The following is a 56162-nucleotide window of genomic DNA, read 5'->3' as shown; positions in this document are numbered from 1 at the left end:
TATAACGCGATAAATTTTTTTGGCTCCACTGGACTGCATTATATTGAGGTAGAGGTGTATATTGGAATTGGAAAAGGTTCAGAAAAGGGCAACAAAAATGATTAGGGGTATGGAACAGCTTCTGTATGAGGAGAAATAAATAAGACTGGGACTTTTCAGCTTTGAAAAGAGATGACTAAGGTGGAATATGATAGAGGTCTATAAAATCATGACTGGAGTCAAGAAAGTAAATGAAGTATTATTTACTCAAACACAAGAACCAGGGGGTCACCAAATGAAATTAATAGGCAGCAGGTTTAAAACAAACAAAAGGAAGTATTTTTTCACACAACGCACAGTCAACCTGTGGAACTCCTTGCCAGAGGATGTTGTGATGGCCAAGACCATAACAGCGTTCAAAAAAGAACTAGAGAAATTCATGGAGAATAGGTTCATCAATGGCTATTAGCCAGGGTGGGCAGGAATAGTGTCCCTAGCCTCTGTTTGCCAGAAGCAGGGAATGATTACCTGTTCTGTTCATTCTCTCTGGGTCACCTGGCATTGGCCACTGTCAGAAGATAGGATATTGGGCTAGATGGACTTTTGGTCTGACCCAGTATGGCCGGTCTTATGTTCTTGAGACAGGTTCATCATGTAGCAGCCTTGTTAAATCTCAGGCTCCTTCTGGATACTCAGGTAGAAGCTGTGAGGCCAAAAGTGCTTTCCCCCCACCCCTCACCAGTGTCTGGCAAGAAAAGTGTGGCCCTTGCTACACAGTAATCCATGCCATCACCTTGGGCTATACAAAATGTGACAATAGGAGATCACCCTGAATCTGGAGCTGGTATAAAGTGTAGCTGCTTGATTATTAAGTATTTTCATGACAAGAGCATGTAACACGGGTGCTCTGATTTATCAACAGACAACAGAAGTGGAACACCCTCCAGATTGCCTCCCTGTCAGTAGCCTCTTTCCATGGAAAAAAGATCCCTCGGCTCTGGAACCGACTTTTCCCATTTCCCACATGAATTTAGATCTGTTAATCTTCAGGACGTGCCTGCTACATCTACCTCTTTTCTTGGGAATGGTTTGAGGTGATGTTCTGGCCCCACTGAAGTCAGAGTTTTGCCATTGATGTCACTGGAACTAGGACTTCACTCCAGAACTTTTGTTTGTTTAAACAAAAATGTTTTTGTCTGGGAAGTCATGGCCAGGTTGAACATACAACCGTTATTAAAAGCTGTTATAAAATGTTTTAACAACTGATCATTTAACAATATGCAGTTATTAAAACTGTTTCACAGTATGAAAGGATCTCAGAAATTAGGAAATTTTAGCTGCAATCAACTTGAAAACTTTCACATGAACACTTTGGTGATTTTGCTCCAGGCCATTTTGTGATGCAAACATTTCATTTTTGGTGATGGTTTTGTCGCCTAGCAAAGTTGTCTTTGAAAATATGGAAAATCAGAAATGTTCACATTTTGCTCTACACTCCAGAAATTCAGCTGTACTTTCAAGTGGAAAATGGTGACGGTATGAAATATTTCAAAAAGGCAGAATAAAATGTGAAAATAATATTGATTGAGGTTTTTTAATTTTATTTCATTTTTTTAAAATATCTTTACTTGGAAACGCATACATTTTTTGTTATGAGAACTCTAATTCTCTTGAAACAGCTTGAGACAACACTTTATAAGGTTATAGACCAAAACGTGGCCCTGGGTTCTTGATGATATTCTGCCCCAGGCCATGAGGACCCATGTGAGCAGAGGGAGTCCTCTGCTGACAAGACTGGAGCTAGGACAGTACTAAAAGCTTAGCTAAAACTCTGCTGAAAAGATATATTCAAGGACAGCAAATATATTCTGAGTGCATCCATCCTGAGAAAATCCATAAATGTTTTCTGCACCACAGCAGTTGCACCAGCGATAATGTTGTCAAATGCTGTAGCATAGACAAGGTGTAGGTGTTTTTACCATAGTGTTATCCAATCTCATTTTATTACCATAATAACAAAACAGCATTGTCTAGCTTCTAGCTATTAGAGCATAGGACTGGAAGCCATGAATCCTATTTCTGGTTCTACCACTGACCTTCCATGATCTTGGGCAAATCACTGTCTCTTTATGCCTCTTTCCTACCACCTATAAAGATACTGTTGATCCCCACCTGGGGGTGCTGAGAAGATTAATGGTTATTTGCGATATATAGAGTCAGAGGCATGCGTGATGTTTAAAAAGCAAATATAAAGATGAAGGCCCTAGATTCTCAGAGAAGGGGTTGCAGATCCTTGATCTTGAGAGGCTACTTTTATGTTAGCCCCAGCAGAGATCAGAGCAGAGTGGAGGCCTCTCTTCTCTACACTGGCTGGCTATGACCCTCCAAGGGACCACCTACCAGCCAGGGATTGCTGGAGTGCAGCATCACACCCGCTTCCCAGCCCCAACACCAGCGGCTACTGGATGGTGGTATAGACTGGGCTTTTGTGTGTACTGGGGACTCCCCCTTCAAAGGGAATGTATAGGGAGAGACATCTGATAGCTTTCAACAGTGAGAGAGCTACAAAGAGAGCAAATCTGGGCTCAGGATTAAGCCCAAGGTCCCTGCCCTCAAGAGATTTAATCTAAAATTAGGTCAGGACCAGGACAAAAAGAGAACAGACCACTGTGGGTGACTAGGGGAAGAAGACAGTGGTAGAGAAACGGAGGGAATGTGTTTGGGTGCACAGATTCCCATGGAAAGGGGCATGTCAACCTTGCATGTTTTGTGTTTGTTACTTTCTCTTTTTAAGGGTAGGTCTACACTGCAGCTGGGTCGGTGCAGGTAAACAGACACGTGCTAGCTCTGCTCCAGCCTGCGTGCTAAAAATAGCAGTATGGCTATGGCGGCTTGGGCTAGCCACCTGAGAACAATCCCACCTGACCTCTGCGTCCATATGCGGTTGGCCAGCCTGAGCTGCTGCCCACGCTGCTGCTTGAGCACACAAGGTCAAGCAGAGCAAGCACGTGTCCACCCACCCGCTCTGGGAAGCGCCCTCCCAGCTGCTGTGCCGTTGTATCCTTAACGTACATTTATATGAATGAAATATCTGCCAATGAAATTTCTCTTTTAATTCACGTTGGCAAAACACCAAGATCCTTGGAAGAAAGGTACTTCAGAAGGACCAAATATGACCACTCCAAGAGTTTAAAAAAAATGTAGTTCTGCATAGTGACTGCTGAAAGGTGTAAGGCTCCCAGACTTGGCAATCCTTTGTTCATGTGTACTCTGTGCGTCCAGCACCTAGGAAGGATCACAGCCAAAGAGTTCTACCCGAAGAGCAATGCTTCGATTCCAGGTTTTAGGAACAATGCGGATGAACCTGGAAAATATGGGTGGATTTAAGAAATGCTTGACATGTCCGCTGCTGTTCTCATTCCCCCCAAATACCTGAAAGTAAACAAAACAATGAATTAGTGAAAAAAAATTATTTAAAAAAAAAGCGGCAGCATTTTTAAGGTATCTAAATACTTCAGAGTTGCTGCGTTAGGGGACAGGGAGGTGGACTGGATCACTCCAGTGGTGTATATACAGCCTTCCTCCTCTAGGTCACTGCTTCAAATCCAGTCAAATCCAAACTGTGGTCTGGGTGAAATGATTTCATGGTCTCTGTTTCTGTCTACATCACAAAAACCGTCACCACGATTGGTGCTAACTGGCCCCTGTGTTGGCTGGGGACTGACAAATCCCCCCTCTCTTATCCCTAGATGTGGTCCCTGCAGGTCGGGATTGAAGCACATCCATCAAGGTGGCCTGGGGGATTCTCTAAGTGCTGTACCTGCTGTATGGATGTAGGCATAAGCGCTGACTCTGTGGGTGCTCCGGGGTTGGAGCACCCACAGGGAAACAGGGAAAAATTGGTTTCGGAGTAGCAGCCGTGTTAGTCTGTATCCGCAAAAAGAAGAACAGGAGTACTTGTGGCACCTTAGAGACTAACAAATTTATTAGAGCATAAGCTTTCGTGGACTACAGCCCACTTCTTCGGATGCATTTGTTAGTCTCTAAGGTGCCACAAGTACTCCTGTTCTTCTTTTTAGGGAAAAATTGGTGGATGCTCAGCACCCACTGGCAGCGCCCCGCCCCAGCTCACTTCCGCCTCCTCCCCTGAGAGTGCCGCCTGCCCGCTTTCCCTCCCCAGCGCTTGCGCCACAAAACAGCTGTTTCACATGGCTGGGAGAGGAGGGGGAACGTGGCACACTTGGGGAAGAGGCGGGGACGGAGATTTGGGAAGTGGGTCCAATAGGGGCAGGGAGGGGGCGGAGCTGGGACCGGGACTTTGGAGAAGGGCTTGGAATGGGGGTGGGGCAGGAGCGGGGAAAGGGTGGAGTCGGGGCGGGGCTGGGGGGGGGCGCGAGCCCCCAGCGGCGCCAGGGAAAGTTGGCGCCTATGGATGTAGGGAGGTGTCAGCTCTGTCAATCTGGGACCTTCCACCAGCACTAAATTCTCTTAAAAAAATAAAAAAAATATTTTGCAGTGAAGTTTGGCAGAGGCTTCCACGTACACATTCTGTGCATTCCTTTGAAATGTTCCTCTATAAAAGGCATGCCACTGATTTCATCCCAGGTTCAACGGTATTCCACACAAATGTAGCATCCCCTCCCTTTTATTGTTGAAAATTACTTACATCAGAAATAAAGAGCCACGAAAGGAAAGTTGTAGAGTCCTCTATAAGAGAAAAACCACTCCACTCCACCAGCATTTTAAATTCAACTGCAGGAACAATTTTTTGTGCCCCTCATTCTGGGGCTGTCCCTCATTTGGGCCTGGAGAAGTATGACAAAGTGCTCGGGATTCAGAAATGGACAGAGTTCTCCAAGTTTAAAATGGTACCTTTCCCACTGAAGCAGAGTCATCCATATAAGGTTTCCATTCTGTGCCTTCATCACTGTAAAGGATGGCGTAGGTTTTCACAAACTGCTCTGTAGACATGGACTTGCAACCCTGGGTTGCGATAGCGGTTATCTTCTTCGCTTTGAGGAGATCAATCTGCAGCCACTGCTGGTTGTTGTTTGACTACAAACAATACAAAGAGTAATGCGTGAGCAAATGCGTGTTTGTGCCAATATTAGCACAACCAGAAACTTTGCTCAATGACAGTTAAAGTTGTATGAAGACATCCACCCACCCAGAACCTCAAACCTCTGCAAACAAAGTTAAGGGAAGCGCTACCAGCATTCTCTGCTGGCCACAGATCCGTTTAATCACTGCAGATGATACACGCTGACCCTCCATCCAGCATTCACTTCCATCACCAGCGCAGAATGAAAAGCAATACAAATTCATCCCTGGTGAATTAATGTAGCTCTCATAAAGCGCTTCTCAACAATAGATCTCAAAGCGCTTTAAAGTATCAACATCATCCCCATTTTACAGATAGGGAAACAGACATGGGGGAAACTGACTTTCTCAAGGTCACCCAGCAAGCCAGTGACAGAGCTGGTTATAGAACCCAGGCCTCCTGAGTCTCACTCCAATGCTCTAGTCACTAGGCAGTACTGCTGAACAACAGTAAAGCCAACAGAATTGCACCAGATGAATTTGGCTCACAGGCCACCTACCTTCAGCGCTTACTCATCCACTGAGTCCAAAGGGACCATTCCGATGAGTAACGGCTGCAGAGTCAGGCCCATCAAGTTGAGCATACTTTCTCCACATAGTTTCATTGCTTTCCACTTCACATTATGAAATTAGCAAATGTTCTTTTTTTAAAGAAAAAAAAAACCTCTTTGCGAGCATGTCACAAACCTCCCCCTGGAAGGGAACTAAGCAGGCGTTTCACTGGAGGATTGGATAGAACAAACCAGAGCACAGCACGGAGGGGGCACACGGAGCAGGCACAGACACACACCGGAGCAGCAGCACATTTGCTAACGGCAGCAGCTTTGACTTAGCAGTTTTGTCTTTTGTTTGCTTCTTACCTTCGCTTGCCAGGCATTTATCCTCCCTTGCTGATTGAGACGCGCGAGGGAAGGCTCCCATGAGTTATACCAGGATTTCTTACAGGAAGAAGCTCTAATCTGAGCATTCTTGATCTCCCCATTTTCCATTCCCAGTGGCAGAGAGCAACCTGTTAAGAGAATAGCAGCAGGTCTCCATTTCATCTCTTGAGCAGCAGTGGACTAGAGGAATAAGCAACAGGCTAGGAATTCCTGTCTCTGCCACTGACTTGCTGTGTGGCCTTGCTCAAGTCATTGTAACCTCCCTTGTGCCTTAGTTTCCCCATCTTTAAAAAGCGGGTAATGCAGGGTTGTTGTGAGCATTCATTAGTTAAAACGTGTAAAGCACTTTGAAGTTGTGAAGCGCTATCTACATTCTAACTGCTCAGGGAGAGGCAGAAGAGAATACATTTGCAATCAGGGAGTGGAGCTCTCTTTGCCCAGTCATCATGAAAACTAAGGCCAGCAGATCTGTGAAATGAAAGGTTTGTGCGTCTGCCTATTGTGGGCGAGACTGTCAAAAGCACCCAGAGTTAGACCAATTCTGAGCGCTTTTGAAAGACCCACTCTGTATTAGTTTATTTGAATGGCAATATAAGAACAAGGGGCTTGTTGTCCAGGGAACTGGGGAAAGGGGATCCACAGCCTCTCGTTTCTAGGTTGCAGGTTTGAATCCAGCCCAGGGCAGGCGTAACTGCAAGTCACCCATGCCATGACTGTGCAATGGCTTGTGTGAAATGAGATTTACGGACTCAGTCCTGTTCCTGTTGGCCGTAAGCTCACATCACCACTTCAGGTGGTGCTGACTGTCAGCACGCTAATGGCCACTTTGTTGTTGTTCTCAGAGAGGCCTATGACTGAATGAGACATGAAGACTAAACTCTGCTCCCACTCCCGGAGGAAGTTTCCCCAGGTCCGTGTTAAGGCACATACAGAAGGCAGTGTGCAGGAAGCTTTGTTTGTGCCTTGCCTGTTCTGCGGATAAAGAGAGAAAAGCCAGAGCTGTCAATCCAAATACAAACCCCAGTGCTAACAATGGGCTTTTCAAAATCACTGAACGGGAAAAGACCCCTAACTTCCAATGGCTTTGAATGGGAGTTGGGTACCTAGATGCTTTAAATAAATAAATAAATAAATAAATAAAATTCGCTCCCTAAATTAAGGCCAAGGATTTCAGAAGCATCTTGTGATTTTTGGATGCCCAACTTGAGAAACCCAATTTTCAGAAGGTGGGCAGAACTGTGTCTGAAAATCAGGCCCCTTTGAGGTGTCTCATGTTAGGCACCAAACATCTTGGCCCATTAAAAAAAAAAAAAAAAAAAAAAAAAAGTTGAGTGTATTTTTCCAAGGGGTAGAGGGGAAACAAGTACCAGTGAATTCTCATTGCTCACCTTTGACTTCGCAGCCCAGGAGTTCCATGCGAAGAGTAGGCCTGTTGTAGGAATCAGTTGGATAAACCCTAATATACCTAGCAATGATAGGTGGATCAATATGGTTGTCTTTTATCCCATGGGCATCTGAATTACCTTCAAACAACTAGTAAAACAGAAAAAAGCAATTAAGATTTCAGAAAAGATAATGATATTAATTAAAAGCAATTACAAGCTTGATCCTGCAAACCCTACATCATGCGATTAAGTCTTTACTTATGCAATTTCAACGGGGCTACTCACGTTATAGCAAAACCTAAAAACACATCATCCTTATCTTTGCCTTAGTATAGCACCCAGAGGCTAAACCAGGACCCAGTGTGTTAGGCGCAGTAAAGACCCTTATTAGGATATTAATAGACAGACAACTAAGACCAGTGGAGACCTAACATTCATTAACACCTATCATACAAACACCATGACACTGTGGATATGGCTACACTACTGCAGCTACAGGTGCAGCGTGCTGGGGCTGTACCACTGTAGTGCCATAGTGTTCACCCTTCCTTTGTCGCTGGAAGGGGTTTTCCATCAGTGTAGTTAATTCTCCTCTCCAAGAGGTCGATGGAAGAATTCTGCATCTACAGTGAGGCGTAGGCTGAGCTAACTACACTGCACAGGGTGTGCTATTTTTCAGAGCCCTGAGCAATGTAGCTAGGTCAGTTTAATTTTTGGGTGGAAACCAGGCCTCAGAGTTGAGCTCCAGCTGGCAGGGAAGGGGAGTTTGGGCATAGATAGGAGACCCCTGAAGGTGCTGTATGGACACTTGGGTTGCACATGCATTAGGTAGCTACTGCTAATATTAGCAGTACTATTGTGACAGGGTGCCAGGGCTGGGCCGCACTGAACCGGGGCATGAGTTCAGCCCAGCGTCCCACTCTCCTTGCACATGTGCTCAGGGGAAGGGCCGTGAGCCAGAAGCGGGGACAGAGGCCTGTGCAGAAGTGGGGCTGCACAACCAGGGTTACGGGGCTGGGTTGAAGCCCAGGCTGGGGAGATTCCTTATCTCTTATTACGATCCTGTATTCTGCTGTGTTATACACACCAGGCCAGACTAGTAAAGGGATCTAGGTGCCTCACGAAGCAGATTGGCATCTAGTGCGGTTTTCAAAAACCCCTTTAGGCACTTAGATTCCTTGGGAATTAGTGGGATTTTTCAATCTGCATCTTCATGCGCCTAAATACCTTTAAAAATCAGACCCCTTATTCCTTGAGAAAAGCCCCTGGTGGCTGCCTGTGTGGTACTTTCTGCTGAGCCAGCCCACCCGCTTACAGCTGCGTAAAGCCGGGGAGGCTGTGGTGATTAACGAGCAGGCAAACCTTCTGTCCCCCAGTGCTGTTTCCTATGAAGGTGATCCACTTCCGTTTGTCCTTGCTGTAAGTCATAAAGAACTCTTTGACATACAAGGACTTCATCAACTGCTTGGCTCCCTGCGTCTGTATCCCTGTGATCAGAACTTGCCTTTGCAGGTCCACCTGTAGAACAGCAAGATACACAAACTGTAAGAAAAGCTGAACCATGAACCCAATTTCATCCTCTGGCAGCTAGGGAGTGGGGCCCAGGCCTGCATTTAGACACTCAGAATGGCTCTACTCAAGCTGGATAACGGGGTGTCTAAGCTGGTGCAAGAGTCCAAATGAGGAGTTGTGTCCTAACCTATTTTATTGATGTGTGTATTTACTTATAGGCATTTTTGGGGTGCCCATCACCCCAGTATCTGGGCACCTGACAAACATTAATGAATCCATCCTCGCAGTGTCTCTGGGCGAAGCAGGGGAGTGTTGCTATCTCCACTGTACAGACGGGGAGAGCGAGGCACAGAATGGGTAAGGCCTACATTTCCAAAGCAGCCTCTGGTTTTGAGCGTCCAACCAGAGATAACCAGGGCTTGTTTTTTGGGGATGTTGAACCCCCACAACTCCAGCAGAAGCCACCAGAGGCCATGAGTGCTCAGTACCACTGAAAAATTAGAACCTGGTGTCTCAAGCTGGGCACAGAAGCACCCTCCAAAAAAAAAAAAAAAAAAAAAAAAAAAAAAAAAAAAAAAAAAACAACCACGAAGCAACGTTTGAAAGTTTTTGCACCAGGTCACACGGTGATTGTGTAGCAGAGCCAAGGTCTCCTGATTCCCGGGAGTGAGTGCCTTCACCAGAGGACCCTTCCTCCCCCTAGGCCTTCTGATGCAGACAGTGAAAAGGTCAGTGATGTTGTTTACTAGCGAAGCTGTGCAGGAAAAGAAAGATGCAGGGGGAGAGGGGGTTCTTCTGATCAGCTGAACAAAGAGCAATTATTTTAAAGGGAGTTTTCAGCCCCACTTCATCAAGCACAAACGGATTATTTCTCTCTCCAAGTTTTCTGCCCTTACAAAAGAAAAGCAATTCTTTTCATGGATTTCAGGGGGATTTGGAAGGCATCTGTAACCACAGACCCTGGTTTCTACTGAGCAAGTCACATGAGAGCCATTAACTCCTTCACAGCTGCTAGACTGTTTTTGTGTATTTTTAATAAATAAATGATGTTGACTATAATCACTTCAAAAGTGTTGGGGGGAAGAAAGAGGAGAGGAAAGGTGTTGGGCTCATAGCTCGGGGGAGAGTGAATCTTTTATTTATCCAGCCAACATGTGCAGTGACAGTGCAAGTTTCCCCCACGCTAGCCCACCAACAGACCTCCTCCCTGAGCCGCAGGTGCCATCCCCAGGGCTCACAGGGGTGATCGGTCTCCATGGCCCATCCAGTCCATGGTCTCTCTTCTGAGACTCCCAGCAAGGAGGGCAGTTAGCACCAGTTTTGGTGGGAGAAGGGATGGGTTTGGGATGTGGACTGAGAACATTAGCTCATTATACACAGGTCTCTGCTGTGATTTTCTGGCTCCAGCAAAACCAGGCTGGATTCAGACAAGCAACATCGCAGAGAAAGCCAGCACATCTTGTTATCTATCTTGTGAGCTGTTAAGTTCCTCCTTAGCAGCAGTTTTAATTGAACATCCATAATAACCTGCAGCTGCTTATAGAAAGTCTCTCTTTGATCCAGTAAGATGAGCGAAGAGGCAATTTTTAGAGGAGATAGGCTTAGCACAGCTCTGACTGGCTGAGCAAGGAGTCTGGGAGGCTCCGGTCTGCCACACCTGGTAAAGCAGCTGCCTAGGGATCACACATGTCCCATTTAGGAGCATGAGCTGCAGTGACATGCAGGACATACTGTCTGTCAAGCTACAGAGAGCAGATACAACAACAAACAGGCAATTTCTGCAAAATCTTCTAGTGCTACAGCCAGTTCTAAGGAAATACTCCGTGGGGGCCTGCTTTTCAAAACAGCTCAGCTACCACCACCGTTAGGCACCGAAATGAAGTGACTGGATATTCAGAAGTACTCCGCACCCAGAAGTCTCCACTCTTGAACATCTGGCCAAGTCTTTAGGGGCCTAACAGGTCGCTGAGCTTCTCCAAGAACCTGACCACTTGTTCTGGGGTATCTGGAAAGCCACCAGAAGCTGAACAGGAAGAGCTTAAAGTACAAAACAACTTGTAATGCATTAACCCCCCCCTCACCCCATGTAACAGTTTGTGTAGTGAAGTAGAAAGCAGATGTCCAACCCATAACTAGACTGCAGGATTAGCTGGTCATGCAGCAAGGGGTGAATACATATACACATTGAAAGACGGGGACAGCAAAAGGACAGGCTGTTTATCTACAGTATGATTATACCCTAGGCAGCGGCAGGGCAAACTTCCACACAATTCCCCCCGACAACAGGCCACGACCGTGACAATACTGTGGCAGTGGCTCAGCATTCACTTGAAGAGGAGCGTGCAACCTACTGAATCATCAGTACCACTTCCTGCGACCCCTGAGTTTTCCTTGGCAGCCTCTTTGGGAAGGTCTAGTTATAGTTTGACCTTGTTTAACACACGAGACCCCAAATAAACCCAGCATGTGTGTGGTGGTGTGGCTGCAGGCATCAGCTAACTGGTCTGTGCGTCACAGTGAGCAAGTATGTATTATACCAACCATACCTGGATCCATGGAAATTCACTTTGCTCCATGTCAGTGCTCCAAGCATTATATTTTCCAGCGTTGTTTAATCTAGCTAATTTAGGCTCCCAATAGTCTAGGTGGAAAAAAGGAAGAAGGATATATGGTAAAAATCAAGGAAAACTAGAAAGCCACTGGCTTCTCAGCATGCATACTTCAGTTCTTTTTTGGTTTGTCCTAAAGAAAGACTCCAGTACAAATACCTGATAAGCTGTAAAGCTGACAAAAGCTTCAGAGACATTGGATGTTATCTTTGAAAACATGGTTATAGTCAGAAAAGTGGCTTTAAAAATAATATAATACCTAGCGCTTACCTAACACTTTTCATCAGCAGCTCTCAAAGCACTTTATAAAAGGGATCAGTATCATTATCCCCATTTTACAGATGAGGAAAACGGAGGCCCAGAACAGTGAAGTCATTTCCCCAACGTCACCCAGCAGACCAGTGGCAGAACTAAAAATAAAACCAGGTCTCCTGAGCTCCAGTCCTGTGCTCTAACCACTGGGCAACACTGCCTCCCATGGCACCCTTTTACTGAATGTACTACTTCCTTTGGCTTTGTCAGCATTAGGGGTTGGACTCAAGTTATAACATGCAGCAGCCAGAGCCAGCAGTGGAGGCAGAGACAAACCACGTTCAACATCCACTGTAGAAAGCAATCCCTCGGGAAGGGCACTGTTAAAAATCAATTGTTTCTCTTGTCTGATAGGTAATTTTCAAATGTGTGTGACTTGATTACTTCTAAAGCAAATGCCTTCAGAGGCATTTGTCCCTCATAGAGAGCTAAATCCACAGGAAGTCTGAAGTCACCAAAATAAGCCATTTCTTTATTATCTCGGGGAGGAAATAGCATCTGAAAAGAGTATCCGTCCATGGGTATATGGAACGTTACCAAACTCCCCTCAAAAGCTCAGCTTTGGGATGGGAATAAGTGAGAGAAAAAAGACCCCAACATTGCTTGGAATGTCATTTTGCAGCGTTTTACTCCCTTATAATATTCATACACTGCACTTCTACCTCTCATTCCCCTTAAAAATAGCAATGCATCCTCAATGCCATTTTACAGCTGGAGAAACTGAGGCATTGGGGGGAGAAGTGACTTGTCCAAGGCCACTCATCAGGCCAGTGGCAGAGACAGGAATAGAACCCAGGTCTCCTGACAACCCTGTCCTTTACATTAGCCAGCACATAGAACAGGAGGAGCAGAAAAGCCTACCTCACTGTCAGAAGACTACAGTGATATTGGCCTGGTCTACACACTTACATTTTGTCAGCATAGTTCTGTTAATTGGGGGGGAGGGCAGAAGGGGGAAATCACATCTCCCAGCTGACAGTTATGCTGGCAACCTCCTCCCCCGCAATCTTCTGTAGGTATAGCTAATGCTGTTCAGGGAGGCAGTGTAGCTATCCCATCAGAACTCCTTCTGTCAGCATAGCTATGCCAGCCAAACTCTGCAGTGTACACATGGCCTTGGGCTGCTCAGTCCTGCTCCGACTCCGGGCCTGCAGAACCAAGAGCTTTCTGAAGTCTGACCGCCTGTTAATTACTGAAATGATGCCATAAGACAGTAGCATGCATGAAACACAGAGAGGCAGAGAAAATCTTCAATTGCACTGCCTGGTGCCAAGTCGTATTACTGAAGACCATGTCTGATCTTCTCAAATAATAAAATGTTCTTCTACCGTGTGTTTAAACTTACTTATGTGATGAGAAGCACTGATCTGTGAATCAAGTATAAGTCCATTCATTAGGCCCATTGGTAACTTGCACTCTAGAGAGAACACAAAAATGGTTGATGACTGATGAGCTGCATTCCATAACTTATCAGGAAAAAGGGTCTTTCAGAGTCATGTTTGAGGAGCTGGCTGGGCATTTCTGATGAGATCACCCTTCGTACCAACTCCCAATAGGGCACATTTGGGATTTCATCACTGTTTAAAAAAAAGAGAGAGAGAGAGAGAGAGAGAGAGCGAGCTCTGTATGCCCAGATGATCAAAATCATCTCTGCGTTCAGTTCCCTCAATTAAGAATTCATAGGTGGTTTTAGGGAATCAACGAATGTAAAGTTAGTGCTTTGAATGCTATACAACACTTCTTTTAAAATTCAATTTACTATAATCACTCCATGAGCTCCCCCTTTATAATATAGCTGTTTCCTCAATTCAGATTCTATTCCGCCATTACTGTCCCATGCCCTGAAAGGGAGAGAGAACTTTGTAACTAGACTCCTGTATATTAGAATGATCATGATTAGATTCAGTACCTTTTTCTACAACGATAAAGGAGGCCTGCATTCCAGCTTGCTGATATTCCCCCACTTCGGTGTCTAAAAGCCACATGCCAGCTTTTGGTGGGGTCATTTCAATAGTTCGAAATGAGCCTTTAAAATAGAGAGGAGAAAAATAAATCACAGCTAATCTATTGAAACGTTAGCAGGAGATTGGCTGACACAGAACAGTGAGGCTGGATAAACCAAGGCCTATCGATCCTGCCCATTTCTGGTGGCTTGACAAAATGAGAGTCTAATATCTTGCGCCTATTGGAAAGCGTAGCAGATACCAACATCATTCTCCTTTTAAGAAAGGGGTTCTAATTAGAGACATGCGGGAATCAAAAGTTCAGATCTGAATCCAAAATTCATCACTTTAAAATTTACCTTTTCACAGAACCTTGGATGCATGCACATATTTTGTAGAATACTGCATACGCAGTATGGGCTGTGTGGTCATGTAGTGAATGACCTAACCTTTTACACGGATTCATGCTGTGGTAACAGTAACTCTGAGGGGCTGATGCTGGCCCTTAACATACTGGAAGACTGTTAGCAGGTCGCCCCCTCAGGTTTCTCTTCTCAAGACTAAACATGTCCAGGTTTATTTAACCATTCTTCATAGATCAGGTTTGCTAACCCTTTTATCATTTTTGTTGGTCTCCTTGGGACTGTCTCCATTTTGTCCACATCTTTCCTAAAAAGCAACAGAGAGTCCTGTGGAGACTCTGTTGCTTTTTACAGACCCAGACTAACACGGCTACCCCTCAGATATCTTTCCTAAAGTGTGTGCCCAGCACAGGTCCCGACTTCTACTTTTCCCTGGTGATGCTCAACAACCGCTCAGCCTCCGGCCCCACCTCCACCCCTGCCCTGCCTCTTCCCACCCCCACTCCACCCCCACCTCTTTCTGATCCCTCCCCCGAGCACGCTCCTTTCCCACTCCCAGCGCCTCCTGCACGCCGCGGAACAGCTGTTCAGCAGTGTGCAGGAGGCACTGGGAAGGAGGGGTAGGAGTTGATCAGCAGGGGCCAGCAGCAGGCGGGAGTGGAGCTTAGCTGCCGGTGGGTGCTAAGCACCTGCTAATTTTTCTCCGTGCCCTGGAGCACCCACGGAGTCTGCACCTATGGTGCCCAGAATTGGACATAGTACTCCAGCTGAGGTCTCACCAGTGCTGAGTAGAGAAGGACAATTACTTCCCAAGTCTTACATACAACACTCCTGTCAATAGACCCCAGAATGATTTTAAGCCTTTTTCACAACTGCATCACATTGTTGACTCGTTTTAAATTTGTGATCCACTATAACCCAAAGATCCTTTTCAGCAGTACTACCACCTAGCCAGTTATTCCCCATTTTGTAGCTGTGCATTTGATTTTTCCTTCCTAAGTGAAATGCTTTGCACTTGTCTTTACTGAATTTCATCCTATCGATTTCAAACCAATTCTCCAATTTGTTAAGGTTGTTTTGAATTCTAATCCTGTCCTGCACCCTCCCACCTTGGTACCACCTGCAAATTTTACAAGCACTCCATTATCCATGTCATTAGTGAAAATAATATTAACTAGTTCTGGACCCAGGACTGACCCCGGATGGACCCCACTGGATAAGCCCTCCCGGTTTGACAGCGAACCATCGATAACTACTCTTTGAGTACCGTCTTTCAACCTGTTGTGCGCCCACCTTATAGTAATTTCCCTAGTTTGGTTATGGGACTGTCTTATGGGACTGTATGAAAAGCATTTTAATGGCAACAAAAAAGAGCTCTATTGTGATTATTAACTAGTTATTCATGGAGTCTTTCTTTTCAGTGTGAATACTAAGCTCTCTAGCCACAAGTCTCCAAGCACTTTACAAAGTGAAATCAGCATTATTGTCCTCATTTTGCAAATGGGGGAAACTGAGGGACAGAGCAGGGAAGGGACTTGCCCATGTTCACACAGCAGGTCAGTGGCATAGCTGGGAACAGACCCCAGACAACACGGCCTACCAGCTCTATCTCCCCTATACAAACCTGCTGTGCCTGATCAGGACATCAGTCCATGCACTCCACATCCATCTCCAACCTTGCCCAGTAACTTACATTTCAGAGGAGGGCGGCCTCCTCTCCAGTCCCACCTCCCCAACTCAATGAGGTAGATCTGTAGTTCTCAAACTTTTGTACTGGTGACCCCTTTCACACAGCAAACCTCTGAGGGAGACCCTCCCTTAAAAATATTAAAAAGTGTTTTAATATATAACATTATTATGAATGCGGGAGGCAAAGCGGGGTTTGAGGTGGAGACTGACAGCTTGCGACCTCCCATGTAATAACCTCGCAACCCCCTGAGGGGTCCCAACCCCCAGTTTCAGAACCCGGAAGTAGATGATGCTGGGGTTGGGGAAGTCCTTTCCGACCTCACAGGAAATGAACAGCAAGTACCTGGAAACACAAGACTTAATCATCACTATCTTAATGGGCCCAAACCAATTTCTGCTTCTGCTGATCTAATGACACTGAATTTTAGTAGAGTCACCCCAACATTACCAAGTGTAGGGTTTAGCCTCATAATTAGGAGTATAAATGACAAGACCACTGAGCTGATATGTACCTGGAAGGAGAGGACAGACACCAAGCTGATGCCCAGGGACTTCTGTGAAGGTCTGACCATGAAAGTGAACCACGTGAATATCTTTTGACCCGCCCATATTCAACAAGTGCCATCGGACCAGTTCATCTTTATACATCCTCAGTCCTTGCAAGTGATATATGATCCCATTAATGGCTGAAAAGAAAAATATTACAAGGGATAAAAGAAACTACAAACACTCCAGCTGAGAGACAATAAAGATGTCAACTAGAATTGGACCAGAGGATACAGATTGGATCTAGATGCAAATGTCCCCAAAGCCTATAGAGTTTCAGATCTGGTGTCCTGGTCCATGCCAATCTCTAGTGTCAACATATAATAATGACCTTCTCAGTTAATAAATTAAGTGTCATTGCAAGTGTAATTGATGGTCATTCAAATAAGCGAGAATGCTTTCTACCTTCCTGGTAGAAACAAAATGAACAAAACCCCCAGAAACTCTTGAACAGCCAAAAGTAGATAGTGTTGATATTTATCTGTTTGAATGAGTCGAACATGAGGCCACCTTGATTCATATTAGGTTTGTGAGCCAAACTAACCCCATAAACCCTATATTAGGGGGCATAAATTAAGTTGATACCTCTTAAATGGTCATCATCAAGTGGGTGTTGCAACTCTGAAAATTTCAAGGGAAACCCCCCCAGGGTCCCTACTGGCCGTGGGAAATAAAGTCTCAAAAATATTAATCAAGTGTTACTCAATACCCAAATGTCTGCCTGAGACTGCAAACAGCCTAGAGCAATAGCTCTGAGAGGTGTGACCTATCCACTTCATATGAATAGTGCATTGATTCTGAAATGTAAAGGTGATGATTTAAAAGTCAACTTTGTTAACTATTTCACTACTTATCATTTTATTGGAAACATCCAGCAAATGTGCTTATTCCAATCCCAAATTGCCTCTCATCTCCTCGGTTGGGGGATTTAATATTAAAATAAACTAACAGAGGTTCCTGTGTTGATGGCAATATTCATTATCATACTAAATTCAGAAAAACTCCATTTTTCAAATTTAAATGGAAGTGCCACAGAATTCACAGCCTGCTGCACCTGAATGCCAAAGAATTCAGAGACCAGGCCACGGGATTTAAGCACTGCTTGCTGTAGAGTACAGGGGGATTGAATATAATGAGACAGACTCTATTAATGTCAACAGATCTGACTTGTGCCTGACTTTAAGGATCACATTTTAAAAATGTGGCTTCCATTTTTGCGTACGATCACTTATTCACATAAATAGTAGTACAACTGGCCAAGTTTCCAAAAGAGATCTCCCATTTAGGCACCTAAATGAAGTGATCAGATTTTCAAAAGTGTGCATCACCCAACAGCTCGCATTGTTGTGAAAGGGGGGAGCTGCTGGGTCCTGAGCTCTTTGGAATAATTGGCCACTTCTTTTGGTACCTAAGTGGGAACTGGACTCCTCTGAAAAGCCAGATTCTGTTGTCGGTGCCAAGCACGTCTGAAAATCCACCCCCTATGCACAAACTTCCATCTGTGCCAATTAGAGCTGGCTGAAACCAGGATGTTCTGTTTCATGGGGAATTTCACAATTTTTCTGAAACACAAAAATGCATTTTTGTGGGAAATTAATTAAAACTGATGCAATTTTGCAAAAATTTTTGGTGTAATCAGATCAGCATTTTCAATTCAATTGAACACTGTTTCAGTTGAAATTTTCTACCAGCTCTCCTGCCAAACAACCCCTCCACCCCTTCCTACACACCCCCCACACAGATGGAGCGGCCTGGCTGAAAATTCTCTTGAAACTGCTTTTTGATGGAAAATTGATTTTTTTTAAAATGAAATTCACACAGAAAAGGTTCTGTTTTCCATGGAAAACTTCAACTTGTGTTGAAAATCCTGAAGAACCAGGGAGATTATGGTTTTCAGCCCACAACTGAAAACTTCCTGTTCAAAACCTGAAAAAAGTAAAAATTTTCTTTGAACAATTTTAACAAAAACATATTTTCTGTTTTTGTCAACATTTTCCAACCAGCTCTAGTCTATATGCATATTCTATTTTTATATGCACAAGGAATAGTGCATATTAAAAAAAAAAAGGTGCATGCAAATGATGTGTGCGTGCAAAGTTGCAAGTGCACCAAGAGAAGCTGGGTTGAAGTCTTTAATGCCTTCCTCTTCCCTCCCAACATGAATAACCGACAAAGGGAAACATTAGTACCATGGAATTTATGGTATTTTTGCACTTCTGAGGTCTTCTCAGTGTAAGTCCTTTTGGAATGCTTATTGAAGTACCAGCTTTTCTCTTCATCAAAGACCATAAAAAGCAGGACAAACTCTCGGGTATCTACTGGCCTGTTACTTGTACTGAGGGTTCCCTTTCGACAGATCAAGATTGGACCAATCAAGCCTGAGTGAATATCTTTCTCCTGGAAGGCAATAAATACAAATTAGAAGTAAAAAATTAGGGTTTCCCAAAATACATCATTAATAACAATTTGCATATTCACAGGGGCTTTCATTTGAGAATTTTCCCTTACAAATGTTAACATTGGTGCACAGGAATTGCCAGACTGGATCAGACGCGAGGCCCGTCCAGTTCAGCATCCTGTCTCCAGCAATGGCCAGTGCCAGACTTTTTTTCATGTTTTTTAAATAACCCTAAACGTATGCTGCCAGTCTGCGATCCCTGTCTAGTTCTGCAATATCCTTTTTGAGATGGGTGGCCAGTTCCACACATACAGTATCCAGAGGAGGCTGTACCACTGATTACAGGAACGATTATAATGCCATTATATATTGTTCCCCCTCCTATTCTGTATGCATCATAACATTTTGTTTGCTTTTTCACCTGCAGCTGCACATTGAGCAGAGCTTTTCATTGATCTGTCTGCAGTGATGCTCAGGTACCGTTCATGAGTTGATATGGTTAATTTAGAACCACATAAAGTGCAAGTAGTTAATGCATACAGGACAGAAAATGTTAATTTTGTATACATCAATACTGAATTTAATCTACCATCATGTTGCCCACTCAACTAGCTTGGTTAGGACCCTTTGAAGTTCCTCACAGTCTTCTCTGGACTTGGCGAACCTAAATTAATTGTGTCATCAATGGATATTGCTACCTGACTAGTCACCTCCCCCTCTTTCCAGGTCATTAGAAAAATGTATTGAACAACACTGGAGCTAATACACAACCTTGTGACCCCTTGCTGTTAGCCTTTTGCCATCATGAAAACTGACCTTTTAATCCTACTGTTTGTTAACTCTTTTAACCAGTATTTGATCCATGACTATACTCAGCCTTGCAGTCTACGACTACTTACTTTCTTCAGTAGCCTCCTGTGCATGACCTTGTCAAGGGCCTTTTGAAAGTGTAAATAAAATATGCCATTTGATTCTGCTTTAGCCGCTATTTTACTGACACATTCAAAGGATTCTAACAGATTAGTGACACAACTTTCCTCTTCAGAAACCATGCTGGATAGACCCTATCATACCATGATCTTCCAGATCTTTTATTTATTCTAGTTGAATGATTATTTCAACCAATTTACCAGGTAGAGAAGTAAGACTTAATTAATAAAGGTTGGGTAAAGGTCCCATTTTACAGATGAGGAACCCAGATCCAAGATGTATTTGCACATCACATTGCAAACACGGGGGCTGGACGAATCTCTCAGCTATGCTATATTCCTAACTAAGGGCCTGATCCAAAGTCTACAAACTCAACAGAAACACTTTGGATCAGGCCCTAAATTTGGGATAAAGGGTCTGATTCCCCATTGCCTTGTGTAGTTACTGAACTCTATGCAAAGTGGCTATGAAATGCTACCAAATCAGAGTTCTCCACCCACTCATGCCAGTGGCAGCAATTTATATTCACTTTGCAGAGGCATAAATGATTAGATGAGGAACAAGAGAGTCACGAATCAGGCCCCAAAGAATAGGAAGCAATGCAAAGTGCTGTGAAACCAGTATTTCAGCAACAAGACATAGTAGCTGTTATCCAACAGACTCCAGCACCCTTCTGCTTAGATTTCCTTACCGGGTTTACACCGGAGTAATAGGCCCAGGACCTACAGGCTGCCCCAGGTTGTATAGGTCCAGACCGCTTGGTTGCAAACCATACATAGGTATAGGTGTCATTTGGCTGAACTGCATCATCCTTTTTGAACCAGTCTGGAGACTCATCTTCATAACTGCTTCCCTCAGAGGATTTCTCATAGAAAAGCCCATGGGAATGGAGGGAATATGGTCTGGATGCCAGATTTTTAAAATGAACCTAGAAAATAAATAAAGGCAGATTCTCGATTAGCAGATTTGGGCCTAAACCAAAACTCCAGGCATAAAACACCCATGAACTGTGTAAAGTACAAATTCAGGATTCAGATTTGTCCACTGATTATGGGCTAGATTGTGCCTGGTTGGAGGTGGGGAGTGTAACTCCTGACCTATCTTTCTGGGGTGCAGCAGACTCCACTGTGCATAGCTAGTAGTATGTGGGGAGCAGGGTAATGGCTCCGCCTACTCCCTGCCCCCTTTTCAGCACTGTTCCCAAGAGGGAGCAAGTTGGTAGCAGCCCCTGTATTCCTCTGAGAACCCCAATTCCAGGCAGGTCTACCATGGGTTGCACAAGGGGGATAGGGAGCCTTTATTCTTTCCTACACCCTTGGGTGGCTGTGTTAGATGGGGCACAAGCTGGTTCTACAGTAATACTAGATCCTAGTGTATGTAATTCCCACTGATGTCAATAGGAGTGTCTCTATTATGCATCTCCCTCATCCCAGAGGTGGACTGCCAGGGCAAGGAGCTGGTCTTTTCTCCCTCACTCAGAGGATGGAGTTCCAAGATTAGGGTTGGCTTTTGTCTCCCCTTTTCTTGTTCCTGATTTTTATGCAACTCATCTGTTCCCTCTATGTACGAGAGAGCCTGGTCAAAGAAGTTCGAGATAATGAGCAGGTGGCTAATTGTTCGAATGGTGGTCTGGTGAGGCATTTCAATACCAGGCTGAGGTCTCATGTTGGTGTAGGTCATCACACATCTGGGTAAACATTTCTGAGACCCCTGAGGAAGCGTTTTGTAGTTGGGTGTGCAAATGTCGAAGTTCTATCGATCTCTCGGTGGAATGCTGAAATGGCTGCAAGATGGACTCTGATCAAGCTCATCGTTAAGCCAGTGCTTTTCAGCTCCAATCTAAGATTAATGGTAGCACAGCTGTATCGCTCATCAAGTGTCTTCCTTGACACCAGGCAGAGAACCTCTTCCATTTTTGAAGCGATGTGTTTCTCATACTCAGTTTCCTGCCGTTTAATAACACGTTTGACTTGTTCCGAGCAGGTTATTTCGTCATGGTGGAACCATTCAGAAGCCACACCTGTAGGTGGAGTATCTCCAGTCGGGTGGAGAGTGTGACCATTGTGTTGAGACAGCAGATCCGACCAGCGAGGGAGAGCTTGCAGGATGCATATTGCCATGCATAACAGGTAAGGATACTATGCCTGCCTGGGCCATGTCGGGACTGTAAGGATAACTTTGGCTCTGTCTGCTCGTATCTTGTGTATCACGTGTGATATGACTGGTATCGTGGAAACACATACATGAGCGGTGCCTCCCATTTGATGAGGAAGGCATCGCTTAATGACCGGTAGTCCCAGTCCTGTTCTTGAGCAGAACATTGCGCATTTGCGATTCGTTGGGGATGCAAACAGATCGATGGTGGGAGTGACTCACTGTTTGAAGATTGAACTCAAGATCTCTCCATTCATCTCCCATTCGTGATCCTGGGAGAAGTAGCTGCTGAGTGTGTCTGCTGTCGCATTCTGACAGCCTGGCAGGTAACACTGAGATGTTTACGTTGTGTTGTATGCACCAATTCCAAAGTCTCACGGCTTCTGTGCATTGAGAATGTGAACGAGCTCCTCCTTGCCTGTTGATATAGAACATGAGGCGATATTGTTGGTCGTAATTCAAATGGATTTGTTCCATATAGAAGGTAGGAAGTGCCTGCAGGCGTTGCAAACTGCTCATAGCTCTAGCAAAAATTGATGTGCAGTGGAGTCTGTCACGGAGACGATTTGCCTTGTATTGTTTGTTGACTCATGTGAGCACCCCAGCCTATCTGTGGTGATCACTGTTGTCGGGAGTTCTGTTGAAAAGGGATACCCATACAGATATTTTGTGGTCTTGTCCAGCATTGTAATGAGTTGGACATTTGGTGGAACTGTGAGCCGTTTGTGTAGGTTGTGTTTGCTTGGTATGTATACCGTGCTTACCCAACCTTGTAGACTTCGCATATGTAGTCTTGCATGTCGTACCATGAACATTGTGGCTGCCATGTATCCCAGTAATTGTAGGATCGTGTGAGCCTGAACTTGAGGACTGACTTGTACCTCTGAAATGAGGTTCGTGACATTTGTGAATCTGATAAGGGGTAATGATGCCTTGGCTTCTATGGCATCAAGGTGTGCTCCGATAAAGTCTAGCTGTTGGACTGGGTTTATGGTTGATTTCCATTCTTTTTTTGTAGACTCAGCTCCTGGAATAGTGTGAAAGTGGACTGGACTGCATTCATTGTGTCTCGTAGGCAATCGTCCAGGTAGGGGAAAATCATTATTCCCTGTTTGCACAGATGAGTCGCTAACCTCGCTAGAGTTTTGGAGAAGAGACTTGGTGCTGTGGATAGGCCGAATGGTAGTACTCCATATTGGAAGTGTTCTCGTCTACCGTGAATCGTAGACATTTCCTGTGAGCAGGATGAATGGCGATATGGAAATAAGCATCCTATCTTATCTCCTAGAACTGGAAGGGACCTTGAAAGGTCATCGAGTCCAGCCTTCACTAGCAGAACCAAGTATTGATTTTGCCCCAGATCCCTAAGTGGCCCCCTCAAGTATTGAACTCACAACCCTGCATTTAGCAGGCCAGTGCTCAAACCACTGAGCTATCCCTCCCATCTTGGACGTCGAGGGCTGAAAACCAATACCCCTGTTGCAGCACTGGGAGTATCGTACCAAACGTGACCATCTTGAATTTTTGGGATCTGACAAACTTGCTGAGGTTCTGTAAATCCAGGATGGGTCTCCATCTCCTGCTCTTCTTCTGGGTCAGGAAGTAATGGGAGTAGAATCCCTTCTCTCTGAATTGTAGGGATACTTGTTCCACAGCACCTAGTTGTAGAAGATGATTGACTTCTTGTCGTAGTAGGTGCTCATGAGAAGGGTCTCTGAAAAGGGACAGGATAGGGGGTTGGGTAGGTGGGTGGAAGGTAAAGGGGACAGTGTATCCTGACTTGATAACTTCCAACACCCACTGGTCTGATGTTATAGTGGCCTAGATGTGGTAAAAGGGTTGGAGTCAATGGCCAAAAATTGGGAATGGGTCAGGCATGAGCGCTGTTTCGTGAGGGAGGTCGTTCAGACCCTCGACCAACTTTTCAAAATTGCGGTTTTGGAAGTGCCGCCTGAGAAGTCGGCGCCTGAGATTGAGGTGGTCGCCGACGTTGTGATCGTTGACGCTGGTGTTGTTGCCTGTTTGAGGAGTCTCTAGGTCTCTGAGATGGTATCTCTTTCTCTTTGCAGGGGGGGTGTAAATCCTCAAAGTGCAGAGCATGGCATGAGAGTCCTTCACTGAATGAAGGACCCTGTCCGTCTTCTGAGAGAAGAGTTGTTCCCGGTCGAAAGATAAGTCTTCTACTTTTATCTGGAGTTCTTTTAGTATCCCCGAGGCCGGAAGCCATGAGGCTCGGCGCAGTACTGAGGCTGTGGCCATCGTTCTGGCTGCCATGTCTGCTGTGTCCAATGCTGCCTGAAGGGCTGTTTTGGATCTGAGCTGGCCCTCGGTGATGACAGCCTGGAATTGTGTGTTTTTCCTCTGGTAGCTCAGAGGTGAACTGGGCCGGTTTCCCATAGTTGTCGTAGTCATATTTGGCCAATAGCGCAGAATAATCGGCCACCCGAAACTGAAGGACACCGGAGGAATATATCTTACGTCCGAACGAGTCGAGTCTTTTGTGTTCTTTGTCATGGGGTGTAACCTTGAATTGTGGCTGTTTGTTACGGTGATTTACTGCCTCGACAACTAGTGTCCTGGCAGGAGACCGCCTCTCTTTTCGCAGATCTCTCTGCGGAGACATTTGAGCCCACATTTTTTGTTTTTTCAGCAGGTAGGTCTCCTTTTCCATCTTGAGGAGTGTCTAGAGAGGCTGTTTGCTTGTTCTCCTCAGGCTGGAGGGACTTCTCTATCAAGATTATTTTAAGCCGGATATCCCTGTATTACTGGGCTCTGGCTTTCAGGTTGCTGCAGTGGGAATATTTCTCTGGAATAATATACCCCTCACCCAGGCAGCGTATGCATAAAGAGCATCCATCTGAAACGGGCATGGCATCATGGCAGGAGCTGCATTGTTTGAAGCCTGGAGACCCCGGAATTTTAACTAGTAACCGTCCCTTAACCAGGGGGGGGGGGAGGGCGGAAATGTTGTCTAACGAACTAACAAGAAATTTGTTTTTGTTTTACTAACTCCCCAACAGCTTATCTAAATATTTATCTAAAAATTATTGCTTAACGGTTTTAGGGAGAAATGCTAACACTGCCCCTTCGCTCCCTTTTTAGCGGAAGACATTGAGAAGGAGCTGGAGGGCTCGGGTTGTGCGCATGCTACACACAGCACCAACGGCGCCACGAGACACCTACTGTACACCCACGACCCACGCGGACACTGCTACCATACATCTCCAATTGACGGCGCTAAGGGATACTACACGAAGAACCACCTGTTTCATTCAGTCCATCCCATGAGGGGTCAAAACCTTCCTTATAGTAAATATTCTAATACACTGCCCAGTTTTAAGTCCCAAGAGATAGTGACCGCTTCTCTTGGGGAAGACTATTCCACCGTCTCAAAGAGCTTATTCACAGGAAATGTGCCCTTTTGTAATATTCCCCTGTTACTACTAGCTATAATCCCTTGTATCGTATTTATTATTTGTATTGCTTCCACAGCATCCTTAATCTTTATGTGATGGCCGGCATCTTGGCCACCATGCAGAGATTGAAGTGAGAACCTCCAGAACTAAAAGCATGAGTGGCTACAACTTGAGCTAAAGCTCCATACCTGGCTGTGAGTGTGGGGGGGACTGTGACAACTCCTATCCTCTGGCTCAGAGGGGGGACCTGTAACACATACTGACCAGAGAGTCATTTACACTAGAACTGCTCAACATTTTCACACCAAAGTATTTTTAAGACAAAAAAGGACTTTTCGGACAAATATAAACATTTTCATTTTTGTCTAAAGTTTCAGGTTTTTCAGTGAAAAATTCATGTTTCAGTTCAGTTTTGGGGAAAATTATGATTTCAAAAAGCAAATCTCCCTCCCCTCGCCCACTTTTTGGTTTTGTGTTAAAAAACAAAGCTTTTTTGGTGGGAAGTTGTAAAAAAATTTTTTTTTCCCCAAGATGTCCCACCAAAAGTGATTGATATTTTTCAACCAGTTCTAGCTCAGCCTCTTCAGATCCTTGTAAGAAACCTTCATGCACCAAACACCTGAAGCCTTGACTTACTTGGATGACATCATCCACCTCAGCCCTGATAACAGGACCCAGGATACCCAGGTGTTCTTCATACTCCCCTTCAGGCTCCCGAGTTGTAAAGGTACTATCCACATAGCTTCGGAAAATCACTTTTTTGTATATGGTGTTGCCCCCACCATGGCTGGTTCTGTCATTCCTCATTGTGCTGAGGGGAACATAATGGAATTAGAACATAATGGAACAAACATCATGGAATTAGAAAAACGGACATCTTATGATGAAAATTAAAGACCTACACATAAAACCCCCTCAAGATGTAGTCTGAGAAACAGTTACATTTACTGTTGGAATGCTTTGGAGGAAAAAGAATCAGCACAAATGTCAGTGATTCACACTGAAAAATGTATGATCCAGGGTATTAAAGTGACTACAAAATGATATCACTACATTCCGTTTTTCTCCACAGTGATTCCACACCAAATTTGCCCAGTTTGCAAATCCTAAAATAGTTTTTCTAACCACCAGTGATGAAAAATTTCTCTAATATCTGAAAATCCATCTGGGCTATTTATACTTCTTACACCATCATCCATAAGAAACTGAATCAGCACTTAGAGTTTTGGTGAGGCAATAAGAATCCAGCTCCCTCTCCCACAGATGTATCGGCACTGGAGAGCTAATGGGAATAAAGGATGTAATTAGTTATCAGCTATAATTCAGAGCCGCATGAGGAAGTGATGCTGACAGCTCAGTGAGAAGGTGTCCCTTTGCATATTTGCCATTTGGTCACAACCACGTTTAAAAATGCAACTGAACTGCGGAGAAATAGGAGTTTAGTCCCTCAGTCACCTAAGGTACAACTACACAGCCCACAGCATACTCGGGCTTGCACTACCCAACTAAAAATAGCGGTGTAGATGTGGCTTCGGCTTTGAAGACTAGGGAGAGGGGTGGGAGTCAGAGACCAAGTACCAGCCTGTGCTTCAATTTCAACAGACTGTCTACACAGCTATTTTTATAATGTTAGCACAAGGCCAAGTATGTTGAGCTGCACTTGGAAGGCTTGCTGCCGCAGACTGTGTAGATGTATCCTTAGTGGAAGAGCACTACTCCCCTAGTGCCTAGAGCGAAGGCCTGGGGATCATCTCTTGCTCATGCGGCTCTGAATTATAGCGGATAACTAAATACACCCTTTATTCCCATTAGCTCTCCAGTACCGATACATCTATGGGAGAGGGAGCTGGATTCTTATTGCCTCACCAAAACTCTAAGTGCTGATTCAGTTTCTTATGAATGTAGGTTCTATTCTCAACTCTTCCAAAGACTCAGGGACAGATCCTCAGCTGGGGGAAGTTGTCACAGCATCATTGACTTCGCTTGTGCTATGGTCATTTATATCAGCAGCTGAGTGTCTGCCCCACACAGGGCAAATCATTTCAATATTTGAGCTTCAGGATTTTTACACATGGAGAACTCAGAGCCCTCTGGGTACTCTTGCAAATACAAATAATGAAGGTGGCGCTGAAGCAGGGTCTACATGAGGAAAGTTGGGAAGGGGGAAATAGACAAGTTTGTCAAGTAGCCTGGAAATACAATTTGAAAAATACACAGTTCGGAGACTGAATTTGCTGTAGTGAAACTATTTCTGCTCCTGTCCTAAATCACCCGACAATGAAAATTCAGGCTGTGCAAATATTTTTGTGGGTAGCAATTTTAGGGGGAAAAAAGGCAGATTTTGCAAAGAAATATGCAATCACTGGTAATTTTGCATGGTTTGATTTAAACGTTGATCTTCGTTGCAATGAAATTTCAAATTTCTAACAGATTGAATTTCTCTCTCAGAAAAACGGGATTACAAATTCTTGTTGGGAAATAAAGCCACTTTTTCCAAATCAAAACAAAATGTGAACATCTCAAATTTGGGGTTCATGCGCGATGGTCCAATCAGTTCTTGATCTCTGCTAAGACTAGCAACAAGGGGATTAATTAAAATCATCTATGGTGGTGGTGATTTGCATGATGTGGATATTTATCTGCTGGGAACTGGACTGAGAGTCAAACTCCTCATTTTGTACTGTAGATTGAACACAACTTCAGATGGTGGGAACTATAAGGCTGGAATTTTCAGTGGGGCCTAAGGGTGTTAGGCACCAGCTCCACTGAAACTCCCTTAGGTGGAGATTTTTCGAAGTGACCTAAGTACCTACCTACCCAAGCTGGATTCAAACTAGCAACCTATAGGCTCTCTCTTGACTGAGCTCCAAACCATCCCATCTACACGTACTTAGACACCAAGCTAAGGTATTGATGTGGACCTCATTATTGTAGTATCTGAGCACCTCCCAATCTTCAATGCATTTATCCCCACAAAAGCACCTGTGAGGTAGGAAAGAGCTTTATCTCCGTTTTACAGAAGGGGAACTGAGGCACAGGGAGACTAAGTGACTTGCCCAAGGTCATACAGGAAGTCTCAGGCAGAGCTGGGAGTTAAACCCAGGTCTCCTGAATTTCAGGCTAGTACCCTAAAGCACTGGTCCTTCCTCTCTTCCTCTTCACCTACTGCATTACAGATTGTTAAACTGAACAGCACTTGTGTTTAAGAAATCCCATAACCCTTCAACAGTAGCTTTGCTGTGGGACAGCTATCTGAATCAGTGGCCTGGTATTTAGCAACAGGGTGTGAGGCAAGAGAGGAAGAATTTGGCCCAACCTTTTCTTTAGTCCTGCATAGTCCCAGAAGACCTCTTCGGCTGCAATGTAGTATCTCCTCATGTTCCCTCTGTTGTGTAGATGATGCACAGCAATGTCATCAGGGTTACGGACATTATTAATGTTGAATCTGGGGTCCCTTGTATATTGGTCATCTGCAATTTCCAAACGGTCAGAGCCTCCTGGAACATGCTTCTTGGAGTCCCCATTCCCACTGGGAAGCCCTATGATGACTGGCTTAAATTGTCTTGGGGTCAGCGTGTAGTTAGCCCTGCTTGGCAAAACCGGGAGGTTGGCCTCACTGGGCAATGCTGTATTGTTGGTCTCACAAAGGGACACTGTGTGGCTGGCCTCACTGGACAATAATGTGCAGTTTTGCTCTCCAGGTATCTTTGGGGGTCTCACACCTCTGGGTGTCAATGAGAGACTACTATAGTTTTGATTATCCTTTTTCCTCCTTCGGGTCTTGATGCGAGTCACAGATGTACTCAAGGTGCCATTCACATTTCTCTCTTCCCCTTTCAGAGTTGGATGCTTACTGCTTACTTTCCAATGACCCTCTGTAAACTGTGAGTAGCCTTTGAATTTTCCTTGCTTCTTCTTATTCAGGGATACACTCTCTCTTGTAGGCATTGTAGCATTTCTGGAACGATTCTGTAATTTATCAGTAGCCTGAGCTGAATTTGTCTCCATCCCATAACCCTCCTTCCCAGACGCCAAATTCCTTTTCTCATTCATAATTTTAGATGGAGACTTCATATCTCTTGGCGACAGCTTTCCCAGCATGTCCTTTGCCACCACTGGGCTGCGAGTAGAAATTAAGATATCCGATGCATAATCTAGAGTAAAATTTCTTTCTTGTTTATCTTTGGGTAGTTCTAAGTCCGGGAGATTGAACATGTTTAACTCATTGTTTTCTGCCCTGTGTCCCACAGCAAAAGTCAAGTTATCTGCATGTTTGGGAAATTCAGCATTTTCTTTCTTGGTTTCCTCCTCCTCTACTTCCTCCACATCCTGGTCCTCAACATATTCATTTGGAAATTGGTCCGTCCCTAACATATCTGAACTGGAGAAATTGTATTCTCCTCCTGAATGTTCCTCTTGCGGCTCCTCTAAATAGAGTGTTGCAAAGAAGGACTTCATGCTGTCCCCTCTGTCAGGTAACAGTTCTGCTGCATCTTTTGTTTGTGCTTCTTCCCTGGTCCTCAGTAGTTCACCTGCAAGTGTTTTCTCATAATTTCCTGACATCTGACTCTGATTTGCTTCATAGTCACTTTGGTTTCCAGCTTCAGATGCCAAGCCAGGACTTACTGCTGTTGTGGTGACTGGAAGTGATTGTTCTGCTGCCGTGTAATTTTTATGGAGGGACCCAGCCTTGGTTGGGAGAGGAGCAGTGCTTTGAGTTTCCAAGAGCACATCAGTGTCCAAGGTATCACTGAATGGCGGATCTGAGCCAGCAGCCACATCAGCACTCTTAGTGCTGGTGCCAAAGTTCTCATCTATGGCCAGAGCAGTAAGATTCAGCATTTCCTCCTGGACCATTGATTTCTTCCCAAATGTCTGAAGTCCCAAACTTGAGGCCAGAAAATCTTGGTAATCAAAATCATCAGAAGACTGCTGTTTTTTTTCTGTTTCTCCTCCAGTTTGGGGTGAGGTGACAGGCACATTTTGATGAGTGTTCTCAGAGGGGAATTCTATGATATCATATGGGCCATCCTCATCAGAATAATCTACATCTTTTTCACGCTTGGCATCTCTAAACCTCAGCCTCATGCCATGGCTCATCTCAGGGGAACCCCAGGATGCAAAAAGCCACGTACCTGCAATTGAAAAAAAAAAAAAATGTACTACGTATTATTTTTACAGAGAACTTCAATACTGTGCCTCAAATGACAGTTATACAACTAGTCCCACAGTAAGGATTTTTTTGGGGAGTGCTCAAAAGCAATAAAGAATCATCACTAAGTATAGCATATGCACTGCTGTGTCACGTGCAGCCAGCATACATATACCCCATGTGTATCAATCACGCTTGCTGTAATCTAGGGAAAGATTTAGAGGGGCTGAAATTCTGTATGCAATTTATACAAAGCTTTTCTATTTTTATGAGTCCTTATGGACTCTAGCTACGAAATCTCTTAGCAGATCATTAAACACAGCAGTCTGCCACTTACCAGCATTGTTCATTTCTACAGTGACCGATTCTCCACTCATGGGAAAAAGATTCAGTACATCTTCATACTTCCCTCGAGTCAAAAAAGTGTGACCAGAAAGGTGTATGGACACTACCTCATCCTGGGTGCCAATACTGGAGACGTGCCACTGTACAATTCTGTCATGGGGAAATTCCAGGATTTCAGTGCTGTCAGACATGTAGCCATTTATTGCTAAAACAAAGCACAAGATATGATATTACTGCACCTTAAAGCCTCACCAGCATGCAAGACGGTAAGCTAAATTCATGCCTTCAATGGAGTGACAACAGGGATGTAACTGACATCCTTGTATCCAGACAGAAAGATTATTGGCACTCTAATGAAATTGGGCTGCAATCCAGTCACCTTCATTTGAAGGGACACCATTAGGTTTAAAAAAAAAAAAAAAAAAAAAAAATCACATATTAAAATAACATTCCCTTACCTCTGTTCCTAGTCACCCTATATTGGATTCAGGGTGAAATAATTCAAATATATATTTTAAAAATTGTTTATTTTATACATTTCTCTCAGCTAGCTAGGGTGAAAATAGACTACGAGTTCACTATTCAATTTCACTTATGTTTACTTTTCACTTTTGGGTTCTGCATTACTCATTGTGGGTGACCTGGGCCGGGTACACTGGGGAGGGTGAGAAATGGGCTCCCAGTGCTTGTTCAATCATATTCACCAGCTATTGTGGGAGGGCACATGCCTTCAGGACACATGCTCAGATTCACAAGCTAGAGTCAAACACTGGAAGAAACCCCAGAGACTAGCGGCGGGGGGAGGCATAGCTCAGTGGTTTGAGCATTGGCCTGATAAACCCAGGGTTGTGAGTTCAATCCTTGAGGGGGCCCACTTAGGGACCTGGGGCAAAATCAGTTCTTGGTCTTGCTAGTGAAGGCAGGGGGCTGGACTCGATGACCTTTCGGGGTCCCTTCCAGCTCTAGGAGATATCTTCATATATATATATATATATATATATAAAAAATCAGCAGTTTCTCTGGCTGCTCTGCTATCCTGTGTGTTACTGGACCACATGCTCCCTCCTGATTCCCTTGTGCTGTGGCTCTGAGGAGGCAGCTTTTCACAACTACATGCACTGAGGCCACACACAGGGCTGTGCAGCCAGGCTCCCCTCCCCACTGTCAAGTTAACAGATTCATTAACACTTACCAATTGCTTAGTGCCATGCTCATAGCTGCAGCTTACTCCAAACCCAAAAGCATGCAGTACCAGGCAAGCAGCTGCTTGGCTGACTTCTGGATTCTTTCCAACATCCCTCCCTTTAGTTCCCTCCTGATTCCTTCCCCCATCCACCCCAGGGCAAACAGGTGCAGCATCATAGATTGTTCCTTGTCACCACCCCAGGAACCCTGCCAGCCCCTGCCCACTATAACCACTCACCCCCAGTATCCATTCCCCTCTGCCAGGCTCTACGCAGACATTTACCAGAACCCCAGTCCCTCACCCAGGTACTCTACCTCTCTGTCTCCCACAATCACTGATACCTCCACCCCCCACCTCCAGGTGCTACCTCAATGGACTGCAGTTGGTGGCCCAGAAGCCCATGCAGGGCTGCTGAGACCACTCTCACTTCCCCTTCTCGGTTTACATTTGCCTGGCTCATGATGAGCTTGTCTGTGGCTAAGTTGCCCTATGAAATTCTGGAAATAGCAGATCCTTGAAGCCAGAACCAGAACTCTGCTCATTCGTGCTTTCAGCACACATCCATCCTTCAGCACACAATCTCAGGGCAGGGGCCACTTTCACTTCCCCTTGGGCTTAGTTTCCCACTCACTGTGCTTTACGTTAGACCTGTAGAACTTGGGATCATCCCTTTTAACGCTGGAGGGGTTGCTGCAGTACTGCTTGATGTTATCCTCCAAGTACCAACTCTTGTTTTCATCGAACACGGCAAACACGGCCTGCTGCTCTACATCTGCCTTTTTCTGAAAAAGACAGCAGACACGGCAGGGTAAGTTTTGCAAGCAGCTAATTGATACATAGTGGGGTATATTAAGGGCCTAATCTTGCCATCCCTCCAGAGGCAAACTTCCCATTCAAGTGAACAGAAGCACAGTCCAGTGGTTAGAGCAAGGGACTGGGGTTCCGGACTCCTGGGTTCCATTCCTACCTCTGCAACGGACTCACTGGGTGACGCTGGACCAGCTACTAGCATGGCTGCTATGAGCTGGGCTCCCCTTACTGGAGCACTTGTTGCTGTACGTGCAGGCGATTTATTCACTGCTTCCACTCACTAGTGGTTGGTGTCTGAGCCACTGCCAAAGTAGATTCCTTCTTTTGGCCCCATGGAGGGGAAGTGGAAGAAGACCTCTCCCAGCAACCCCCTTGCAATGCTTCTGGATCCCCAAAGTTTGGGGTTTCAGACCTAGGTTGAACCTATGATAGATTGGGGTCAGAACTTCCTCCCTTTCTCCCTGCATACCTTCAAACTTTGGGGAAGTTTAGGGTGGTGTCTAGAACCAGGATTTTGCAATTTCTTGTCTTGGCAAACAAAGCACCAAGAAAGAAATCACTAGCAGCCTGATCTTTCTAACTGAAAGCCCCAACGAGCACACTAAATCTGGGGCCAAATATGCCAGCAGGCAGCTAAAAGCCATCACTGCAAGCAGCCCTTATGGAAAAGTCCTATCGAATTTAATAGAAAACAATCCCCTTATTTTAGGGTTTTTGACTCATCCTATAGAATTTAATGTCCCAACTAGGGAGTTCCTTTGGAGAAGTTCTTTGAACCACCCTACAGATCTCATACCTCATTACATTCTACAGGTTTTTAGACTGACTTCTACAGAAGCCTAGTGACCCGATCCCAGTTCAGTTCTAGAGGCCTTTTCTCTAAGGGATCAATCAATGAAACCAAATTCCCCTGTAGTTCAAACATCACACACAGACAGGAGCCCCTCCCCCCCACTCCCTCAGAGGTTGTACAACATGATCATACCTGCACACCCCTCTTGTCCAGGGCTTCTCTTTTACAAATCAGAAGTGGGCCAATCAGTCCAGAGGCTATATCCCTGGTTACATCTACAGCACTGTGATATAATCTCGTTAGACACTGGGCATCCTGTGCAGTGGGCTGATCGGTGTCCATGATGCTCCATTTATACGTGTAGGTTTCCCCCGGTTGAACGGCTTTACTCAGAGTGCTGTTGTCTGAAGGAGAAATAAAAAGAGAGAAACATTATTAGGACTTACAAACTAGAGCCAGATTCATGACTGGTGTAAACTGGCATAGCTCCGATGAAGTCAGTGCACCTTCAGGCACTTGAAGTCCAATATGTACTTTGGGCAGATCTACACTTCAAAAACAACTGAGTACGGGGACCTAGATACAGCATAGTTGTCCCATGTGGCTTAAACAGAGTTCCTGTTTGCAGTGCAGAAAGAAACTTAACTATGCTCTGTTAAGTTAAAGCCTTGGACCGGCTAAAGCTTTAGCACAGCCTGGAGACATGCCTCATGTCCACTGCAGAATGCAAAACATGTTGTTACTGCGTTTTCTGACTGCTAAGCTCCCATGTGCTAAATGGGAATTATAACACTTAATTTAGAGGCTTGTCATGAAGCTAAATGAATGATGCATGTAAATCACTTTGAGATCCATGGATGAAAGGCACTACAGAAGGACAAAAAAACCTGTTGAACAAGGACTGTTCATATCTGGGGCAGAACATTCTATATTTTAATTGTGACATTTTAAGGTGACCGTGAACTGCACACTGGTGGGGAAGCAGATTGAGAAGGAATTGCCTTGGCTCTAGCATACGTCCTGGCTAGAGGCAGCTCCATTCTATTTCTACAACAAACCTGCTACTCACTACATTCTTCCTATACCAAACCATTACCCATAAAACAGCATTTAATCAGTTGAAGTTAATGCTGCAGAAATAGAATCAAAGGACTGGAAAGGACCTCGAGAGGTCATCTAGTCCAGCCCCCTGTACTCATGAAAAGGACTAAGTAGTATCTAGACCATTCCTGACAGGTGTTTATCAAACCTGCTCTTAAAAATCTCCAATGAAGGAGATTCCACAACCTCCCTGGGCAGTTTATTCCAAGGTTTAACCACCCTGACAGTTTGGAAGTTTTTCCTAACGTCCAACCTAAACTTCCCTTGCTCCAATTTAAGCCCATTGCTTCTTGTCCTATCCTAAGAGTTTAAGGAGAACAAATTACCTCCCTCCTTGTAACAACCTTTTATGTACTTGAAAACTTATGTCCCCTCCTCAGTCTTCTCTTCTCCAGACTAAACAAACCCCATTTTTTCAATCTTCCCTCAAAGGTCATGTTTTCTAGACCTTTAGTCATTTCTGTTGCTCTTTTCTGGACTTTCTCCAATTTGTCCAGATCTTTTCTGAAATGTGGCGCCCAGATCTAGACATAATACTCCAGTTGAGGCCTAATCAGCACACAGTAGAGCAGAAGAATTACTTCTTGTGTTTTGCTTACAACAATCCTGCTAATACATGCAAGAATGATGTTTGCCTTCTTTTGCAACAGTGTTATACGGTTGACTAATATTTAGCTTGGACTGGGGGTCACAGTGGATCACCTTTCCGCAGTACTCCTTCCTAGGCAGTCATTTCCCATTTTGTGTTTGCACAAGTGATTGTTCCTTTTTAAGTGGAGTACTTTGCATTTGTCCTTATTGAATTTCATTCTAGTTACTTCAGACCATTTCTCCAGTTTGTCCAGATTATTTTGAATTTTAATCCTATCCACTAAAGCACTTGCAACCCCTCCCAGCTTTGTATCAGCCACAACTTTATAAATATACTCTCTCTGCCATTATCTAAATCACTGATGGAGATATTGAATAGAACCAGACCCCACTTGATACACCCTTCCATCTTGACTGCAAACCACTGTGAATGCTGCTTGCTGTCTGACTCATACAAACAAGTGCAATCACATCTTTCCGGTCTTTGAACAAATCCACTGACTCCCATTCCTTACAGGATTCAGGAAATAAAACGTCCCCTCTTCCTTCTTTAAAGCCTCCCATGGACTGGCTACAGCTTATTTTATAGCCCTGAACTTCTGTGTAGTCACTCGTTTGCTCGCCCAGCACGAGCATCCTCACTATCCAAGATTGTGGATACACAGTCTTGCCACTGTTGATGACTTTTCCTGCTACTACTTCTGCTCTTTCTGTATCTCTCAGCCCCATCTCATTTCAGATCACAGCAGAAAACATTTCTCTTTTTCCCTTAGCTATGCTTCTTAATATTTTCTAATATTTCTTCTCCTCTGTTACTATTTAACCATGCAAAGAATATGAAGATATAGTGTACTTCGACTTTCAGAGAGCCTTTGACAAGTCCCTAACCAAAGGCAAAGTAAGCAGTCATGGGATAAGAGGGAAGGTCCTCTCCTAGATCAGTAACTAATTAAAAGATAGGAAATACAGGGTAGGAATAAAGCGTCACTTTTCACAGCAGAGAAAGGTAAATAGCAGGTTCCCGCAAAGATCTGTATTGGGAAATGTGTTCAACTTTTCATAAATGATCTGGAAAAGAGGGTGAACAGAAAGGTGGCAAAATTTGTAGCTGTACAAAAGCACTCAAATCAGTTAAGTACAAAACTGACTGAATAGTGATAAAGGGATCTCAATGAACTGGGTGACTGGGCAACAAAATGGCAGATTAAGTTCAATGTTGATAAATACAAAATAATACACATCGGAAAAAATAATCCCAACTATATATACACAAAATGATGGGGTCTAAATTATCTGTTACCACTTCAGAAAGATCTTGGAGTCAATATGGATAGTTCTCTGAAAACAGCCGCTCAATGTGCAGCAGTCAAAAAAGTGAACAGAATGTTAGGAACCATTAGGAAAGGGATAGATATTAAAACAGAAAATATCATACTGCCACTATATAAATCCGTGATACACCCATATCTTGAACTGTGCAGTTCTGGTCACCTTGTCTCAAAAAAGATCTCTCAGAATTGGAAAAGGTGGAGAGAACAGCAACAAAAATGATGAGGGGTATGGAAAAGCTTCCGTAGGAGCAGAGATTAAAAAGACTGGGACTCTTCAGATTAGAAAAGCGACAACTAAGGGTAGGTCTATACTTACCTCCGGGTCCGGTGGTAAGCAATTGATCTTCTGGGATCGATCCCGGAAGTGCTCGCCGTTGACGCCAGTTCTCCTGCTCTGCGAGAGGAGTACGTGGAGTCAGCGGGGGAGTCTGCCTGCCGCGTCTGGACCCGCGGTAAGTTCGAACTAAGGTACTTCGACTTCAGCTACGTTCTTCATGTAGCTGAAGTTACGTATCTTAATTCGAAGTGGGGGGTTAGTGTGGACCAGGCCTAAGGGGGGAATATGATAGAAGTCTATAAAATCATGCATGGTGAGGAGAAAGTGAAGCGGGAAGTGTTATTTATCCTTTCACATAACACAAGAACTAATGATCACCCGATGAAATTAATAGGCAGCAGGTGTAAAACAAAAGTAAGGAGTACTTCTTTGCCCAACGCACAGTCTACCTGTGGAACTCAATGTCAGGGGATGTTACGAAGGCCAGAAGTATAACTGGGCTCAAAAAATAAATGAGATAAGAATATGGAGGACAGGTCGGTCCATCGATGGCTATTAGCCAAAATGGTCAGGGTCCCAACCCCATGCTCCAACTACCAGAAGCTGGGACTGTACGACAGGGGATGGATCACTGGAAATTGCCCTGTTCTGTTCATTCCCTCTGAAGCATCTGGTACCGGCCACTGTCAGACAGGATACGAAGCTAGATGGACCATTGGTCTGACCCAGTATGGCTGTTCTTATGTTATGTTGGGTGAGAACCTTGGCTAGTGTAAACTGACATTAGCTCACTGAAGTCGAGGAACACTTCCACACAGTTTTTTTTTTTAAATAATAGTGCTGCTTAGCATATTTACATTTTATTTTTCATCTGTAGATCTCAAAGCACTTTACAAAAGTGGGCATTTAACATAATCCCCATTTTACCGATGGGGAAAGTGAGGCACGGAGAAGAGATGCAACTTACCCCAAATCATGCAGCAGGTCAGTGGCACAGCTGGGAACAAAACCCAGGTCTCCCACTCCTGTGCCCTAATCAATTACATGACCCCCTAAAGGCAAAAAGAGACCCTAAACAAAGTAACACTTTTGATATTGTGCAAATGTGAACAGTTTCTGACCTGTGGAATCCCGGGGGTCAGTGGCTCCTCCTGCATCCTTTGAAAGCGTCACTCCATGGAGGTAAATGCTGTAGGGTCGACTGGCCATATTTTTGAACACAATCTACGTAGATATGAAGATGAAGAAAGTAGGAGTTCAGCATTCAGTGAATCCTGGTCTGGGTACATTGCTACAAATCCCAGTGAGAGCGAAACTTGCAGATTTCAGCACCGAAAGTGCTCAGGGGAAGAAACGCTCCTTCAAAGAAAAATCTGGGGACCTTAAACCAGAAGCTCTACTGCAACGTGAACATTTGTGGAGCCCACGGATTGGGGTTGCTCTTGTTCTGCCTGGTCTCAGGTGGCTGATGAGAACGCCGTCCTCAGGAGATCTTCCCACACTGCCAGGCACACAAAGCCATGGAGAGTGCTGAGCCACAGATTGGAATCACTGGGATCCCTTAAAAACAATGAGGAGTCCTTGTGGCAACTCCCATCTTTTCATGGGCTGTATATTTATACCTGCTTACTGTATTTTCCACTCCATGCAGCTGATGAAGTGGGATATATCCCACGAAAGCTTACGCCCAAATAAATTTGTTAGTCTCTAAGGTAGAGATTATGGGTTCATAAAGTTCAGATAGATTCGAACTTCCCCGAAGTTCAGGTGTGTTTGGAGTTGGGGTTTTGGACCAGCTATTTTAAATATTCTTTACAAAAATCAATGCAAAGTTAAGATTGATAAACCCAGCACCCAAAGTCAGGGATGGCAGATACAAGACTGCAAACTTCAACTTAACTCTGTCCCCTTGTGATCCTACCTTCAAATATGGCCACTCTTTGTATCATTACACATTATCTGACAAAGAATCCAACACAAGCTGTTTCTTGTTTACAGTAAGTTAGTTTACATTTACAGTAAGTTACACCACAGTACATACAGTCTTTGTATTTGGCCCTCGCCATTTACCTTGATTATGTCTCTAACCTGAGCTCTGATAACAGGGCCCAGAATTCCCATTTCCTTGGGCTGGGGAGTCTCCAGACGCTTATTGAAGTTGGCATCTGCATACTGCCTGAAAACAGCCTTTTTATACTTCTTCCCAATGAGATTTGAGAAGTTGTCCAAGTTCTGAGCTTTATATTGCCTTTAAAAAAAAAAAAAAAAAGGGGGGGGGAAGTATCAATAATATCTTCTTAATGGTGAGATCCACTAGATGGTAGAATACTCTCCCAGGGGAAATAGCAGAAGCCCATTACATGGGAAAAAACAGATCTAGATTACACACAGCTCTATAAAATAGATTATTATGATTTGTGCTACAGTAGCAGCTAGAGACCCAACCAAGGCCAGGGTTCTCATTGTGCTAGACACTATATAAACACATAGTATGAGAGAGCTTCCAATCAAAATTTTCAAGACAAACAAAGGAGGGGAGAGAGGAAGTATTACGTCTCCCATTTTACAAATAGGAAAAGGAGGCACAGAGGGACTGAGTGACTTGCCCAAGTTGTCACAGTCTGTGGCAGAGCCAGGAATTGAACTCTGATATCCTGAATCCAAATCAAGAGACTTGACTTAATCAATGTTACATCAAGGTTTCAAAGACAGTGGAATTCCCAATGATGGCTAAGAATAGGTAGCATTCATGAAGTGAGGTGAGCAGTTGTGGTTTAGCCATGAGCTGTGGCTGTTTTGTACCTAGACTCTTTTGAGAAAGGCTGTAGAAGCGTGATAACAGGTTTTCTGTGACTTATCACTTCTAAGACAAGCCATGTAATTCTTGATTACTTCCGCAACTTCCTTGTCCATCCCTGGCCACCAGAAGTCTTATCGCAATTGTCTTTTGGTTAGACTCATCTCCATATGTCCTCCATGTGCCAGGTGAATTAATCGTTCTCTCAGAAGTGTAGGCACAACAAGATGGTCAATTCTCAAAACCCCTTCATCTACAAAGGACTGTTCATGTGACACATATCTATATGGTTCCAAGTGTTCTGGTATCATTGTCATGTAAGACCATCTATGGTCTATGTAAGTCTTTAGGTCCTTGTGATGGGGTGTGTGCCCCACACTGAAACTGCAAGAGTTGCAATAGGTCCAATCAGCTAATTAGGTTGCAAATAGGGGAGCTTTGGGTTGGAGGTAGCTAATCAGAGAGAAGCTCATTTGTGAGAGAGAGGTGGGGCTTCTACAAAAGACTGGAAATTAGCAGGGAGATATGTGCAGTCACTTCCCGGGAGAAGGGAGATGTGGCTGGGGCTACAGAGGCAGGTAGCCTATGGTTACTCCCTGGGAGGAGAGAGTGAAGGGACTGGCAAATCCAGAGGAGGGGGGCAGGCCAGGAGGTATGAAAGCGGCTCAGGGAAAGGCAGCAAGGTGCAGGGAACTGATCTTAGCTGTTGTGTAGAGAGTCCCTGAGCTGGAACCTGAAGTAAAGGATGGACCCAGGTTCCCCCACCAGCCACTGCAGGAGTGGCATCGTGAGCTAATGAAGCGGAAGACTGCTGGAGAGCAGGAACATTGATACACTCTAGCACCTAGAAGGGGAAACCACAGTAGTGACCTAGCCAGAGGCCTGAGTCACAAAAGGGGACGCTGCAGCTCCCGGAAGTGGGGAGGGCTGCAGAGGAGAAACTGACAGGGTGTAATTGCCAGGAGGGGCATTGGGCTGACTGAGCTAATCCCCAGGACTGCCATGAAGCGGCGCCATCCAGCGGTGAGTACAGCAACCCCATCACAGTCCTGAAGTACCTGGTCTTCTCTCATGGCTGTTACCCACTCTGAGATTGAGTTGTAGCAGAAATTTATGCAAGGACAATCTCTTCATCATCGGTCTCTACTGCACCCTCATGGTAAGGTATGGGCAAGCGAGACAGAATCTGCTGCAGTGGTGATGTTGACTCCTGGAAAATATACTGTCAGCAAATCAAAGTCCATTAGTTTGGAGGCCCATTTGGCAATTCTTGGAGTTGCTTTTCCAGAACCTTATGTGGTTAATAAAAATAAGCTGAAAGAGGCTTATAATAAGATCTTAGGATAAATCTCCCACCACCCCATAAGTAAGTTCTGAAGTGTCTTACTGTCCAGAAACATGCCAGAACTTCTCTCAATGAAAGAATAAGATTTTTTCAGAATCAGTCAGGGCTCCGGAGGCAAATGCAATAGTGACTCCTGTCCATTTTTAAGCTGAGTCAAGACAGCACCAAGACCTTACTCACAAACTTCTGTTGTAACAATTATTTGTTTCACAGAATCAAAAGGGCTTGAAGCTGGGATGGTGGACATTGCATATTTGATCTGGCTAAAGCTGTTCTTGTACAGTTCAACCCATTAAGACCTTGTGTGTCCATTTTTAGGAGAGGACTCGATGGAACTACTTTCACAGCAAACTTCTTTATAAGCTTTGAATGGTATTTGCATAATCCAAAGGGGGACTGAAGATTGTCCTTTTTGTCAGGCTGTGGTGCATCACAAACAGCTTTCGCTAGGTCTGGTTTTGGTTGTATGCCATTCAGAGATCAAATTGTCATGAAGACAACAAGGTCCCCCAAGATTTGTGAACAACTCCTCATGGTAAAAGGCCTTACCTTGTAGAAAGCCATAGAAGCTACCTGACAATTGGAAAGCACCATCTACCGTGTTAAGTCGCTTTCTGCAACATCAGATGTCTTCCAGCCTACAGGTTAATACTGTCTGATACAAGACTGCAACCTGCAAAGCTCCTAAATCTACATTCTTTATTCCCAACCAACTCTACACTCTGCTATTTGCCAACTCCCAACCTGAGTTGCATGCTGCGGACATACCCCAAAGGCTATGGTGGGTCTCCCATCCCAATCAGTGACTATTTTACAGCTACCATAGAGTATAAAAGCAGTAATCCCAAAAGAGAAAATAAAAAAATCCATGTAGCCCGAAAGGGAGTTTCTGTTTTAGGATGGAATCGTCAAAGGGGGCTTCAAATAATATTAGATCTGAATAGTACAGAACATGTCCTTCAAAGTGAGAGAAAAAGGGCTACACAAGGGACCCACAGCAGTGCTGTGCGAATGCCAAGGAGCTGCAGCAGGTGTACCAGAAGGCAAGGGAGGCCAAGAATTGCTCTGGTGTGGAGCTGCAGACCTGCCGCTTTTACAAAGAGCTGCATTCTATCCTCGGTGGAGAACCCACCACCACCCTCAAGAGCTCTGAGGATTCTTTGGAGGAGCCTGAGTCACAGCTTCCTTCTCCTCCTTATATGGCTGAGCTGCTCCGCTAGTGTGGATGGAGAGACTCCCCTCCTACCCCCCACCTCCAAGGCCACATTTTTCAGTTAAGAGGATCACTGATCACAGTTCCACAGTACATGGAATCAACAATAGCTGAACAGGCAGTTTAGAAATCGGGGCAGTCTGCATCAATATTGTAATTTTGAACAGCGAGGAGGAGGAGGAGGAGTATGGGGACAGGCGACCAAGGTATCCAGCAGCGCAGCAAGCCAGGACATGTTTTTGAGTCCTGCGCAGTCCAGCTAGTCCCTACGGTCCAACACAGGTGAGCCTGATGCAGGGGAAGGAATGTCTCGTGAGCATGCAGTTTGCTTTGAAATTGCAGGGATGGAATGCCCAAAGTTGCAGGACACATCTGTTGATTTATTCTTTTTTACTTATGCTAGGTGAGGTAATGAAGCAACCAATAGAGGTAAAGTTGCTATCTGCTTTTCATCCCCCTCTAGAGTTAGGCAGAGGGTCCCTGCAGAACAATTTGTGCGCATCAGGATGTCCTGTGCATCCTCCATAGAGATCGTCAGGAAACTTCTCTGGATGTGGTGTGCAAGCCTCTGCCAAAGGTTTCTGGGGAGGGCTTCCTTATTTCTTCCGCTGTGATAGGACACTTTCCTATGCCACTCAGCGATTACTTCAGCCGGAACCATTGCAGCACACAGGCTGGCAGCACACGGCCCTGGTTTGCAGCCAGACGCCTGCAGGATCTGTTCCCTTCCAGCCTCCATTACCCTCAGGAGTGAGATATCAGCTAAAATCACCACCACTTGTGGAAAACAGTGCCAGAATATTGCGTTCAATTGCCCTATATGCATACACTCATGCCTCTGAGCTATCCCCCTTCATTCTGCCCCACCCCCTTTCCCTTCATGGTTGTACTCACCATGGCTGGACTGCAGCCGGGCTGTAACAATCGCAAGGAAAAATGAGAACCTAGTGCTTGCAACTTGTGTGGATGAAGGGGAGTGAGTTCAGTATACCAAGTTTCCATTTATCTCGTGAACACACTCACAACAGTACCTCTGTGCATTGTACCCTTTGCGGTTGGAAATGTGGCCTTGGGGGGGGGGTCTCTCCATCCACAGCAGCGGAGCAGCTCAGCCAGATAAGAAGGAGAAGGAAGATGAGGGATGGAATGTTCCAAGAGATCCAGCAAACCTCTGCTGCTCTGGATACCAAGCCCGGGGCTTGGATGTTCACCTTCGCGGACAGCAGCCCAGGAATAGAGCAGAGAGGAGAAAGGTGCAGGAAAAGGACCGACGTGCAGCAGGAGATGCTAGTGCTTCTCAAGCAGCAAACATACATGCTGCAGACTCCTGTTGACCTTCAGGTTCAACCATCTTGTGCTCACCTCCTGCTGCAGCCCATAGAGAACTGCATTCTGGGACATCTGGAGCCACTGCACTTACCCTTCCACACCACCCTGGAGAATCACAGCTGCACATACACCAACCGGGTCTCTCACAGGTCAGTGTATGTGTTTCTGAAATGGAAATGACTGTTCTTTCCCCTCCAAAAGTTTTTTTCCCTTTATTTCAGTTTTATTCAATTATAATTTTTTCTCTATTTGCATGGGTATGGAATAAACGTCTATTTTTGGCAACTTGGTGGATTTTCCAACTCCAAACTGAGTCCTGACTGATTGGTAGCAGTCAGACATTGCAAGTTTCCACAGTGCAATTACCACTCACTTCTCCACTGTCAGTGCAGATCTCATTTTAGTGTTGCTGCGCAGGAGGGTTGGGGTGAGTTCGGCACATAGATCCAAGAACATCCGAAAGTTCTGCAATCACTGCTCATCTTCCCAAACCTGATGTGATCCCACCCATCAGTGCTTCTTTTCCGGCCCACCTCCAGCTCCATCATCAATGCCATCAACAACTTTGAATTGTTTCTTTCTATGTCCCAGAGCAATCTAGCCTCCAAGAAATTGTCATGTTCCCTGCAGCTCCTCTGGCGGCTCTGCAAATACTGCACGATCAGGCATGCCATTCTCACAGCACTCGTCACAACATTTTGCATCAATACAAGTGCTGCTAGTGAGAACGCGCACAGCCGACAAAACGAGCGTAGTGTGGACACGTAAAAACGATGTAATTACTTCAGCGGCTGTACGCTGATGTAACTTAGGCCGACATAATTTTGTCGCATAGACATGGATCTTAGTCTGTGCAACAGCACCACTTGCCTAGGAAATCTCCTGCTGCCTCGTGGTGTCAGACTCCCTAGGCTTCCAGCCTGCCCTTGATCCTGTCCCTGTTCCGGCTCCAGCCTTGCCCGGGATTTGTTCCAGCCTGATCCAGTCTTCTCTGTACCCTATTCTGACTCTGCTCCAGACGTGTTCCTGACCCGCTCTAACCCTGTACCCACCTCCTGACCCCCTTCGCCTGACTCCAACCTGGCTTCAACCTTTGGCCTGCTTCTGGTATCTGACTGTGATCCTGACTGAGCTCATCTATGGACTCTGACCTTGGTTCTAACCCACTGCCTGTCCCCGGACCTTAGTTTGAGCACTGCCCTGTCCCGACTATGTCCAGCTTCGACTACTGCTCCAACCACCAGGCTTGACCACTTAGAACCCAGAGCCTGACACATTCACTTATTCAGCCTGGTAGAGCCCTTCAGAAGCCATGCACTAGGATTTCTAGATAGTGCATTCCATAAATACCATGCAACCCTGCCTCTAATGTTCCTCCTGTTCTACAAGATTGAGTTCCTGTGAAAAATATACAGAAGAAGTTCTTAAGGGCTAAGACTTTACATTATATATAGCATTTCCTAAGTTGCCCCAAGTTAACATTTCATCAACAGGGTACAGTTCACCATTTTACCTATCAATGGTCTCTGGAATTTCTGGAGCATAATCCCAGGTGATTTCTTCTGCAGCAATGAAATATTCCCAGTCCTTAATACGCCCTTCCTTAAAGGAGCATTTCTTATTGAATACGTCTTTCCTCGCACATTCTTTTATGTTGAGGTAACCGTGCATTCCAGCTGGTTATATAGAGACAGTACAATGGTTACTGTTAGTCCTATGAACAGTGCATTTCTACAGCCCATCAGCGAAGGATGCATGAAAACATTCACTCATTGACCTGAGTCTATTCAGTTTAAAGAGTGCAGGCATTAAGGGTGGTATTTTCAAAGGGGCTTGTGGGAGTCAATGAGAGCTCAGCAACTAACTCGCATAGCCTCCTTTGAAAATACCAGCCTAACTGACAGCAAGAACTTCCCCTTTTCTGTTAAATGAGCCCTCCAACCTTTACAAGAGGGAATCCACTGATCCATTACAACAGAGATCTCTTCACTCTAGGAGGAAACTAACATCCACTGTTAAAGATGAGCAGAAAAGATTTTTTCTCACTGAACTGCAAAAGTTTTGTTTCTCCTGAAAAAGCTGGTCAATCTCGAGGTTTTTTATAATGAGGCTCATCTGAGCACCTCCCAAAAAATTAAAAACAGAGTTAGATTCATTGTTGACCTGTAGCCCCCTTGCAGCAGTAGTCCTAATGAACCCCATCTTGCAATCCTAATTCAAACAAAATGCCCTGTTTTCCACTGATTTCCTAGGATGATCCCAAATGTGTTAGCCACCACATTTGACAAAGTTAGCAGCACTTTAGGAGATAAGGAGGAAGAGACAAGAATGACACACTCTGCAACTGCACAACTGCCTCCTGAACAGATGTTCCCTTGCCTTGCAGGTGCTTCTGAACAAGCGAAGATATCAGCCACCTTCCTTTCTGGCTCACAGTCATGTTTGCTGTGGTCGATGCTCCTCCCACAAGGTTGACGGTCGAAACCTTGCGACGATTTTGTTCCAGGACTTGCCCATTGAAATGGATGGAGAAAATCTCTGGTTTGGAGCTCATTCCTATCAAATGCCAGCTAATGTTATCGTATGTGCAAGCTCCTAGGTCTGAAACAGAACAGCAGGGTTAAGAACACAGGTAAATCATCCCAGAATTACAAGATAGTTAATTAATTCCCACTGGTAGGTAAAAAGTGAATACCCGCTCTGCACTTTCAATCAAGTCTCTCTGATATCTTGAAGGCCATGTCTAGGATGGATACTGTATAGGCCATGGGTGAGATTTTCAAAAGTACTTAAGTGGATTAGGGGTCTAAATTCCATTGAAAGTCAATTGAGTACCTAACTCACTTAGGTGCTTTTGAAAAACCTCACTCCTTATCCAGCAGGTGGCAGGAAGAGATTTAATTCTCTCTCTGCACGAACAGACACGGCCTTGGGAGCCATGTGCTCTCAGCACCAAGGTCAGACTGCAGGGGAAAGCAGTGGTGGTTGGGAGTGCACACATGCTCCCTTGTGGAACCAGATGCTCATTGTACGGTTACACACGAGGCTGTGCCACTCTACTTCTTCTGTTTGCTTTCTGCAGCTGACTAGGGTATGCTGCAGTGAGGAATAATACACAGTTTGTGGACTCTGGCTGGACGCCATGAGTACGTACAGTACCTGGCAATGTCCCATTAGCGTAACCATTAATCGTGTACAGGAGAGAGGTTGATTTTTGCCAGCTTTTGCTTTCATCGAACACAGCAAACATCAACACATATTCTCTGTCAAACAGCTTCTGTGTCCCATCTTCCTTCAGGCTTCCTGTGGGAGGAAACAAGAGGTATCAGATGAAGGCAAAAATAAAAACAGCTCACATCAACTAAAAGGCATCCAGATCTATTCCATGAGCTTGCGGCACGTATGAGCAGCACCTGGCCACATAGGACGTTTTTTCAAAATGTGTTTGAGGTGAATTTAGTTCTGGGGAAAGGTGCTGGACTGGCAGCTTTGGAGACTGAAGGCCTCTAGCATTCACAGAACAGGTTCAGCACAGGGAGCATTTTTAATATGGGCAAAACAGTGTTTTTTCCTAGCCTTGTTCTTGGAAACAGTTAAACAGCTTTGGCTACAACTTTCCAAAAGAATTCAATCTGAGGCAGACACCTGGAATGGTAAATTCCAGCCTGAACAGTTGAAGTTTGACAATGTTATAAGCAATTGAAGCTGGGGGTCTCAAAATGGGAAATGTCAGGCAACTTTAATATAAGGTGGTGTTACCAACACTACCTACAATTAGAATTATTCAAGAAACTAGTGTGCATTACAGCAAGTCCAGAACACTGTAACCCTAAGGCCTAAAATAAAGACACAGGAAACAAAAATCAATTTCCTCTAAACTGCCTGCACAGAAACACGAGAAGGAAAGAGGAAAATGAAATGCCTTCTCACATTATGATACAATCTTCAAGCTTGATTTTTATGTGTTTTTTAGTTTTTATCGTTACCATAACAGAAAACAACACTATCAGAATGTGCGAGGCCACTGAAAGAGTAGACCAGCTGACATTTTATAGCTTTTGTCTACCCAAAGCATTTTGGTTACCTTTTTTACATATAAGCAATGCTCCAATCAGACCGGAGTTAAAGTCCATCACCATGTTCTCATGTGAGTAATAGATATAGGTGAGACAGGGTGGGTCGGCTTCTTTAGGCCCAATTTCCGCAGTGATCTCCCACGTGTATTTATACACCAGGCCTGGAGGCACAGCATCATCCAGTTTTTCAAAAGAAGATGTTCTGTCAGCGTACAGGGAACCTGCGTAGGTAGAAGTCGAGAGAGGGAGGTAGAGGTGGCATTGAGGGAAGGGTTGATGAACGTATGCACAGGGTTTTTACTATCATTGCCATCCATACGCAGAGAGCTTGATTCTTCTCTCACCTGAACCAGCTTTACAATGGTGCAGTCATTGACACCAGTGCATAGGGAGTGTAAAATGCTACCATTTCTGACATGATTTACATTTACTTTGCACTAGTGAAAATGAGACAAAGTGCAAATTGGGCACATATTAAGTAATAAATAACCCATTACCAATGGTGGCAAATGCCTTGAACTCTAAAGCCTTGGAACTGAAAGAATACAAATACATTTTCTTTAACACACACATTTAAACATTTACTATATGGGAGGATAGTTCCCAATCTTTAGGATAAGGTGCTTTCTGAAAAAACTGTAGCTATTTGGATAAACAGCGTGAGGAGGCAGGACAATGTCGTGCAGTTCATTTAGTGCACAAACAGCCACAGACTGGATTCAAAGGTCACATAACATCAGTCTTTGGGGGATTTTCTGAGTATTTCCTCCCTCACCACTATATTTTCTACCCCCTTGTTGCACTTGCAGCTCTATGCAATCAAGCTGATTGAGTGCCAGTTAGAAGAAGTTAACATCAAATTGGATTCCATCCTTAATTTTATTAATGGATGTTGGTAAATCATTTGGCAGGATAGAGTGGCAGTGTCTTAAACTGATAGCTTTACTCAAGTGTGATTTGGTCTCTATGGCATTCTAGGAAACCAACAGGATATATTAGTACCACGCCTCTAAGAGTTGACAGCCAAAGGCCAGATCTTGCAAGAAGCTGAGCTCCTACTGGGAGATACCAAGTATCCTTTGTCATATTCCCTGGGTAGACCACCCCTTCCGAGACCCTGTTTCAGTCCCCCGACTGCATCTCTTTCAAGTGACAGGGCTGTGCCTCGATTTGGTCTCTGGATCACATGCCAACCATGATATCTAGCAAGCCCAATGGCGTGGCACCTGCAAGAGTTTCTCCTTTGGAGCCTGTGATCAGTGGTAGTACGCAGTGACACAGAAGCAGCCTCTTCAAAACAAAAGTATGATTTGTTTGCCAAAAGGAGCACAGCACTCAGAGATGGATTGAAAATAAGGCTTATACACATACTGTCTTACCTACACTAGGCATTCCCCTCAAGCCCCTAGGTAGCCTTGGAGCCCATGTTTTCTTGGGGACCAAATTACATCCTGCTTGCTGCCCCTGACTCTCTTCTGGATACATCTGCATTGGAGCAGCACAGCTGTGGTGCTGCTGCTGTACTGCTGAAGTGTAACGCTTCCTTATTGACACGAGGGGATTTCCATTAAGATTGTTAGTCCACCCTTCTGAAAGGCAGTAACTAGGTCGACGGATTAATTCTTCCATTGCCCTAGCTGCATCTACAGCGGGGATTAGGTTGATCTAACTGTTTGTACAGAGTGTGAAATTTTTCACAGCCCTGAGCGAGGTAGCTAGCTCGAACTAAATTTTAGGTGTAGACCAGGCCAGTCAGTTTGTGTCAGCCTGCAGCAGCTGACAACTTCCCTCCTCCCTTTCTTCAGGGTGGGTATTTTAACTGACCAGTTACTTTTGTTCTCCAGGTTCTCAGCTTTGGGCAAAACAGCTATGTCACCAGCATAAGTGAAGAGTCATTCAGCAGTATACACATCTCAGACAACAGGGCTGTCACATGGTTGATGTAATAATAGATGAGGTTGGGCCACAAAATGTAGATTCAGATCCAAAAATCAAAGGTCGATGGTGTCCATACCCTGGACTTGGTTTTAGGCCCTTCTCGATCTAAGATTATATAGTCTTGAGTAGAAAAAAAGAACAGATGGCATTTTACAGCACATACCTTCCGACAGTTTGTTGTAAGCAATGCCCTGTGGGTGAATGCTCAGCTGTTTGTTGGCCATGTTCTTAAAGTGAACTACTAAAGTGTCTCCCACTTCAGCATGCAGAGTTGGTCCCAGAAGTCCTGCAGAAATTCAGTATTAAAAATAAAAAGCGATAATGAGCATCAAATGGTACATCTTATTGAAAGAGAAAGTCACTTTCTCCTGAATGGGAGAGTGAACTCCTGTTAAAGGACAAGTTGCACAAAATAAATCAGAGGATTTAATGCCAGTGCAATGAGGATTAATCCTATCCAGTGATTTAGCTGTGAAATACCTGGATGGTAGAAAGGCCCTCAAGGATCTAACAGATGTGGCCCAATGTAAATAAGGCTGTGAATTATATATTCAGCAAAGGACACTGAAATTCATGGGAAAATTCTGCACATGAAGCGAGAAGGCTGTTTCCTGGCTATGGAAAGTTTAGTGAACAGACAGCTTAAAGGTTGGGGAAGGGTTTTCTCCCCTTACAAATTAGTCACCAGTACTAGCATAGTTTTAGGAAAGCAGACAGAAGTCTTAGGGAGTGTTTAATGTGATATCCAAAGCAACAGCCTTTACAACACAAGGTTTGTCTCCACTGCAGTGGGATATGCAGTTGCAGCTCGGCAAGGCATTCCCATGCTAGCTTTAGTGTAGGTAGCACGGCTAAGAATAATCAGAAAAAGATGCAAGAGCACAGACCCAGGTTCAGGCTAACAATGTAAGTACATACCTAGGAGCCCACATTGAAGCCGATGCTCCTGCATCTTCTTTTATATTTTTAGCCATGTTAGCTAGATTTAAGCTAGCGTGTATATGTCTACCTGAGCTGGTATCACACTTCACAGTGCAGTGTAGACATACCCACAATCAGGGAAGAAAAGATCCTTCAGTCACAGAACGCATGCTGTGGAAATGGGGTTGGTAAGAAAGGTATTGTAGTGATAGCCTGAGGCATCTTCCACTGAAGACAAAAGAATTTTTTCCATTGACATTAATCCAAAAATGGATCAAGCCTTTGCAAAGGTGGTTTAAAAAAAAAAAAAAAGACATTTACCTGTAAATATGTAGCACCTGACTCCATCCAATGACTGCATCCTAGGGAAAAGCCAGTTTTACCCAGCCTGTCTGAGGGGAGGGCTTTTATGGAACAAGGAACAGTTACCAAAAGATAGAACAAAGGAAGCCAAGTATTGGAAGGGGGCATATCAATGCAGAGAGCCACAGAGGAAGGGGAAGCACTGTGCAGGAGAGAGCAAGGTCACAGGGGCTGGGGGAAGGAAACTCCATGTGGGATAAGCCACCCAGCATATAACAGCCTGCATAAGGCAGGGGAAACCCTGCCTGCCTATGTTCCTGGACACAGGTGTCCCTCCAAGGACTCTGAAGGGAGGAGTGAGCTAGTGAGGTGCATTGTGATTAGGATGGTTCTTGTGTTCTATATGATCTGTATTGTCTTGTGCTTTATGTGATTAAGTAAAGGAGCAATTGTGCTAGGCTCTGTGCAAAGCGTGAGAATGCGTTATCTGCTTCATAATTATCACATGCCTCCCGTTAATCTATAAACCAGAAGCTTTTCACCTTGGAGTGGAGTGTAGGGAGAGGGTGTATTTAAGTACTATGGAGTCTGAAGTGTCCCCGTTGTGCCCAGGGGCTTGGCAGCTCAAGAGTGGGTTCCAGCTCTCATAAGGAGGTGCCAGATAGAAAGTCTGCACCCTGAGTGCATGTCTGGGGACTCCAAGATCGGGGCAGGGGCTAGACTGTCTTCAGGTCCCAGAGCCTTAACATATCCAGGGACCCAGAGGCTTGGATTCCCCTCACAGCAGTCTAGTGGGTGGCCAGCAGGGGGTGCCCAACCAGATCTGTGACATTCTTCCTGCCATGTTACAAACTGCTTTACAGAGCGAGTGCCTTGCTCCCCACTTGGTAACAACTGGTCCTGTCTAACGAGCGACCAGTCAATTACTCACTTCCTTTCCTGCTCTGTTATTGAAAGAGAGGAAATGAGTCAGTGGCTCCAAAGGAGAAGGGAGGATGAGTTCCCAGAGACTACAGTGTCAACCCAGGAGGAATCTAATCACAAACTCGACCCTGCAGGTTGGATCACAGCAACTGGACGCCAGCACTCCTTAAACCCCAGCATAAATTTTCTTCCAGTCTTCTGGAACTTCCCCAGTGTTCCAGAACTTATCCAAAATCAATAGTGGAGGTTCAGGGGTGCAGTCCCCCACGCAGGCTTGCTTGAAAATCCAAGTCAAAGGGAACGACCCCACCAAGCCACTCCTCCACTTCTACCCCCCTACAGCAACGCACCCCACTTGCTAATACACCCCAGAACCTGTCCCCGGGGTGACCTTAGATCTCTTCCAGGAGGAGTGGTGGAATCCATAATGGAGAGTAGTAAGGGGGGAGACTCTGCAGCTGTGCACTGATCCATCATGAGCCCAGGCAGGGGACGGTAAATGGTGTCAATCAAAGGACTGAGTGTGATCAGTGTAACTGTTTTGCACAGCGCTACACGTGGGGAGATCGATAGCAGTAGAAGTGAAGGGAGCAACATCCAATTTTTTTCAAGTTCTGGAAATACAGAAACCAGCCTCCAAAAATGGGTGCCCATATATTCTGCAAATGCTGCAACAGTGTACGCCTGTATTCTGGCCAGCAATGGCACCAATACAGACCCATCACACAGATGACCTTCCAGGAGCACGAATGATCCCACAGAAGGATCATTCTGCAACAGTATGATCATAACAGTATATTGGAGAAACAGAATAAGGAAGACAGTGGAAATCTCCTGGTTGTGAAGCTGCAAACAGTCAATGACTTACATTTTCAAAGCTGGCTAGGGATTTTGGGTGCCCAGTTTGAAATACTGTAAAGGGGCTTGATTTTCAAAAAGTGCTGAGTAGGACGGCTTCAGAAAATCAGTCCCTCTTAGGGCATCTCAAGTCAGTGACCCAAAAATGGGAACACTCCAATTACTAGTCACTTTTGATCCATAAATTCCAAGGCCAGGAGGAACCATTGTTATCAGCTAATCCAGGGGTTCTCAAACTTCATTGCACTGCAACCCCCTTCTGACAACAAAAATTGCTACACGACCCCAGGAGGTGGGGACCAAAGCCTGAGCCCACCCGAGCCCTGCTGCCCTGGGCAGGGGGCGAAAGCCAGAGCCCCCCATCCCTTGGGGGGGGGCAAAGCTGAATCCTAAGGGCTTCAGCCCCAGGCGGGGGCCTGTTACCTGAGGGCCTCCCCACACACTCAGGGCTGAAGCCCATGAGCTTCGGTCCTGGGCCCCAGTAAAGCTAATGCCGGCCCATGGCGACCCCATTAAAACAGGTTCATGACCCACTTTGGGGTCCCAACCCAGTTTGAGAACTGCTGATCTAGTCTCACCTCCTGTACAACACAGGCCATAGAACTTCTCCAAAATAATTCCTAGAGCAGATCTTTCGGAAAAGCACCCAATCTTGATTTAAAAATGGCCAGTGATGGAGAACCCAGCACAACCCTCAGTAAATTGTTTCAATGGCTAATTATTCTCACTGTCAAAAATGGACAGCTTATTTCCAGTCTGAATTTGTATAACTGCAACTTTCAACCATTGGATCTTGTTATACCTTTCTCTGCTAGATTGAAGAGCCCATTATTAAATATTTGTACCCCATGTAGATATTTATAAACTGTAATTAAGTGACCCCTTAACCTTCTCGTTGTTACACTAAATAGACAGACTCTGAGAACTCAATCACTCTACCGCATGTTTTCTAACCCTGTAGTCATTCTTGTGGCTCTTCTTTGAGCCCTCTCCAATTTAATCAATACGGATAACAGAGGACAATATTTTTAAGGATTGGGCTTTTGGCTCCTGTGCTATAGAGAATTCTCTATTTGCTTGGCTTGCAGTACATGGTAGTGATGGGTATACAAATACAGGCACATTTTCCTGCACGTAGAAGACATTGGCTTTGAAAGTTATTTTCTGCTTACCTGAGAAAGTATCTCTTGGTTTTGCTGTCTGAAAATCTGCTTCATACTCTCTATAGGCAATTTTCTTAAACACAGGCTCTGAATTGTCTAATCTGCAATAGGAAGTATTAAAAAAATAAATTAAATGTAAAGCTTCTTAGCCATGCAGTGTGGTCCAGTGGAGTGGGCACTAGAGTGGGCCTCTGGAGACATGGTTTCTATTCCCGGCTCTGTCACTTGGGTAAATCATTTTATCTGTTTCCCCTCCCACCCTGTGTCCATTTAGAGTGTAAGTTCTTTGGACAGGGACTCTTATTACATCTTTATTCAGCACTTAGCACAGTGGAGCCCCAATTGCAGCTGGGGCTTCTAGACACTATTGTGTAGCCATGTTTGTCTCAGGATATGAGAGAGACAAGGTGGGTGAGAACATCTTTTATTGGAACAACTTCTTTCTGAGTTAACAGCCAATAAAAGAATAGATCATCACTTTAGAGATCAATTAAATGCATTCAAAGAAGTTTTGGGCCCTCTTTCTAGATACATTTGAATAAAAAAAACATTCAGACTGTTCAAAGAATGTCAGACTTCCATTCCACCTAACTCCTCCACCTTTTCCCTCCTGGGTCCTTCCCTCCCCTCCCTATTCACATAGGTTTCCTAAATTATTACTGTAACCTCCACCCTACTGTGTTATGCCTATATAGTACTGTCTGGTTTTGTACTGTCTGTTCTTGCAGCTTTGAAGAGTTGTAAAATTGCATAATTTGTTGGAGATCCCATGAAGCCTGCAGTATTCTGCAGCATATATGAGCTGTAAGTCATTTACCTTTTGGTACTTTTTATTTTTGTTTTTTTAAACCAACCAACCAACCACACACAAAATTTGTCAATGCTGCCATGGGAACCTGAAAGTGAAACTAGGAGGAAAGCATGAACATGGTGAAACTGACTATTGTGTATTCATCACCTTAGCTGAAGAAATATACTTAGTAAGCAACAATAAAGAAAGTAAACTAGATTATTCATTTACATTTTTAAAAATCTATGGTGTTTTTTGTAAGGACCTTTTCTTATTTAAAAATAGAGGTAGTATTGCCAACTCTGGTGATTTTTGTTGTTAGTTCTGCCACATTTGATGTTTTTTCTTAAAGTCCCAGCCACTTGAATGAAAAGTTTGCATGAGAATCTCAGCTTTTAAAACAAAAACACAAAACAGCATATTTCTAGTGGTTGCAGAGAAAACTTGAAACTGTGAAGAGTGTGTGACCAAAAAGTAAATAAAAAGAACTCAAAATTTCCCCCCCCCAATGAGATTTTAAACAGATGATAATGTTGAGAGGTTTTTTTTATTTGCCTTGTGACCTTTGAGCTTTTCTACATGACTGTGGGGGCCAGAAACTTTTTTTAATTATTGAAATGAAAGCTGAGATTCTGATGTTTTCACTTAGCTGCAGGAGCGGAGGCTGTGAGAAGACACCAAATCTAGAGAGACTCATGCAAAAATCCTCAATGTAGGATTGACCCCAGTGAGAGTTTTGGGAGTACAGAGGATGTGGGAGTGAGCCCAAGTTTGCCTTTATCAAAATGGCATCAATAAAAACTGCTCAAAAAAATCACATTGTGTGAATAAAACAGCTGATAGCATTGAACTGAATTAAGGGCTTCATCCAACTGGAGTCAATGCAAAGGCTCTTAACTTCCATAAGCTGGATCAGTCCCTAAGCCCAGCTGGGCACAAACTCCTGAGGAGACTCAAGTCCCTTTCAGCCCAGGAGGGGGCTGGTTGCCTCCATATCTTCCCGCACTTACCTGGACTGTTCTTTGGACTGGGGTCTGTAGCTCCAGCTGGTAGTCTCTGCGGCTATGTAGTGTTCCCGGACCTGAGCTGCTCCCACCCGATGCCACGCCAAACCTGGCCACCACAAACCAAGCAGCATCAAGAGAAGGAGGTGAATGCAGGAGAGCCCCATGGTGCAAGCTCCTGCTGATGCCACACTGGGAGACACATGAGGCAGTGGCTGCTGCTTTTGCTAATGCTGGGGAAATGCTTTCATTGTGGTTAGTGATGCAAGAGATGATGGTGGTGTTAGTGACACCCAGGTCATTGCTCTTCACCTCCTCCTGCTGCTGACAGGAATCAGAGTGGAGATAAACAGCTGTTCAGACTGCCTTTCCCTTCCTCCGCCACATCTTCCCTGCTGCGTGTCAAGCACAAAGGACAAGCAGCCTCAACCACATAAGGCAGAGTTGGTTGGCTGGGTCGTTGCCTACTAGGGCAGTAGAGTATTAGGGGCAGCAACCCAAATAGGAACGGTTTATGTGGTTGACTTGCAGGGTGATGAAGCATAGGTGGAGTGCTGGCACTGGGGGCAGAGCTGGCTAGGGATGTCACATGTCCTTGGATGTCAGGGATTATTCCAATTTTGAGGGGGAAAGATCCTACATCCTGCAAACCTGGCATGCTGGATGATACAGAGCAAGAAATAGTTCAGGACCTGGGGA

At 44.8% G+C, this 56162-nt stretch overlaps 1 protein-coding gene across 1 annotated transcript; it reads right to left on the bottom strand.

Annotated features, from left to right (window-relative positions):
• Positions 1–1559: 1559 nt before the first annotated feature.
• Positions 1560–55696, bottom strand: LOC128845525 (coagulation factor V-like). The gene is made up of 25 exons (XM_054044311.1): positions 55470–55696; positions 53679–53770; positions 49664–49786; positions 47571–47783; positions 46646–46789; positions 45866–46087; positions 45000–45162; positions 38873–39050; positions 37924–38026; positions 33695–33906; positions 32531–32681; positions 30706–30918; positions 28533–30351; positions 25853–26027; positions 20338–20574; positions 18508–18715; positions 16285–16458; positions 13688–13804; positions 13124–13195; positions 11404–11498; positions 8708–8863; positions 7349–7493; positions 5940–6088; positions 4852–5034; positions 1560–3411 (listed from the first exon to the last, which is right to left on the bottom strand). Exons 1-25 carry the CDS (start codon positions 55628–55630, stop codon positions 3265–3267), a joined length of 5652 nt encoding a protein of 1883 aa, XP_053900286.1. The 5' UTR covers positions 55631–55696; the 3' UTR covers positions 1560–3264.
• Between the last annotated feature and the right edge of the window lie 466 nt (positions 55697–56162).

This window comes from Malaclemys terrapin, chromosome 1, assembly GCF_027887155.1.
Source record: "Malaclemys terrapin pileata isolate rMalTer1 chromosome 1, rMalTer1.hap1, whole genome shotgun sequence".
Taxonomy (NCBI): domain Eukaryota; kingdom Metazoa; phylum Chordata; order Testudines; family Emydidae; genus Malaclemys; species Malaclemys terrapin.
This window is presented reverse-complemented; position numbering and strand designations above follow the sequence as displayed.

Bases quoted from the DNA above. Each gene is read 5' to 3' on its own strand.
- LOC128845525 (XM_054044311.1), bottom strand. From the start codon at position 55,630: ATGGGGCTCTCCTGCATTCACCTCCTTCTCTTGATGCTGCTTGGTTTG. The intron at 46,088-46,645 runs GTACTGTACGTA...GTTCTGTTTCAG, and splicing joins CGCTAATGGGACATTGCCAG to ACCTAGGAGCTTGCACATAC. The intron at 7,494-8,707 runs GTTTGCCTGCTC...CTGTTTTACTAG, and splicing joins ACAGCACTGGGGGACAGAAG to TTGTTTGAAGGTAATTCAGA.